The sequence below is a fragment of the Arachis ipaensis genome, chromosome B1 (assembly GCF_059453495.1).
Source record: "Arachis ipaensis isolate K30076 ecotype BB chromosome B1, ASM5945349v1, whole genome shotgun sequence".
NCBI classification, from domain to species: Eukaryota; Viridiplantae; Streptophyta; class Magnoliopsida; order Fabales; family Fabaceae; genus Arachis; species Arachis ipaensis.
The window spans coordinates 135,149,671-135,221,759 of record NC_142436.1 but is presented as its reverse complement, the minus strand read 5'-3'; the positions used below and the strand labels follow the sequence as shown (position 1 = coordinate 135,221,759).

The window sequence follows — 72,089 nt, the reverse complement described above, 5'->3', positions numbered from 1 at the left end:
AGGGAAGCTGGCGTTGAACGCCAGCCAGGACATCTGTAACACCCTCACTATCAAATGTCACGCTTCCGGCTGCGCCACTCTAATAGCTTGGGCATTACGACAATTCTAAATATATTTAATATTAAAATAGGAGCCTGTTTAAAACTTAAAACTGTGTAACCTTTCAAAAACACTTTTTCGAAAACATAAATATACATATACATACAAACCAGATACAATACCTTAAGATATATATATATATATATACATAACACTAGCTTACAAACATACATATCATAACTTCCTATCCCTCTTACAAACTTAATAAAGATAAAGGCGAGGGAACAATAATAGCTAAGATAATACAAAAATACCAAATAAATAGAAAATGAATATAACTCTTCTGAAGCTTCGTCGTCCATATCCTGAAAAGGAATAACCTGTAGGGGAGTGAGAACGTCGTCCTCTCTTGTTCTCACTATAGGATTACAGAAATTGCTATAACAAGATACATATAAAATTATTCTTAGAGTACAGTGATCATTGCTCGTCTTATGAGTCTTTCCAAAAACCATGGGTTCACATTCGAAATCCAGAAAAATCCTTTTCGAAGACTTGGTAAATTTCTCAAATATTTTAAAACAAAACCTTTTTCCTTTCTTGTAAAATCTGAAAAGTTTTTCCTAGACAGTATGAATGACCAACATGTCCCAAGCATAGGTTCAATTAATTCTATGCTGTAAGAATTTGATTTTCCATACTTTTCTAGACCATAACCATGAAAGCAGTTACCTACGCGGTATAAATGATCATTCCGTTCCAAGCATAGGTTCATTAAATCTATGTTGAACCAGTCAGATACTTTATACAAAACTAGAAATCAACATACCAACCACGGCCTCAAGCCCATCCAATCCAACACAGCCCCCGGCCCAAACAACTCAATCATCAACCAATTCATCACAAGCCAACCAATCAAACACAATCACAATTAATGTAGTTCAAACACAATCAATAGCAATTACAACAAATATAGCAGTTAACAATTAACATAAGTATTCACATAGGCAAACCAATTACAATATGCACACCCAAATAATGTCACATAAATGCAAATGATGAATGTCTGTCCTACTGGTTGTGATATCACATTGTCGGTTCAACTTCCAACCCGACACATCTCCATGGAGACGTCGCCCTTCAGAATCATCATATGAGAACCCCCGAGATATAGTACTCGGATCACTGTCCAGGATTTTGCGCCTGCACGCTCTATTGATCCGAAGAGATGCGAGCGGGATACTCTTGCCACCGACCTTGCATCTCAACGCAAGCGGGACGAACCACCACCCTTACGCTGCCGCCGCTACCTCGACAGGCGAGATCCAACCGCCGTCCCTGTCAGGCGCATAGCGTCTTATCAACAATCTCATCTCAACATAAGCGGGACGAACCCGACCCTTATGCCTACCAAACAATAACTCCTCAATCTTGATGATAATCACAATCAATCAGGCTCAATAACTTATTTCATATTCATTCTTAGCCCATTTAATTTTAAATAACAACCGTTTTCAATTCATATCTTGCCAAGAATCACTTTTCAAAATGAAGCCATTTTCCACACCTTTCCAACACTTTCAAACAATCTCAAAACTATGCCAAATTCAAAATCCCTTTTGAAATACTCAAAATCGTTCATTTCTAAATCAGGATTTGATCATAAAATTCCTCGGCGGGGTCTCAAGCCTTTAGGGAAGAATAACCTAACTCATTTCTTAAATTCATTGAAAACCTCCGAAACCTTAACTTCTTGATTTGAATAAATAAAATAGAATTTAAACCAAAACCAGGTCATGTATCCAAATATTCCGAACCAATTTCAAAACTAACTTACTTAAACCAAAACCAAATCATTTAAGCCGAAAACCAATCTCAGTTTCATTCATAAATCTGTTTCCAAGGGTTCAGAAAGAGTTTCAGTTTTACTAAATCAAAGTTTCAGAAAATACCTCAAACTTTTCCTAAAATGTCGTAAAGTGAAATTAGTTAATCGAACTCCATTAAAACTCCTTCAAATTTGCTTACTTAATCAAATTCCGAAACTTAATTATTTTCATCTTTAAATTGACTTTAAAACATGAATCTTTTCTAAAATAGTTTACATTCAAAATATTATAATTTTCTTAATAAAGTCTTGGGTTTTATAGAAATTTCAGCAGGATCTTCCCTAAAATTTGGACTTTGCCACCCTTCCGGGTCCCAACCAAACTAATCCTTAACTCTTTCCAACAGGTTCAAGACTAAATCAATTTCCAATAAAACAAAAACTCAAACTTTCAGATTATCCAAAAAAAAAACCATTTCAAATCAACCAAATCCAAAAATCTCCAATTTATCAAAGCAGACATTATTTCAATCAAACAAGCAACCATATCCATTCAAGACAAAATCAGACAATTCATAAGACTCACATAATCACCAGAAATACATTCTGCACAGCATATCTATTTATAACAATTTTCAATTTAAAATAAACTAGTTTGTATAAAAATACCCTACCTTGACTCGTCGAAACCACAATCCAAAAATGCGTCACGAAACCTTTTCTCTTAACCGAGTTCAACAGCAATCCACAAACTCAGTCTTTGATCACTTCCACAACACTCAGGCAACTTAAAAGCGACATGTAACGCTCAGAACACGACCCTACATTACTAGGACCTCAGAGTTTATAACCAAACATAACAGAATACTAATGCAGGGTCTTCTGAAATATGAATACTTACAAAACTAAGAAAACGAATAGCAGCGTTCACTGAACCGGCTAGGCAGTAGCCTCGACAACCACCTCAAGTGGCAGCGGGAACCAGAACTCCGGCGACGACGACTGTAACAAACATACAGCGATGAAAAGCTTCCAAAAATCCAAAAGGAACGAAAGCCAACTTAAAAGCCCCTACCAGCAGGGGATCTCAATGGTGGCAGAAGCGTTTCTCAGCGACGGAAGTTCGGTCATGGCGGCGCAGATCCCAGCAGCGGCGGCGGCAACAGCAAGGCACTGACGGTGGCGACAGAAACGGCGAGGAACGGCAGATCTGATGGCAATGCGAGCTCTCTCTCTTCTTCGCGAACGGCGACGGCGTCAGACAGCAGGGAGGATGGATAGTGACGAAGGGCACAAACGGCGACACTAGAACGACGACGACGGAACCCTCGCAGTGGTGGTCGTGGACTGGTGGCGACGGTGGCGTGGAGCACAACTCCTCATCTTGGTGGCGACCTTGACTCGCGTTCGTTCTCTCTCTGCTGGCCCTCGACGGCGACGACTCTAAGGGAGACGATGAGCAAGGACGACGGTGGCTCCTCGGATGACGACGCGCGAGACGGATCCAGCAGCGGTGGGAACAGCTGAGGCAACAACGACATGGGCTCCACGGAGGTCACGATGAGGGCGACAGTGTTGGCGACAAAGCAGCAGCCCCTCCACCTTCTCCTCTACTCTCTCGGACGCGAGCTCTCTCTTCTGCACGCTTCATGCTCGACGGCGGTGCAAGCATGGCAGCGACGCGTGGCTCGATGGCTGCGCATGGTAGCGGCAGCAGCTTCATCTTCTGTCCTCTCTCTCTCATTTGTTTTGTGTGTTTGTGCTGAGGGATGAACGAAGGGGAAAAACAGCGCAGGGGTAAGGGGTTAATGGGTTAGGGTTTCTCAATTTGGGAATAGAGAAAAAGTATGTGTTAATAAAATTAGGGTTTGTATATATGGAATTAGGAATTCTGGGACTTAATTTTAAAACTAATTTAATCTCTAAAATTACTTTAAAATATTATTTGTGGTATAAAAATACTAATTGATTCCCAATCAATTTCTCTAATTGAAAATACATAGTAATATAATTAATTTTTTTATCCTTAAAACTTAAAGTATTGAATGATATAAATATAATTGATCTAAAATCAAATCATATAAAATTCTTATTATTTCATAACTACCAACTTCATAACTTAATTATAGAAAATAACTCAATAATCATAAAATTAGATGAAATTCTGAATTAAATAGCCAAACCTCCTTATTTTTGAATTTCTAAAACTTTAAATCATAAATAGAAAAATAATCCATAAGTATAGAGTTTGGATAAAAACCTTAATTTATTTCAAAATCCAATTAATCAAAACTACCTTTAATTATTTTCAATAAAAATGATTTTCCTGAAAATAAAACTGTAAATAATTATATGGATTGAGATTAGCTCAAAATAGGACATTTCAAAATCTTGGATATTACAACATCCCTACAGGGCGTTCAACGCCCAAAATGGTAAGGAAATTGGTGTTTAACGCCAATAAGGGTATACAGCATGGACATTCAACTCCCAAAGAGCCATCAGAGCTGGTGTTGAACACTAGTAAAGGCACACCCTCTGAGTGCTCAATAACCACTCAAGAAATCCCTATCCAAGGACTAAAGGAAACCAAGGCTCATATAGAGACCATAGAGGTTCCTTTGCATGCACTTCTGCAATGCATGAGTTCTGATGAACACACATCCTCTGATGAGGATGAAGACATTAGGAAAGAGCAAGTTGCTCGGTACCTAGAAGCTCTCATGAAGCTGAATGCCAAGCTATTTGGTACAAAGCCTTTGGAGGAAGAACCTTCACTACTTTCCAAAGAGCTAAATACTTTGGTTTAGCAGAAGCTACCTCAGAAGCTTTCAGATCCTAGATGCTTCCTGATTCCTTACACCATACATACCATGACCTTGGAGAAAGCTCTGTGTGACCTAGGTCAAGTATAAACCTCATGCCACTCTCTGTAATGGAGAAGCTGGGAATCTTTGAGGTATAAGTTGCAAATATCTCACTAAAGATGACAGACAAGTCAATGAAGAAGCCATATGGCTTAGTAGAGGATGTCTTGGTAAAGGTTAAAGACCAATACATCCCTGCAAACTTCATAGTCTTAGATACTAGGGAAGATGAGGATGAATTTATCATCCTTAAAAGACCTTTCCTAGCCACTGCCAATGCTATCATTGATGTAGCTAAGGGAGAATTGATTCTACAACTAAGGGAGGATCACATCTTGTTTAAGATGCCTCACCCCAACTCTCCCTCTGAGATAACTATGCAACACTTAGTGTTCCGACCATCTCTTTCAGTGCAGAGCCTTACTAAGCCCCCAAACATCAATTCTAAGTTTGGTGTTGGGCAGCCATTAACAAGCATTGAGAACAAAGGTACTAAGAAGAAAGTACCTAAAGGCTGGAGGGACAAGAAAGTCCCAACTGAAGGCCTCTCACCTGGTATGGGAGTTGTCTTCACCAAGAAGCCAGTCATACCACATACAGTGAGTCGTATCCTGTCTCTAAAGCATGTGGAGCTCATTCATCAGAAGACAGGAAGAAAGTTCATTGTAAAGGGCAAAATTCTGAGCCCATACTCACCTCTGTAAGGAGCTAACCATCAAGCTAATAACGTTAAAGAAGCACTTGTTAGGAGGTAACCCAACCTTAATTAATTATTTTTATTTTCCTTCTTTTTGTTTTTCGTTAATTTATTTATTTAGGTTCATGATCATGTGCAGCAGTCAGAACAGAAACAGAAAAAAAAACATTCAGTAGTGAAAACAGAACACTCTGGATGGAGTATTGCTAGCGTTGAACACCAGCTATGGGCATAGCCCTGGGCATTTAATGCCCATGCAGAGGGCAGGGAATCAAAATTTCCTAGCCTCTCAGGACCAGTGGGTTCCACAGCATCTTTACCTGTCCCACTTCTTTTCTCTTTCCTTTCACACTTCCCCATATACTCTTTCCTATAAACCCTAGCCCAATCACATCCATATCACTTTCCCAAAACCATCATAACACCCACCAACCCCCACCCACTTCAAAATCAAATTTCCCTCTCATTTAGCCCATCCATGGCCGAACCCACCCTAGCCCACTCCTATAAATATCCCTCCTTCTAACCCTTCATACACACACCTCTCATACACATCAAAACCCCCTTGGCCGAATTGCCTTCTCTCTCCATATCCTTATATTTTCTTTTTCTTCTACTTCATTCTTTACTTTCTTTATTTTTGCTCGAGGACGAGCAAAGCTTTTAAGTTTGGTGTTGAAAAAGCGTTGCTTTTTACTTACCATTACCACTTATGGCACCCAAGGTTGGAGAATCCTCTAGAAAGAGGAAAGGAAAGGCAATAGCCGCCACCTCTAAATCTTGGGAGATGGAGAGATTCATCACTAAAGTCCACCAAGACCACTTCTATGAAGTAGTGGCAGAGAAGAAGGTGATCCCTGAGGTCCCTTTCAATCTCAAGAAGAATGAGTATCCGAAAATCCGAAGAGAGATCTGGAGAAGAGGTTGGGAAGTCCTAACCAATCCTATCCAAGAGGTTGGGATCTTAATGGTGCAAGAGTTCTATGCTAATGCATGGATCACGAAAAATCATGACATTAGTGTAAACCTAAATCCCAAGAATTAAAGCACCATGGTTCGAGGGAGAATCTTAGATTTTAGCTCGGAAAGTGTGAGGTTGGCGTTCAACTTGCCTTTGATGCAAGGAGATCCACATCCTTACACTAGAAGAGTCAACTTTGATCAGAGATTGGATCAAGTGCTCTTAGACATCTGTGTGGAAGGAGCACAATGGAAAAGGGATTCCCAAGGCAAGCCCATTCAACTAAGAAGGCTTGACCTCAAGTCCATAGCTAGAGGGTGGTTGGAATTCATCCAACGCTCTATCATTCCTACTAGCAACCGGTCAGAAGTGACTATTGAAAGAGCTATCATGATCCATTACATCATGATTGGAAGTGAGGTGGAAGTACATGAGATGATTCCTCAAGAACTGTACAAGATAGCTGAGAAGCCATCCACCAAAGCAAGGTTGGCATTCCCTCACCTCATCTGCATCTATGCAATTCAGCTGGAATTATCATAGAGGGAGATATCTCTATTGGGGAAGACAAGCCCATCACTAAGAAGAGGATGGAGCAAACTAGAGAGCATGCACAAGAGCTTGTGCAGCTGCCTCAGCATGAGATCCCTGAGATGCCTCAAGGGATGTATTTTCCTCCTCAAAACTATTGGGATCAATGGCATACTTCCATGGGAGAATTGAGCTCTAACATGAATAATTTGAGGATGGAGCATCAAGAGCATTCCATCATCCTCAATGAAATTAGAGAAGATCAAAGGGCTACGAGGGAAGAACAGCAAAGACAAAGGAGTGACATTGAAAAGATCAAGCACTACATTGGATCCTCAAGGAGGAGCACTAGCCGCCACCATTAAAGGTGGATTTGTTCTCTTAATCTCCTTTTCCTATGTTATTTTTCTGTTTTCTGTTATGTTGTATTGTCTGTTCTCTTGTTATTATTGCATGATCATTTCCATTTATGTCTTAAAGTTATAAAATGTTTCATATATCTCTCACATTGCTTAAAAAGAAAATTTTATTTCAAAAGATTTGAGAGATACATGAATTTCAAGTTTTATAATAAGAATAGTTCAATTATCTTGATGTGGTAGCATTATTTTTATTTTCTGAATGTATGAATAAACAGTGTATATTTGAAGTTAAAATTTTAGAATATTGGCTCTTGAAAGAATAATAAAAAAGAAAAAGTATTATTGGTGATCTGAAAAATCCAAAAATTGATTTTTGAAGCAAGAAAAATAAAAAGAAAAAGCATGTTGCAAAAGAAAAAAATTTATATATGCATGCGAAAAAAAATAATAGCAAAAAAAATAATAATAAAAAAAGAGAAGAAAGAAACAAAAAAAGCCAATAGCTCTTTAAACCAAAAGACAAGAGCAAAAAGCCAGTAACCCTTTAAACCAAAAGGCAAGGGTAAAAGGATCCAAGGCTTTGAGCATCAATGGTTAGGAGGGCCTACAAGGAATAAAATCCTGGCCTAAGCAGCTCAACCAAGCTGTCACTAACCATATGCTTGTGGTGTGAAAGTGTCAAGTGAAAAGCTTGAGACTGAGCAGTTAAAGTCGTGGTCCAAAGTAAAAAGAGTGTACTTAAGAACTCTGGACACCTCTATCTGGGGATTCTAGCAAAGTTGAATCATAATCCGAAAGGGTTCACCCAGTTAAAGTAACTGCGACATTTATGTATCCGGTGGTAATACTGGAAAACAAAGTGCTTAGGGTCATGGCCAAGACTCTAAAAGCTGTGTTCAAGAATTAAAAAGAACTAAACTAGGAAATTCAATAATATCATTTGGATTCTAAGTTCTTAAAGAGACCAACATTTCTGAGTTTTAATGGATAGTGAGATGCCAAAACTATTCAGAAGCAAAAAGCTACTAAGTCCCGCTCATCTAATTAAAACTGAGCTTCATTGGAAACTCTGAGATTTATTGTATCTTACTCTTCTTTTTATCCTATTATGTTTTTAGTTGCTTGGGGACAAGCAACAGTTTAAGTTTGGTGTTGTGATGAACGGATATTTTATATGCTTTTTGGCATCATTTTCATATAGTTTTTAGTATGTTTTATTTAAGTTTTATTATATTCATAGGTTTTAGTGTTGAATTCAAATTTTTGGATTTTACTTTGATTTTGTGTGTTTTTATGCAATTTCAGGTATTTTCTGGTTGAAATTGAGGAGTTGGAGCAAAAGTCTGATTCAGAGACAGAGAAAGCATTGCAGATGCTGTCTGGATCTGACCTCCTTGCACTCGAAAGAGCTTTTCTGGAGTTACAGAAGTCCAAATGAAGCTTTCTCAATGGATATGGAAATTTGACTTCCAGAACTTTCCAGAAATATATAATAGTCCATATTTTGCTTCAGAATAGAAGGCCCAAAACTAGCGTTCAACTCCAGCTTCCTGCCCCATTCCAAGCGTCTAGCACCCAAAGGAGGATACCAGCGTCCAAACGCCCAAAGAGGACCCCCTAGCCAGCGTTCAATGCCCTAGAAGCCTTTTAGCACGTGGATCTCATCAAATTTTAGCCCAAACACTCACCAAGTAGGCCCCAGAAGTGGATTTTAGCACTAAAAGATTGTTTTACCCTTTCTTATGTAATCCTTAGTTATTAGTTTAGTATTTAAAGAACTTTTACACGTTTTACCAGGGTATTCTCCATTGGGAGGACACATACTTTACACATTTATCATTGTATTTTTTATCAGTATGAGTTTCTAAACCTCTTAGGTTGAGGGAAGAAGCCCTCCTGAGTTTTATGGATTAAAAAAAGTACTACTGCTTCTTTCTCAATTCGTGTTTGATTCTCTATTCTAAGATGTATCTTCGCTCTTCATCAATATGAATGCATTGAACTGACATAAGGTTATCACATTCTACATGGGTTCAGAGTGAGTCTTTCATCGGATAATGATGAACCCCCAGCTTGATTATACATCTCTTAGATAGCTAATCCACAACTTCGTTGGGGACTTCTCGAGGCACCAGTTCAGCCGAAGCACGGGGAGATTAGGGTCTCTGTGGTAGAGGTTAGAACCCAAAGGCACAGCATTCTCTGATCCGAAAGATCCGACCTTGTCTGTGGCGTTTTGAGTAGGATCACTAAGGAGAACAGACTACAGGAGCTTCACCCTCAATCAGAATGGATCCGCACTAACCCTGGGGTTCAGATCTGGAGGAGTATTGGTGGCTGCTTAAACCAGCGTCAATCACATACAGCCTGCCATAGAAGAAATCATTCACAATTGAAAAAAACAGTAATACCAGAGTTAATCTAGAAGGACAAAGCATCTCCAAGCCTTAACCATCTTCTTATCACTGATTATAATCAAACCTAGTAATTCCATTTTTTATTCCTTTTATGCCTTTAACCAAAACCAACAACTCTTCTATTCTCCTGACTAAGATCTGCAAGATAACCATAGCTTGCTTCAAACCACAATCCTCGTGGGATCGACCCTGACTCGCTCAGGTATTACTTGGATGACCCAGTGCACTTGCTGGTTTAGTTGTACGAAGTGTGGAAATTTGTATTATACAAAATTCTATGATAATTTGAAATAAATTTCTCTACAAAATTCTGGTTTCCCTCATCTTTAGATGATTTTATAAGTCTTTTGACTAGTTTTAATTTAAGACAACTTTTATTCGATTCTGAACTCCGAACGCCATGTTATGTCCTGTCGAGGTTAGTTAAAAATTGGTTTTTACCCAAATGTTCACTTTTGCCATTTTTCAACTCAATTCCATTTTATTCAAAAACTACTTACAAACCAAAGCTCCTCTACTCCCAATCATCAATTCCCAATCAATCCAAGCCTAATTAACCCAATTATCCAATCAACCATTCATTTCCAACAATTTCCATCAATATTCAATATTAACAATCTAACAATTCACTCAATTCCATAATAAATTATAACATTCATATATCAAAATTCACAACCAAATCTTTAATAATAATCCACACCACTTACCTCAACTTACCTACTAGAGGATTCCTCACCCTATCACGGCCTCCGGCCCAATATCCACATAAATCATCATCATAATCAAACATACCTTAATAATTTAACTCATAATCATAATCATACTCATACACATATCCACTCAACTAATCACAATAACAATCAAAATTCATCAATTCTATCCTAGGGACAATTAGCCTAGGTATTCACATAATTTTACATAATGCCCACTCGAAACTAAAACTCGTACCTCTTAGACATCAATTTCTCCAACACTTTAATTTCCTCTGGGGAACTCTAAATTCCACCAGTTCCATACCAAGGTGATTCTTAAATCCAATTCCACACCAAAAAACACCAGGCTAATTTCGCTTCATCCCAAAATCAATCCATACAAGCTCTATTCCATCTAATAAAAAAAATTTTACATAATTCAACCTAGGTTTTTGCATGTAATGGGAAAATTGGAGGATTGAGATTCTTTACCTTAACCCACTCAAATTTGGGGTAGAACCCACATGGAATCCATACTAGAGTGTCCCTAAAGAACCAAAATCACAATTTTCTCAACATCCATATAGCCAAAAATGCGAGATTAAAGGAAATAAAGAACTGGATGAGAAATTCGAGGTTTCTTACCACTTTGTTTGGATAGAAACAAAGAGGATTCTAAGACAAATACGTGACTACAAACGATTCGTCAATCAGAACTCCAAATTGCAAGTTATGATGATTTGAAATCAATGGTGAATAGTGCCAAGGGCACTCTCTTCCTCTCTTCCCATCTGCACTCTCTTAGTGTAAATGGGGAATGTGGCTGAATGAGAGGTGTCGAGGGTGTTATAAGTGTGGGCTTGGGCTGAACATGGGTCTGGTTTAGTTGTTTTAGTCTGTTGCCCAAAATTGGGCCAAAATCTTTAAGATTAGTGTTTTAATTTATATCCTAATTATTTTTACCTTTCCAAGTTATAAATTTTAGTTTTTTAACCTTCTTCATTCATAATTAATTGTCTCACTGGTAATACTGGACACCTTTAAACCGATACAGTTATTTTAACGCCGGTATGCATTTTTTCCAAAGTAGTTATATTTTTGCGCTCAATTTAATTTTCTTAATTCAAATTTTACCTTTAAATTTATAAATTGTAAATTCTAATATTTTTACATATCCCTAACCAAGGTACCATGTTGGTTAAGTAGTGACCCTCAATTAGAAACAAAGTACTAGTTGGGAAGAGAACCTCAGTCAGAGTAGCACATTGATTGGGAAGAGATTTGGTAAGGATGGGTGTCTGGCTCCAATAGAACCAGAAATGTTTAAAGTGGGGATGCCTACCAAAAAGTTATTTTTCAGTCAGGCGCATACCTGTGAGTTGTTTCTTGGGTAACTGATAAATCCACATTTCATGGTATTTATTTGCTTTAATTAGGTGGATTTTATTGACTTCTCTTACATTTATTCACTAAAATAGCATGGTTTGTGGATTCTTCTTAAATTGTGTTTAAGAATGAAAACATGCTTTTTAGGCCTTTAAATTGTTATATTTATATAACTTTAATTCTATTCGATGTCTTGATGTGTTTGATGAAGTGGTTTCAGGTTTACAAGACAAGTATGGATTGAAGGAGGAGGAAAAAGCATGCAAAAGTGAAGAATTCATGAAGAAATGGAGTTTGGAGTATTTTACCACCATGCGTACGCACAATCATTCATGCATACACACGTTTGACATTTTTACAACCATGCGTACGCACAAGCATTCATGCATACGCACGTTTGCAATTTGTACAACCATGAGTACACATGGTCAGGCATGCGTATGCACGATGCAATCATGTGAGTTCAATTAATGCAACACATGGGTCACGATTTCTGGCCTTCTAAAGCCCATCCAACTCATTTCTGAAGCTATTTGAAGCCAAATTCAAGAAGGATGAAATGGGAGAGCAATTAGGTTTAGTTTTAGAACATGCTTTAGGTTATATTCTAGAGAGAGAAGCTCTCTCTTCTCTCTAAAATTAGGGTAGAATTAGGTTAGTTTTCTCTTAGATTTAGATTTTGATCTTGTCTTGATTTAGTTTTTCTTACAATTTCTTGTTATTACATCCTTACTATCTTAGTTTCACTTGTTATTTCCTTTATTTTGTTGCTTTTGATCTTATGAACTCTTGTTGATTTTGATTTATATTAATGCAATTTGATGTTTCTTTGTTTTATTGTTGTCTAATTGAGTTGTTATTCTTGTTATCCTACATTAGGTAGCTTTAGATTTTACTATTATTGCACTTTTATGATGTTTTTATTTTATGCCCTCCTAGTATTTGATAAAGTGCTTGGTTTGATTTTAGAGTAGATTTTTAGCACTCTTGGCTTGAGATTAAGGACTTAAGTGCCTTGATGCCATTGATATCCAGTGTGATTGGTAATTTAGGGTTGTTAGTTAGTTTTAGTATCAATTATGTCAACTTGACTTCACCCTCTGATGTTAGAGGAAAACTAAGTGGAATTAACCATTTGTAATTACCATGTTGTGGTCAATGATATAGATAGGAAGCCTTGACTCTTAATCCTTGCCATGAGTGCCTTTTAGCATTTGATTTTTTTGTTTGATCTTTACTTTCTTGCACCTTTAATTTCTTGTTTCATACTATCAAAACCCCAAAAATATCTCATAACCAATAATATGCGCACTTCCCTGCAATTCCTTTGAGAGACGACCCGAGGTTTAAATACTCTCGATTTTTATTGGTTTGACTTAAGTGACAAACAAAATTAAACTTTGATTGAGGGTTAATTGTTGGTTTGGATCTATACTTCGACGAGATTTTTTTGTGAAAATTCCGAACTGACGACTTCCCTCCGTCAAGTTTTTGGCATTGTTGCCGGGGAATTGCAAATGTGCGCTTGTTATTGGTTATTGTTAATATGTTGATATTGAGAATAGCTTTATTTTTTTGGTTTGTTTGATAGTTTTTGCTAATTTTAGGAGTTTGTTTTCCTTGTTTTCTTAGTACCTTTTATTTTTATTCTCTCTTTTTATTATGAATTCTCACCCTTTTGGCTATGAGTTTGGTTCTAACTATGTTGTAGGAAATGGAAATTTCAATGAGGATTTGCATCAAAGATTTGGAAATCAAGGATGGGAGGAGCCTCAAGCATATGGACAATCTTTATGGCAACAACCTCCTATGGCATACTATGAGCACGGACCATCCCATGGTGCATACTGATGAGTGGATATTTTATACGCTTTTTGGGGTTAATTTCATATAGTTTTTAGTATGTTTTAGTTAGTTTTTAGTTTATTTTCATTAGTTTCAAGGCAAAATTCATATTTCTGGACTTTACTATGAGTTTGTGTGTTTTTCTGTAATTTCAGGTATTTTCTGGCTGAAATTGAGGGAGCTGAGCAAAAATCTGATTCGGCTGAAAAAGGACTGCTGATGCTGTTGGATTCTGACCTCTCTGCACTTGGAATGGGATTTCTGGAGCTACAGAAGTCCAAATGGCGTGCTTCCAATTGCGTGGGAAATTAGACATCCAGGGCTTTCCAGCAATATATAATAGTCCATACTTTGCTCAAGGATAGATGACGTAAACTGGCGTTCAACGCTAGTTCCATGTTGCAGTCTGGCGCCCAGCGCCAGAAACAAGTTACAAGTTGGAGTTCAATGCCAGAAACAGGTTACAACCTGGCGTTGAACGCCCAAAACAACCCATGCACGTGAGAAGCTTAAGTCTCAGCCCCAGCACACACCAAGTGGGCCCCAGAAGTGGATTTCTGCACCATCTATCATAGTTTACTCATTTTCTGTAAACCTAGGTTACTAGTTTAGTATTTAAACAACTTTTAGAGATTTATTTTGTATCTCATGACATTCTAGATCTAAACTTTGTACCTTTTGACGGCATGAGTCTCTAAACTCCATTGTTGGGGGTGAGGAGCTCTGTTGTGTCTCGATGAACTAATGCAAGTATTTCTGTTTTCCATTCAAACATGCGTGTTCCTATCTAAGATATCCATTCGCACTTCAATATGAATGTGATGAACGTGACAATCATCATCATTCCTCCACGAACGTGTGCCTGACAACTACTTACGTTCCACTATAGAATGAATGAATATCTCTTAGATCTCTTAATCGGACTCTTCGTGGTATAAGCTAGATTGATGGCAGCATTCAAGAGAATCCGGAAAGTCTAAACCTTGTCTGTGGTATTCCGAGTAGGATTCAGGGATTGAATGACTGTGACGAGCTTCAAACTCGCGAGTGCTGGGCGTAGTGACAGACGCAAAAGGATAATAAATCCTATTCCGGTACGATTGAGAACCTGCAGATGATTAGCTGTGCGGTGACAGCGCACCTGGACCCTTTTCACTGGAAGGATGGATGGTAGCCATTGACAACGGTGATCCACCAACACATAGCTTGCCATAGGAGGACATGCGTGCGTGAATCAGAAACAGAGGAAAGCAGAATTTCAGAAGACAAAGCATCTCCAAAACTCCAACATATTCTCCATCATTGCATACAAGTATAATTTGTGTTCTGTCCTTTTATTCCTTGCAATCAAATTTGATAAGTGAATTATTTTATTGTTTTCCTGACTAAGAGTTACAAGATAACCATAGATTGTTTCAAGCCAACAATCTCCATGGGATCGACCCTTACTCACGTAAGGTATTACTTGGACGACCCATTGCACTTGCTGGTTAGTTGTGCGAATTTATGAAGAACTGTGATTTCCAATTTCGTGCACCAAGTTTTTGGCACCGTTGCCGGGGATTGTTTGAGTTTGGACAACTGACGGTTTATTTTGTTGCTTAGATTAGGAAAAATTTTTCTTTTTGGTTTAGAGTCTTTTATTATTTATACCTTGTTAAAACACTTTAAATTTATAGCTCAATTAGCTAGAGCGTGGTGCTTATGTTCTTAGTAATTGCCTATCCTATTTTTAAAATCTTTTTCAAAAATAATTTTTCTTTGAATAAATCTTGTGCCAAACTTTAAGTTTGGTGTTTTCTTGTTGATTTTTCTTTGTTTTTCAAAAATTTTAGTTTGGTTTTCTAAAAAATTTTAAGTTTGATGTTCTTTCTTCATGTTCTTGTGCTCTTGTGAGTCTTCAAAGTGTTCTTGAGTTTTTCTTGTGTCTTGATCTTAAAATTTTTAAGTTTGGTGTTCGTTGGTGTTTTCCCTCCAAAATTTTCGAAAACAAGGAGCATTAGATCTAAAAAAATTTTAAATCTTGTGCTATCTTATTGTTTTTCTCTCTCCTCTTTAAATTCAAAAATATCTTCTCTCTATTTTAAAGCAAATTTTTGAAATTTACCTTTAAAATTCAGATTTTTATTTCAAAATTTAAAACCTTTTTCAAAAATCATCATATCCTTTTCAAAATTTCCTAACCACTCTCTCTCTCCTCATTTTTTTTCGAAAATCTTCACCCATTTTTATTTATTTTAATTTATTTTGTTTTCGAAACAAATAAATTATTAAATAAATAAAAATATTTTTCTTCTATTTTACATCATCTCACTTTCTCCATCATGGACCTAAGCGAAAATGAACAGTCCAGGAGGACTCTGGGGTCATATGCTAACCCCTCTACTGCTTCATATGGGAGCAGTATCTACATACCCTCCATTGGAGTCAGTAGCTTTGAGTTGAATCCTCAGCTCATTATCATGGTGCAGCAAAGTTGCCAGTATTCCGGTCTTCCACAGGAAGAACCTACAGAGTTTCTGGCACAGTTTTTACAGATTGCTGACACAGTACATGATAAGGAAGTAGATCAGGATGTCTACAGATTATTACTATTTCCATTTGCTGTAAAAGACCAAGCTAAGAGGTGGTTAAATAACCAACCTAAGGCCAGCATAAGGACATGGAAACAGCTGACAGAAAAATTCCTGAATCAATACTTTCCTCCAAAACGGATGACACAGCTAAGGCTGGACATCCAAGGCTTTAAACAAGGAGATAATGAATCTCTTTATGATGCCTGGGAGAGATACAGAGAGATGCTACGAAAATGCCCCTCTGAAATGTTTTCAGAGTGGGTTCAGTTAGACATCTTCTACTATGGGCTTGCAGAAAGAGCTCAGATGTCTCTAAATTACTCAGCTGGTGGATCTATCCACATGAGAAAGACAATTGAAGAAGATCAAGAGCTCATTGATACAGTTGCCAGAAATCAGCATCTGTACCTAAGCATTGACCCTTCTATGAAAGAAGAGGTTAAAACAGTAACTACTGAACTCAGTCCTGTAAAACAAGCTGCTGAATTCAATCAGCAATTGGACTTTCTAACAAAGCAGTTAGCCGAATTCAAGGATAGACTACAAGAGACAAAGATGGCTAATATAAATATGGAAGAACAATTGAAGCAAACAAAGCAGCAGCTGTCAAAACAAATAATAGAAGAATGCCAAGCAGTTCAATTAAGAAGTGGGAAGACATTAAATACCCCAGCTCAAGGCAGCAAGAAGCCAAGAAATGAGCAAACCACCCAAAATTCACCTAAGGACAGTAAGAGCCCAGGGAAAAATAATTCTGGCTCTAAAACGCCAGAAATTGGGTGGAAGGCTGGCGCTGAACGCCCAGACCATGCTCAGGACTGGTGTTAAACGCCAGAAACAAGCAAGGATCTGGCGTTGAACGCCCAAAAGAAGCACAGTTCTGGCGTTCAGACGCCAGGAACAGATGAGGAGCTGGCGTCTAACGTCACTCTAGCTTCTAACTCTGGCACTCAATTGCCAGTGAGGGATCAGACACACACAAGTGCTTATGACAACCCATCTAAAAAGGCTTCTTCAACCACTTCTGTAGGAAATAAACCTACAGCAACTAAGGTTGAGGAATATAAAGCCAAGATACCTTATCCTCAAAAACTCCGCCAAGAGGAGCAGGATAAGCAATTTGCTCGCTTTGCAGATTATCTCAGGGCTCTTGAAATAAAGATTCCATTTGCAGAGGCACTTGAGCAAATACCTTCTTATGCCAAGTTCATGAAAGAGATCTTGAGTCATAAGAAGGATTGGAGAGAAACTGAAAGAGTTCTCCTCACTGAAGAATGCAGTGCAGTCATTCTGAAAAGCTTTCCTGAAAAGCTTAAAGACCCTGGGAGTTTTCTGATACCATGCACATTAGAAGGTAATTGCACCAAGACAGCTTTATGTGATCTTGGGGCAAGCATCAACCTAATACCTGCATCCACTATCAGAAAGCTTGGTTTAACTGAAGAAGTTAAACCAACCCGGATATGTCTCCAACTTGATGATGGCTCCATTAAATACCCATCAGGCGTGATTGAAGACATGATTGTCAGAGTTGGGCCATTTGCCTTTCCCACTGACTTTGTAGTGCTGAAAATGGAGGAGCACAAGAGTGCTACTCTCATTCTAGGAAGACCCTTCCTAGCAACTGGACGAACTCTCATTGATGTCCAATAGGGGGAAATAACCCTGAGAGTCAATGAGGATGAGTTTAAGTTGAATGCTGTCAAAGCCATGCAGCATCCAGACACATCAAAAGACTGCATGAAAGTTGATCTTATTGACTCTTTGGTAGAAGAGATCAACATGGCTGAGAGTCTCGAATCAGAGTTGGAAGACATCTTTAAAGATGTTCAGCCTGATTTGGAGGATTCAGAGGAAATAAAAGAGCCTCTGAAATTTCCTCTGAAAGAGGAAAAACCTCCTAAACCCGAGCTCAAACCATTATCACCATCCCTGAAATATGCATTTCTGGGAGAAGGTGACACTTTTCCAGTGATCATAAGCTCTGCTTTAAATCCACAGGAAGAGGAAGCACTGATTCAAGTGCTAAGGACACACAAGACAGCTCTTGGGTGGTCCATAGGTGACCTTAAGGGCATAAGCCCAGCTAGATGCATGCACAAAATCTTATTGGAGGAAAATGATAAACCAGTGATTCAACCACAGAGGCGGCTAAATCCAACCATGAAGGAAGTGGTGCAGAAAGAGGTCACCAAATTACTGGAGGCTGGGATTATTTATCCTATTTCTGATAGCCCCTGGGTGAGCCCTGTTCAAGTTGTCCCCAAAAAGGGAGGCATGACAGTGGTTCATAATGAAAAGAATGAACTGGTTCCTACAAGAACAGTTACAGGGTAGCGCATGTGTATTGACTACAGAAGGCTCAATACAGCCACTAGAAAGGATCATTTTCCTTTACCATTCATAGACCAGATGCTAGAAAGACTGGCAGGTCATGATTATTACTGCTTTTTGGATGGCTACTCAGGCTATAACCAGATTGCAGTAGATCCCCAGGATCAAGAGAAAACAGCATTCACATGTCCATCTGGAGTGTTTGCTTATAGAAGGATGCCGTTTGGGCTGTGTAATGCGCCTGCAACCTTCCAGAGATGCATGCTCTCTATTTTCTCTGATATGGTGGAAAAATTTTTGGAAGTCTTCATGGATGACTTCTCAGTATATCGAGACTCATTCAGCTCCTGTCTTGATCACCTGAAACTAGTTCTGAAAAGATGCCAAGAGACCAACCTGGTTTTAAACTGGGAAAAATGTCACTTTATGGTGACTGAAGGGATTGTCCTTGGGCATAAAATTTCAAACAAGGGAATAGAGGTGGATCAAGCAAAAATAGAGGTAATTGAAAAATTACCACCACCTGCCAATGTTAAGGCAATCAGAAGCTTTCTGGGACATGCAGGATTCTATAGGAGGTTTATAAAGGATTTTTCAAAAATCGCAAAACCTCTGAGCAATCTGCTAGCTGCTGACACGCCATTTGTGTTTGACACAGAGTGTCTGCAGGCGTTTGAAATGCTGAAAGCCAAGCTGGTCACAGCACCAGTTATTTCTGCACCACACTGGACATTACCATTTGAGCTAATGTGTGATGCTAGTGATCACGCCATTAGTGCAGTATTGGGACAGAGGCATGACAAGCTTCTGCATGTCATTTATTATGCTAGCCGCGTTTTAAATGACGCCCAGAAAAATTACACACCCACAGAAAAAGAATTGCTTGAAGTGGTTTATGCCATTGACAAGTTCAGATCATACTTAGTAGGATCAAAAGTGATTGTGTATACTGACCATGCTGCTCTTAAATATCTACTCACAAAGCAGGATTCAAAACCCAGGCTCATCAGATGGGTGTTGCTTCTGCAAGAGTTTGATATAGAAATAAGAGACACGAAAGGGACAGAGAACCAAGTGGCTGATCATCTGTCCTGGATAGAGCCAGTAGAAGGGACATCCCAACCCTCTCTTGAGATCTCTGAGACTTTTCCGGATGAGCAATTATTTGCCATTCAGGAAACACCATGGTTTGCAGACATTGCAAACTATAAAGCTGTAAGGTTCATACCCAAAGAGTACAACAGGCAACAAAAGAAAAAATTAATCACTAATGCAAAGTACTACTTGTGGGATGAACGCTATCTCTTCAAGAGATTTGCAGACGGAATAATCCGTAGGTGTGTGCCTAGAGAAGAAGCACAGAGGATCCTATGGCATTTCCATGGATCACAATATGGAGGCCATTTCGGAGGTGAGCGAACAGCCACCAAGGTCCTCCAATGTGGCTTCTATTGGCCCACACTCTATAGAGATTCCCGAGAGTTTGTACGTAACTATGACAGTTGCCAAAGAACTGGTAATCTGTCTCATGGTTACGCCATGCCTCAACAAGGAATCTTGGAGATTGAGTTGTTTGACGTATGGGGAATTGACTTCATGGGACCTTTCCCACCATCATACTCAAACACTTATATTCTGGTGGCAGTTGACTACGTATCAAAATGGGTAGAGGCCATTGTCACACCCACTAATGATACTAAAACAGTGCTGAAGTTCCTCCAGAAATATATCTTCAGCAGGTTTGGGGTCCCTAGAGTACTAATCAGTGATGGGGGCACTCACTTCTGCAACAAACAGCTTTACTCTGCCATGGTCCGGTATGAGATTCGCCACAAAGTGGCAACTCCATATCATCCACAAACTAATGGGCAAGCTGAAGTCTCTAACAGAGAGCTAAAAAGAATCCTAGAACGGACTGTAAATACCTGTAGAAAGGATTGGGCAAGAAGCTTGGATGATGCTCTGTGGGCATACAGAACAGCATTCAAGACTCCTATAGGGACCTCTCCATACCAACTTGTATATGGTAAGGCATGTCACCTGCCCGTGGAACTGGAACATAAAGCCTACTGGGCAACCAGATTCCTGAACTTTGATGCCAAATTAGCTGGAGAAAAAAGATTGCTTCAGCTAAATGAGCTAGAGGAATTCAGATTCACTGCTTTCAAAAATGCCAAGCTTTATAAAGAGAAATCAAAAAAGTGGCATGACAGAAAGCTGTCATCTAGAATCTTTGAACCAGGACAGAAGGTTCTGTTGTTTAACTCTAGACTCAGGCTATTCCCCGGGAAACTGAAATCCCGGTGGAGGGGACCATATGTGATTACAAGTGTATCATCATATGGTTATGTGGAACTTCAAGATATTGATTCTGATAAGAAGTTCATTATTAATGGACAGAGAATCAAGCACTATCTTGAAGGCAATATTGAGCAAGAGTGCTCAAGACTGAAGCTAAATTAAAAGCTCAGCAAGATATAGCTAAAGACAATAAAGAAGCGCTTGCTGGGAGGCAACCCAGCCATGGGGCATCACTTCCTCTAAGCATTTTGCCCTATTCTTGATTTTATTTGTTTATATAAAGTTCATTGATACTAAGGTAAAGAGTCAATTGTATAAGTTTACAGGGTTACAGAAGGATTCTGCACACAAAACAGAGAAAAAGAGCTCACTGGCAAGAAAACGCCAGTAAAAGTCCGTTTTGGGCGTTCAACGCCCAAAGAAGCATCCACTGGGCGTTGAACGCCAGTAAGGATAGCCATCTGGGGGTTAAACGCCAGAAAGAAGCTCCTTCTCGGCGTTTAACGCCAGATTTACAGCGTCCTGGGCGTTCAGAAAAACGCCCAGTGACAAAGGAGTTCCTGGCGTTCAACGCCAGAAAGAAGCAACAGCTGGGCGTTGAACGCCCAGGAGAAGCAGCAGTTGGGCGTTGAACGCCCAAAACATGCAGCGTTTGGGCGTTGAACGCCCAAAACATGCAGCGTTTGGGCGTTCAAACGCCAGGATGGTGGGGAGGAGGTAAATTCGTTTTTTCTTCATATTTTTCATTTTAATCTTAATTTTCATGTTTCAATTCATGATTTCTTGCATAAACATGTTACAAACCCTGATTTCTAAAATCCCTAATTTCTAAAAACCCTTCTTTAAAAATATTAAATATATCTTAATCCATAAGCACAAATCCTTTTTTAATCCAATTCAACTCTTTTTCAAAATTTTCAAAACAAATCTATCTCTTTTCATTCAAAAATCTTTTCAACTAATCAATATCTTTTTCAAATCTCCATATTATCTTTTTCAAAAATCCAATTTTATCTTTTTCAAATATCTTTCATATCTTTTCAATTTTAAATTATATCTTTTCTTATCATACTTAATTTTTTTTAAAATCATATCTTCTATCTTATCTTTCTCCCTATTTTCGAAAACCCCCCCTCCCTTTTAAAAACCCATTCGGCCTCCTTCCTCTCATCCACCATCCTACACTAGCTCTCCTTCTATCCCTCTCCTTTCTTTTCTTTTGCTTGAGGACAAGCAAACCTCTAAGTTTGGTGTGTTTATCCATGATCACTAAACCATACCCACTAAGATCATGGCTCCTAAAGGAAAACAACCCACTCCAAGATGCAAGAAGCTATGGAACAAATAAAGAAAGAACAGAAGGAACAAAGTAGCGTTCTTTGCTATTTGCTTAAAGATCAGGAGGAGCAAGGGCGTGATTTAAGGGAATTGAAGCGCCAGAAATTATCTCTTGAAGGACCAAGCACCCCGCAGATTAGAGGAACATCCACTTCCCAGAACACAAGTTGTTAAATTCCAATCTTAGCCTTAACTTTGTGATAACTGTTTTTATTTTAGTTTTACCTTAGGAGTCATATAGTAGTAATTAGTATCTATATTTTTTATTTTATCTCAAATTAAGCTATAATTTAATTTTATCATCATCATTAAACATGAATAAAATAGAAGAATTTCTTTAGAATAAGAGGCAATAAATTTCGAGTTTTTTTTACAAGAAAAATTCTAATTATTTACATGTGGTGGCAATGCTTTCTGTCTCCTGAATGAATGCTTGAGCAGTGCATATGTCTTTTGAATTTGATGTTTAAGACTGTTAAATATGTTGGCTCTTGAAAGAATGATGAACATGAGACATGTTATTGATAATCTGAAAAATCATAAAAATGATTCTTGAAGGAAGAAAAAGCAGTGAATACAAAAGCTTGCAGAAAAAAAATATAGAGAAAGAAAAAGAAAAAGCAAGCAGAAAAAGGCAAAGCTCTTAAAACCAAAAGGCAAGAGCAAAAATCCAATAGCCCTTAAAACCAAAAGGCAAGGGTAAAAAGGATCCAAGGCTTTGAGCATCAGTGGATAGGAGGGCCTAAAGGAATAAAATCCTGGCCTAAGCGGCTAAACCAAGCTGTCCCTAACCATGTGCTTGTGGCGTGAAGGTGTCAAGTGAAAACTTGAGACTGAGCGGTTAAAGTCAAGGTCCAAAGCAAAAAGAAGAGTGTGCTTAAGAACTCTGGACACCTCTAATTGGGGACTTTAGCAAAGCTGAGTCACAATCTGAAAAGGTTCACCCAATTATGTGTCTGTAGCATTTATGTATCCGGTGGTAATACTGGAAAACAAAGTGCTTAGGGCCACGGCCAAGACTCATAAAGTAGCTGTGTTCAAGAATCATCATACTGAAATAGGAGAATCAATAATACTATCTGTATTCTAAGTTCCTATAGATGCCAATCACTCTGAGCTTCAATGGATAAAGTGAGATGCCAAAACTATTCGGAAGCAAAAAGCTACTAGTCCTGCTCATCTAATTAGAATCTGAGCTTCACTCAAAAACTCTGAGATATTATTGCTTCTTGACTTATTAGTAGTCTATTTTATTTATCTAGTTGCTTGGGGACAAGCAACAGTTTAAGTTTGGTGTTGTGATAAGCGGATATTTTATACGCTTTTTGGGGTCAATTTCATATAGTTTTTAGTTTATTTTCATTAGTTTCTAGGCAAAATTCATATTTCTAGACTTTACTATAAGTTTGTGTGTTTTTCTGTAATTTCAGGTATTTTTTGGCTAAAATTGAGGGAGCTGAGCAAAAATCTGATTCGGCTGAAAAAGGACTGCTGATGCTATTGGATTCTGACCTCTCTGCACTCGGAATGGGATTTCTGGAGCTACAGGAGTCCAAATGGTGCGCTTCCAATTGCGTTGGAAAGTAGACATCCAGGGCTTTCCAGCAATATATAATAGTCCATACTTTGCTCAAGGATAGATGACGTAAACTGGCGTTCAACGCCAGTTCCATGTTGCAGTCTGGCGCCCAGCGCCAGAAACAAGTTACAAGTTGGAGTTCAACGCCAGAAACAGGTTACAACCTAGCGTTGAACGCCCAAAACAGTCCATGCATGTGAGAAGCTTAAGTCTCAGCCCCAGCACACACCAAGTGGGCTCCGGAAGTGGATTTCTGCACCATCTATCGTAGTTTACTCATTTTCTATAAACCTAGGTTACTAGTTTAGTATTTAAACAACTTTTAGAGATTTATTTTGTATCTCATGACATTCTAGATCTAAACTTTGTACATTTTGACGGCATGAGTCTCTAAACTCCATTGTTGGGGGTGAGGAGCTCTGCTGTGTCTCGATGAACTAATGCAAGTATTTCTGTTTTCCATTCAAACATGCGTGTTCCTACCTAAGATATCCATTCGCACTTTAATATGAATGTGATGAACGTGACAATCATCATCATTCCTCCACGAACGCGTGTCTGACAACCACTTACGTTCCACTGTAGAATGAATGAATATCTCTTAGACCTCTTAATCAGACTCTTCGTGGTATAAGCTAGATTGATGGCAGCATTCAAGAGAATCCGGAAAGTCTAAACCTTGTCTGTGGTATTCCGAGTAGGATTCAGGGATTGAATGACTGTGACGAGCTTCAAACTTGCGAGTGCTGGGCGTAGCGACAGACGCAAAAGGATAGTATGAGAACCTGCAGATGATTAGCCGTGCGGTGACAGCGCACCTGGACCCTTTTCACTGGAAGGATGGATGGTAGCCATTGACAACGGTGATCCACCAACACATAGCTTGCCATAGGAGGACATGCGTGCATGAATCAGAAACAGAAAAAAGCAGAATTTCAGAAGACAAAGCATCTCCAAAACTCCAACATATTCTCCATCATTGCATACAAGTATAATTTGTGTTCTGTCCTTTTATTCCTTGCAATCAAATTTGATAAGTGAATTATTTTATTGTTTTCCTGACTAAGAGTTACAAGATAACCATAGATTGCTTCAAGCCAACAATCTCCGTGGGATCGACCCTTACTCACGTAAGGTATTACTTGGACGACCCAGTGCACTTGCTGGTTAGTTGTGCGAATTTGTGAAGAACTATGATTTCCAATTTTGTGCACCACATACCAATCAAATGGATATGGTGGACCTCCTTGTGGCTATCAACTACAACCACCATATACCTATGAACCCCCTCCTCAACATTGTTCTCAACCATATTCACAAGCCCCATACCACCAAACACCTCCATATGATCCTAACCCATATCTACCATACCAACAACCATATGAGTCATATAAACTATACTTAGACCCACCATAATTCCAACATCAATACCTCCAAGAACCACCACCTCTATATACACCACATCCATACCCTCACCAAGATGAACCACCTCCCATATATGAGAAATTTCAACCACATGATGAATTCTCCTTTCCACCATAACCCTTTATGGAAGAATATCCATATCCATCGATCCAAGAGAAACATGATCCTAATTATGTTAACCACATGAAACAAGAGCCAAGGGATCGCCTCATGAAAGCAATGGATCGGCTTAAAGCAATCATGATTCTCAAGGAGTAAGAGAAAGCCCAAAAGAGGCATGAAGCTATCATGGGTAACTTTGCCAAAATTAAGCCAACTTAGACTCATGGGATTCATGCCACAAATAAAGCATTTCCACGAATGAATGTAGAGAATCAACTGAAGAGCGGAGCATGAAAAATATTTTAGAATCTCGACTTGATAACAAGGAGATGGAGTATGTCTTGCAACAAGTGGAGTAAGTCAAAATTATTGAAGAGGAAAAAGTGGTTGAAGATCTAGGAGAAGTTGAGTGTGAGGTGGATTCCAAGGTTGTAGAACCTTCTTCCATTGAGCTTGAAATTAAAGTTGAGGAGGATAATGTGCAACCTCCAAGGCATATTGTGAACGATCAAAGATTGGAAGAAGTTGAGCAAGTGGCAAGACCCACCATTGAAGATGATTCTGTACCAACCGATGTGCTATTTGAGATTGTTGAACCTTCCTCATTGTGTTGTGAGATTAATGATAAGGAGGATCGTACACACTCTCCAACACATGACTTGAGCAATGAGGAATGTGTAGAAGAAGTTGATGAACAAGGAATTGAAATTGAGGAAGCTTTTCAAGAGGTGGAGGTAATTCAAGAAGAGGAAAAGAGAGTTGCAATCACCTTGCCAAAGCCTGTTGGAGCCTCTTTTGCTAAGCAACCATCCATTATATCATTTAAGTGGTAAAATTCATATCCTTAAGCTTCATTGTCCCACTTGAATATGATTTGCTTAAAACGGATGGTCAACTTAGGACTCTTTGTGGATTGAAGAGTAAGGGAGAGTGTATAGTGGTTGGCGTTATAAATCTAGGTTCATTAGGATCACACTTTCAAGGTCTAAGTTTCATGGTTGGTGGAATGCTCAATTGAGTGGATTTTGAGCTTTTTAATCCCCTTTATTCTAATTGTAACCACATCAAAACCTTAAGCATAAAACTATGAATCACCTTGAATTGCATCTTTGATTAGCTTAGGTTGAGGTGTGTGTGTCATTTAAGTGTGGGAGAATTTTGGGAAGCATTGGTAGAGACATAAAAGTATTTTTTAGATATTCATTGAAAATTTGGAAAAATGGGTGCACATTCATGTATCAATTTGCTTTAACCATATGCATTTGTCATAGAAAAAGAAGAAAAAAATAAAATAAAAAAAATAAGATGGGACAAAAGTTATTCCAAAGAAAAAGAAAAAAATGAATAAGAAATGCATATATGGATTTGGATGAAAAAGATGCATGAATGTGTATAAAAAGGGAATGGGAAGTTAGGTTGCATAGTTTGTGATTTGGTTGATGTAGGTTGAGTTGGGTACTTAAACTAATCAAGGATTCAATTTAGTCCACTTAGCCATATCTATCCCACCCATTGTTGTCAAACTCTCGAGTTAACTCGTAAACTCGTACAAGTTTACGAGTTTAGATATGGAAACGAGTTGACTTGGACATAGACTCTATCCAGAGTAAACTCGGCTAGACTTGGTTAGACTCAGTCAAACTTGGACAAACTCGTGAATTTAGGACCGAGTTAGAGAGTTTGTGTTTTTCTTCATTTTTGCTAAAAAAAACGTCATTTTGAAACCAAAAAAATACTTTTTTATTAGGGTTACGATAACACCCCCAAAGAATGAAAGAAAACTCACTCACAACTCATCATCTGCGTCGTTTCTCTCAAGTCTCACTTTCTCCATGTTCTGCCGCAGTCATTGTTCCCCGTCGAGCTGCCGCTGTTCGCCTGCGTCTACTACCTCTGCTCTGACTTGTGCCATTGTCTTTGTGAATTTTACCTATGTTTCCATCTGCTTTGTATTTCTTCACATCTTCACTATCCGCAACTCCATCATGCTATCACCATTCACGAGTTCGACTACTTCTCCTACAGTCATATCTTGCTCTGGTTTGCGCCGTCGTGAAATCCATAACTCTTTGTCGCCGTCGTTTTGTGCTGCTGCTGCACCCTCATCACCGCTGCTTGTTGCACCCTTGTCTTCGATCTGCTGTTGCTGGGACTTTGCCCCTTCTTTTCTTCTGTATCCTCTATTTTTTGTATGCCTTTTGCCCTTTTTTGAGCATTTGCTTCTTGATTTAGTTTTTTTTTTCTTTTTAAATTTTATTGCTTCTAATTTTAGCCTATTGCTTATCATTTATGTTGGATGGCCAGATGGTTCATCCATTCATGGCTGATTAGTAATTAATTATTTTGATTAGAGTTAATTTGATTATTTGATATTGTTCAATGTTCAATTAAAGATTCAGTATTACAGATTTAGAATTTTTAATTTTATGTGTTCTATGTTGTATTTGTATAAGAATAATTATAGAGGATTTGAATGTGTATTTTAAAATATTTGTTATAATGTATGCTACTATTTTAATTTATTATGTGCTTTAAGATTGATATTATTAATTTTGAAGGGTTAGAATTGAGTAAATATACATTATGTGTATATATATATATATATATATATATATATATATATATATATATATATATATATATATATATATATAAACTTCATAACAGGTGAACTCGTACGAGTCTACAAGTTAACTCGCGAGTCGAGTCTAGGTCAGCTCCACGAGTTTACTTAGACTCGTGAGTTCGACAACCTTGATCCCACCTTAATCCTAACCCCATTACAACCCTAATAAGTCCTCATGATAATTGCATTCATGCATCACATGTTTGTTGATTGTTAGATGAAAAGCAAATCCTTGAAAGCATGATTAGGAGGAGACTTGAGTGATTAAACCCTAAAACACCAAGCGTTGAGAGTGTATACACACCTAGTGAGGGTTCGATCACTCAATTCTATGTTTCCATACTTCTTATCATGTATTCTTGCAAGTTGCTTCATTTTGATGAGTTAAATCAATTCTCTAGATTGTGATTGCATGGAGCTACTTCTTTGCTTAGCCCTATATGTCCATATGCTCGCTTGGAAATTTGTTAGTCTGTTTTCACCAAATTCATAGGACACTATAGATAGATAGATAAGTATAGATAGTATATAATATACTTGCATGAGGACATGCTATTATTTGGTTTAGCATGAGGACATGCTATTGTTTAAGTGTGGGGGAATTGATGAGTCCATATTTGACGATATATTTTGGCTTGATTTGAATGGATTTCATCACATAAACTCACATTTATTCACTTAAATGGCATACTTTTGTGTTTCATCCCTAAGTTGAACCTAAATGTGAAAACATGCATTTTTGTGCTTAAATTAGTGATTTTAATTCCACTTTTATGCCATTCGATGTCGTGATATGTTTTGTGAGTGATTTCAGGTCATTTAGGCAAGAATGGGTTGGTAGAAGTGGAAGGAAGCATGTACAAAGGGAGAACACATGAAGAAAACAAAGAAGAAGCACACAGCTAAGTGTGTGTACGCACAACCCTCTGTGCATGCGTACGCACAAGAGCAGAACCAGCAAGTGTGCGTATGCACAAGTAGAAAAATCAGCAAGTGTGCGTACGCACAGGTACCAGCGCGTGACTTCATTAAAATGTCACATGGCTCGCGAATTTGGGGCCTTTTGGCCCAGTTTTGGAAGACTTGATGCTGATTTGAAGTGCTATATGAAGGGGAAATGACCACATATCAAAGCATTAGATTAGGAGGCCTCATTTTACATTTTTAGAATAGATAATTAAGAGTAGGAGTAGTGTAGTGTATAATTGCTCTCTTAGGGTTTTACTTAATTTCATTGTAGCATTTTATAGTTTCAAGTTTGATCTTGGATTTTGCTCATCTTTATTGTAAGTACTCTTTAATCTTCTCTTTAATTTCACTAATTTTGTTACATTTTCTCATGGTTCAAGTTACTTTGTTAATATATGCAATTTTGGTTTCTTGAAGTTTTGGTTGATGAATTTAGTGTTTTATGGTTTATATTTGCTTGATTGCATGTTTATTGTAGATATTGTGAATAGTTTGATGATAGTTTTTATTTTCCTTTGCAATTTACATGTTTTGTTTTTATGCCTACAAGGTGTTTGTGAAAATGCCACTTGGTAATTTTGAGTAGATTTTCACACCTTGTCTTGGGATTTGAGTTCCTAGGATACTAGAGTCATAATGTCCAACATTTAGTGGTAATTCTTGGGTAGTTAGTTAACTCTTGTTTCTATTGACGCTAGCTTTTTACCAATTAATTTAGTAAGTTAGTTAGGACTTATGGATTAAGGTCAATTATGCTTGCTTGACTTACTCCTCGATGTTAGGCGTAGACGAAGTGAGATTGACTCATCATAGTTGCCATAGTTGTGGTTATGACGATGATAGGATTCCTTGGATCCTCATTCCCAAGTCAAGGCTCTTTATGCATTTATAGCATTTTCACTAAGTTTTGATCTTATATTCCTTTTACTTCCATCAATTCCCTTTTTGATCATATCTTAGTTCTTTTATTTCTTAGTTCCTTTAATCTTTCGTTCTTTAATTTTAAAACCCCTTTTCCTCACAACCGAAAGTGTGACATTTCAATTGCATTCCTAGGAAGAACGACTCGAGGTTGAAGTACTCTCGGTTAAATTTGTAATTTGAAAATTAAACTTTGATGGTGGGAGTTGTTTGTCGGTTTGGTCTATACTTGCAATGGAAGTGATCTTAAGTGGAAAAATCCAAATCGGTGCAATACTCCTCTATCATCCCTCTAATGGTATTAATGTGCAACAGAGAGACAGTGTCCAGGTTAGCTACCGGACATGTCGTATTTAGCTATATAACTGACAAATGAGCTCATTAGCCATAGGGCAGGCATACATCAAATGCATATGTGTGTTTTGTTTGATTGTGCATTAAATGGGCTTGCCTATGTGATTTTTATGCTTACCTACTATATTTGCTACTTGTTGTATCTGTATCCTACTTGGGTTTGCTTTGTCTATGCACTGGTGTTTTGGAGGGCTAGAGGAAGCAGAAAGTGAAGGTTTAAGTTAGAAATTGATTCAGGACTTGAGAACCTTAGATAGTTACCTACTTTCTGGTTTAGTTTATTTTCCTTAAGTTTAATTCTGAGTGTCGAAGTTCTACGAATGTCTCTGGCTTTCTAGGGACCTTATATATTATCTATGCGGGCACCTTTACCATGCTGACAACCCCGGTTCTCATTCCATACATATATTGTTATTTTTAGATGCAGGACGCGAGAAACCGCAATGAGCATTCTGTAGACTTTTGGAAGCGAAGAACTATCTTGGGACTTGGTGTTTGTATTTGGTTTATGTTTATATATGTGTATAGATTCTCTATCTTGTATATATTATGTTTTGTCCTTTTTAGAGGTTGACTTGGAGAAACAGAATTTATATTTATCTGTTGGTTTATTTTTGGGATTATATATATATATTCTAGCCGACCTTTGCTTTGCAGGTCGAGTTTAGAGCTTGCTTATGTATCTATCTTTTGAAACTGTTTATATACTTGTCTCTTTGGTTTTCTGTATAAGCCTTCTATCCAATCGCCTTTCGAGTGTGATGCGCTTTCAGTCTTGTTTTGTTCAACCTTTCTCCCAAGGCTCCTAGTTAAATTATTCTTCATAGGCGTAAAACTCTGTGTGGTAGGGTGTTACATGTTGTCTTTCCCTCTCACACTTTGTACTACATTCTCTGTTGCGCCGCCGTCCAGCACCGCCATTAGGGTGCAGTGCCATCCCAAAACCGCCATTATCGCATTATGTGGTTGCAAAACCGTACGTCACTACGTCCCTGTCCTTGCACCACCCGCGCGGTGGCTGGACGGCGGTGGTGCGGCAGTGACGGCAGTGCCTGGTTTTACACTTCTGCTGGACTGCTACTGGCTAGTTGGTACTTGGTAGTAAGTGGTTGAGTGAAAGAGCCAGAAGGGGATTATAGTCATGAAGCAGGTTTCTTGTTTTTTCTAAGGAGCGAAACCACGTTTTTTCCAAATGGCAAAAATTGCCGGGTTCTAGTTCGGTTCGACCGAGCAATTTTCGACCGGTTCGATGGTCTAACGGCGTTTTTTCAAACTTTCGGTTTTGGCATTTGTTCGATTTGTTTTTTTTATCCATTTACAGTTTGACCGGTTCGATCGGCAAATTCGAATCGATTTTCAAAACCTTGCTTCTAAGGTCTATCTTAGTGAGCTTTTCTAGTTTTAATGTGTCAAAAAGTGATTCTTATTATTTTTAGAAACCTTTTGATTTGAAGATAAAAAATGTTTTGACTAATTGAAAATACAAAAACGTTCTTCATTTTTTAATATGTGAAACGTCTTAATCCCTATAGAGGACTTATTTGTCTTCATATATTTTGGATGGAAGAACTTAGATGTCTTACATTTTAAAAAATGAGGAATAGTTTTATATTTTCAATAAGTCATTAATTTTATTTATCTTCAAATTAAAAAAATTAGAGACCTATTTATATATCTTTTTTTCTTGATTTTAACGTCAATTTACTCAACCAACTTTTACATTATATCGTTATAATATAATCATTCTTACGTTCAAATTTACCTATAATTAGTTTTTCTATAACTAGAAATTTTATATATTTTTAAAATACTTAAACAAATGCTAAACATATAAGAATAAAATATTTAAATTATATTTATCTTTGCTAATAGTGAAACTCAATTTGAAATAACAAATTTGACCATAATCAGTGATAAGTTATATAGATTACTGCAGGGGATGAAAATTAATTCTAACAATTAATAGTTTTGTTTGGCCAAATAACAATTCTAGATTCTAATAAATTCTGAGATAATTTTTAAGCACTTACAGAAAATTAGGAGAACATTAAGGAGAATAATATACTTTGTTATGGGACGAGTTAATAACATAAAACCAAATAAACTTAAGAAGTGATAATTGAATAGAAATTAACATAAAAATAAGAACAATTAGAATATTATTAACAAAACACATTAAAACATCAGTGTGACAAATATGAGAAAGCCAAAATTTGACTGAAACTAGGAACCAAGCGTACGGATTTTATAATTTCATCACACTAAGATGAATTAAAAAAGAAAGTAGTTGGCTCGAGTTTGTTTGAGAAACATTGGTAAAAACAATTGTCCAAAGAATAATATAGTACTTAGCAAAAGAGTTGAATCCAACATGTTTGATGCCTACGTGGCCTTCTTTCACTTTCTACTTCTTCCTTTGATAATAGTTTCAGAGCTTTGTACTAAAATTTTTTGTGCACCGCTTTATTATTCGTTCTTTCCCTTTTGAAGATCTTGTTCCTTTTCCTCTCTTCAGTTGACCATTTTTCCATCAAAGCCTTCCAAGTAATTTCAAAGCTCTCACTGAATCTCCTTACAACTCTATGAATCTGATCCCTTTGAGAGTACATGAATCTATAAGAGAACAAAAGCCTCATATTGTTTGCAAACTCAGCAGGCCCTAAATACACAAATTTGTGCAGCTTTGACTCTATTTCCTCAAACCCTATTGGCTTCAACAACACACTCTCACAGTTGTTATCAAGAATCCCTAACTTCTTGGAATCCAGAGTCTTATTGAAAGCCCAGCCATCTCTTCCAACCATGAAGCGCTTCAAGATCACTCAACACTGCATCTTTTGATAACGATCCATTCTCTGCTTGTTCAGAACAACCTTCATCTGCTCTTCCTTCTTCGTGTTCTTAGAGTCAAGCACCTTAGATCCGGTTCTTGGGATTCTTGAACATTCATTGTGGTGTTCTTCCTCTTCCTTCTTCGTGTTCTTCGAGTCAAGTACCTCAGAACCGGTTCTTGGGATTCTTGAACATGCATTGTGGTGTTCTTCCTCTTCCTTCTTCGTATTCTTCGAGTCAAACACCTCAGAACCAGTTCTTGGGATTCTTGAACATGCATTGTGGTGTTCTTGCACAGAAGATTTTGTGGAAACAGAAACTTCAGAAGTTGCCAACTTTCTTCTCTTTCTGCCTCCGCGAGAATCAGCACCATCATCGTCCTTCTTCTGTTTGCACTGTGCATCAGTTGACAAGGTTCTAGAACCTTGTGCATCGCTCTTTCCCACTACATTACACGAGTATTCAGTAGTGCTGCAATGCTGATCTTTCTTCCTCTTCTCTCCGCATGAATTAGAAGCCATAAATTCTGGTCCATGCTTTTCAGTATCATCGTCATCCTTTAGTTTGCACTCTTCAGATGACACTGTTCTTGAACGCGGCAAACGAAGCTTAATTATGAGTCTCTTTCTTGGGGCAACCTCTGCCTCTGCCATTGAAAAGCTTGGTTGTTGATATTTCAAGTGAACAAGGGTTTCAAGACTCGATCTTTGGTAGGATTAATTACAGAAAGAAGAAACAAACAAGTTCGTGGGGGTACAATCACTACTACAATGTCGTATAATATAGGACTAAAAGGGTTTGCTTTACCGTTACTGGTTTACTTACAAAACAAGGCAAAATAACATAGGAGATATTATGTACATTCTTTTGGACTTTGGTACTTCTTTTTTAATATGGTTTGTTTGAGGAAACTTCTATTTTTTCAAGTTATCTTTTGATAAAAGAATTACTTTTTTTTAAAAGATTTTATAAAAAAGTAAAAATAATTTATGTTTGGATATGTTATGTAAAAAAAAATTTATTTATCAATTATATTTAAGTATAATAATATAAAAGTATTTTTTTTTTGTTTATTTATTACGTAAAAATTATCTTTCTTTTAAGGAAAAAGATCTTTTAAAAATTTATATAAATTATAGCTTTTTAAAAAAAATATTTTTTATTTTTTAGTGTTATTACTTTTATTATTAAAAATTTATCGAATGTAACACCCTAACTTTTAACACGTCATGATCGTACCAAAAGTAAGGCGTTACGGACCTAATTTCCTTTATTATAAATTTTCTATTGAGCCTTTACGTCGATGTCGTGTTTCAGTTTTTAAGAAAATTTCAGAAAAAGATTTTAGTAATTAAATTCACATAACAAAAGATCTTCAAATAATAATAATCACATAATTATTAATAATAATAGATGCTATACAATTAGATTCAATGTAAAACTCAAATACAATACATATCTCTCTGGATAAAATAAAAGCTAAAGTAACAAGAACGAGGGAACTCTATAAAAACAACAGGAATCACAAGTAAATCTACTAATCGTCTGCAGCTTCTTACTGAATCTTCAATCCTGTCACTGAAAGGGTGGAAGATTTTGGGGTGAGAACAAACCACACGTTCTCAGTAGGGAATGGGAATGCCGTAAAAGTAATGGAATAAAATGCAAATAATTAACTTTACTCAATAAAAATATATTTTTATCAAACCCTTTGAAAATACTCTTGGTTCTACTTTAGATAATTAATTACCTTCTTTTAAAATCTCTTAACTCAAAACAAAACTTAAATATAAAATTAGTCACACTTTCTGTCTCTCAGCCACATATTAATCCTCAGTCAAATGTCAACTCGTAATTACTTAAATACACTCACAAACAAGTAGTGCAAACAAGAGATTCAATTCAAAGTACAAGCAAGTCACAACAAGACAAACAATACAATCACAAAGTAATAAGACAAGCAAGCGCAATCAAATGCAAATGTGCAAACATGATGCATGTCTATCCCTAACGCAGGCCATGAGCTCATGTGTCGGTTGCCTACCCGCTCCCGACATTACCCGGGTACGAGTCCCAGATATGCCTTTCCAGATGCATCAGTGTGCTTATAAGTCGTACGGCTAGGCCGCATCAGTGTGACTTTCCAAATCAATAAGCGTACATCTGGAAAACAGTTCTCAGTGTGTGGGCGTCCCCACTTTACATTTGGCACTAAGGCCCAAACAATGTCACATCTGCTCTCCTGTGGCAGACACTTCATTAATTAATATATTCTTTAAATCCTTGTTCTCTGCTCTCCTGTGGCAGAGATTCCTTTTCTTAATAAACCGAGCTCAAATCTTTACTTAAAACAAAATCTCTCCTTAAAAAATTGGGTTTAAAACATTATATTTTTCTTAATAAATCAAACTTTAAAATAGAGTAAATCTTTTCTTAACTAAATATATTTTAAATAATTTAATTTTCTAAAACCAAATCTTTTAAAATAACTTTTCAAATAAAACCTCAGATTTTATAAAATTTCGACGGCATTTTCTCTAAAATTCGGTCTAAACCACCCTTACGGGTTCCCTATTCCTCAACAATTCACCAGCCTTTTTCTCAACAATTCTCAAATCAGCGAAATTCTTAATAATCAGAAAACAGTCACATTCACAGCAATAATCCATACTCAATAACATTACTATTATTAATATATATATATATATATATATATATATATATATATAAATATATTTGCAATTATTCAATTAATTTTGTAGGCATTCTAAATTAAAAACATTTATCTTTAAAAATAAATCCCCTACCTTCATACGAAATCAAAATCAACGAAAACTTTGGAGAAACTTTCTGACCGAGCTGCTAAAAGGAAAAACGTCCGGAATCTTCCGTGTCTCGTAGAACTCCAGTTGGCCAAGTTCAAGGGGTAGAAAAGCTACGTCACCGTCGACTTCCACCGAACAAAAATAACACCAACACGTAAAGGAGAAAGATACCAACACTTTTACCGGATTAGATTTTTAATTGGAGTTACGAATATCAAAAAATCAAAACCATAAATTTCACGGTGCCATAGTTTCTCTCGTTCTCTCTCACGGTTTTCTTTCTCTCGGTGCTTTCTTTCTTTTTCTTTCACATAACAAGTATGAATGAATGAAAAAGATGAGTGTTATGATTAATGGGAATTTGTGGTATAAATTTTATTATGTGCTTTCTTTCTTTTTCTTTCCCATAACAAGTATGAATGAATGAAAAAGATGAGTGTTATAATTAATGGGAGTTTGTGGTATAAATTTTATTAGGTGGCATGCTCAATTAATGAAAGCAAGTATGTGTCATGTTTATACACATACATATATATGCACTAAGCCACGTTTCCTAATCTTATTTTCCTTTTGTATATGATACGCTGGTGATGATAAATGATTTATAAATGGCCAATTATTACAATGAATGGTTATATATATATATATATATATATATAGCTAAGGAACTTTACTTAATGTAACTAAACAAATTTATATAATTGTAATAACAATATTAGTGATAATAGCGTAGTAGTAATAATAATAATAATAACAATAATAATAATAATAATAATAATAATAATAATAACTAAATTAAATTTTTTTTTATTAAATTAATTTTCAAAAACTTGAGGTTTTACATCTTACCCCACTTATAAAAATTTTCTTTCTCGAAAATTGATATAAGATAGAAAAGGTTTGCATCAACTTCATTTTTAAAACGTCAAAAAAAGAAAGAAAAAGATTTGGCATGTCCAGTTCATGTGAAAGAAATCATATCTTATAAATGACAAGATATGGTCGGGAGTTATTCAAAAAATATCTCAAGAAAGAAATTTGAAACAAAATTTCTCTGCAAGCATGCAAGGAAGAGATGACATCAAACTACTTTAGCACGAATAAGAAGTATACGTTTTCCTAAAACTTTACTTCTAACGTTCTCAAACCCCATGATTCACGTTACCTATTACTTCTATCTCGTCTATGATAATCCATTAGTGTTTCCATATACATGAATCATTAGTATTAAGTTGGCCAGACCTAATACCATGAGAGATGCAACAGTTGACTAACAGAATTAATCAATAGACAATCATGCATTTGAAATTCAAACTCTTGTCAGTGGGACAAGTCCTATTGCATGACAGACACTCAGAGTATGCAGTAAAGCATAGTCAGTCCATTCCCAAGGCTCTAACGGAAACGAACTGCTCTGATATCATAATGTAACACCCTAACTTTTAGCACGTCATGATCATACCAAAAGTAAGGCGTTACGGACCTGATTTCCTTTATTATAAATTTTCTATTGAGCCTTTACGTCGATGTCGTGTTTCAGTTTTTAAGAAAATTTCAGAAAAAGATTTTAGTAATTAAATTCACATAACAAAAGATCTTCAAATAATAATAATCACATAATTATTAAAAATAATAGATGCTATACAATTAGATTCAATGTAAAACTCAAATACAATACCTATCCCTCTGGATAAAATAAAAGCTAAAGCAACAAGAACGAGGGAACTCTATAAAAACAACAGGAATCACAAGTAAATCTACTAATCGTCTGCAGCTTCTTACTGAATCTTCAATCCTGTCACTGAAAGGGTGGAAGATTTTGGGGTGAGAACAAACCACACGTTCTCAGTAGGGAATGGGAATGCCGTAAAAGTAATGGAATAAAATGCAAATAATTAACTTTACTCAATAAAAATATATTTTTATCAAACCCTTTGAAAATACTCTTGGTTCTACTTTAGATAATTAATTACCTTCTTTTAAAATCTCTTAACTCAAAACAAAAATCAAATATAAAATTAGTCACACTTTCTGTCTCTCAGCCACATATTAATCCTCAGTCAAATGTCAACTCGTAATCACTTAAATACACTCACAAACAAGTAGTGCAAGTAAGAGATTCAATTCAAAGTACAAGCAAGTCACAACAAGACAAACAATACAATCACAAAGTAATAAGATAAGCAAGCGCAATCAAATGCAAATGTGCAAACAACATGATGCATGTCTATCCCTAACGCAGGCCATGAGCTCATGTGTCGGTTGCCTACCCGCTCCCGACATTACCCGGACACGAGTCCCAGATATGGCTTTCCAGATGCATCAGTGTGCTTATAAGTCGTACGGCTAGGCCGCATCAGTGTGACTTTCCAAATCAATAAGCGTACATCTGGAAAACAGTTCTCAGTATGTGGGCGTCCCCACTTTACATTTGGCACTAAGGCCCAAACAATGTCACATCTGCTCTCCTGAGGTAGACACTTCATTAATTAATATATTCTTTAAATCCTTGTTCTCTGCTCTCCTGTGGCAGAGATTCCTTTTCTTAATAAACCGAGCTCAAATCTTTTACTTAAAACAAAATCTCTCCTTAAAAGATTGGGTTTAAAACATTATATTTTTCTTAATAAATCAAACTTTAAAATAGAGTAAATCTTTTCTTAACTAAATATATTTTAAATAATTTAATTTTTTAAAACCAAATCTTTTAAAATAACTTTTCAAATAAAACCTCAGATTTTATAAAATTTCGGCGGCATTTTCTCTAAAATTCGATCTAAACCACCCTTACAGGTTCCCTATTCCTCAACAATTCACCAGCATTTTTCTCAACAATTCTCAAATCAGCGAAATTCTTAATAATCAGAAAACAGTCACATTCACAGCAATAATTCATACTCAATAACATTACTATTATTAATATATATATATATATAGATATATTTGTAATTATTCAATTAATTTTGTAGGCATTCTAAATTTAAAACGTTTATCTTTAAAAATAAATTCCCTACCTTCATACGAAATCAAAATCAACGAAAACTTTGGAGAAACTTTCTGACTGAGCTGCTGAAAGGAAAAACGTCCGGAATCCTCCGTGCCTCTTAGAACTCCAGTTGACCAAGCTCAAGGGGTAGGAAAGCTACGTCACCATCGACTTCCACCGGACAAAAATAATGCCAACACGTAAAAGAGGAAGATACAAACACTTTTACCGAATTAGATTTTTAATTAGAGTTACAAATCTCAAGAAATCAAAACTATGAATTTCACGGTGCCATAGTTTCTCTCATTCTCTCTCACGGTTTTCTTTCTCTCTCGGTGCTTTCTTTCTTTTTCTTTCCCGTAACAAGTATGAATGAATGAAAAAGATGAGTGTTATGATTAATGGGAATTTGTGGTATAAATTTTATTAGATGGCATGCTCAATTAATGAAAGCAAGTATGTGTCATGTTTATACACATACATATATATGCACTAAGCCACGTTTCCTAATCTTCTTTTCCTTTTGTGTATGATTCGCTGGTGATGATAAATGATTTATAAATGGCCAATTATTACAATGAATGGTTATGTATATATATATAGCTAAGGAACTTTACTTAATGTAACTAAACAAATTTATATAATTGTAATAACAATATTAGTGATAATAGCGAAGTAATAATAATAATAATAATAACAATAATAATAATAATAACTAAATTAAATTTTATTTTATTAAATTAATTTTCAAAAATTTGGAATTTTACATCGAACACATTAAAAAATTTATTAAGATAATGACACTAAAATAAGTACTTTATCTTTGTATTTTAAAATTTTAAAATGATAAATAAAATAAAAAAAAATTAAGTTATACGAAAAGATCTTAAATATCTATACAAATATGTAATTGATTTGATTTTTGAATCAATTATCTAATTAGAAATAAAACAAAACATGTGAAAAGGTTTGATTTTAAAAGTCCATAAAATTCTGAAATTGAGTTCATTTGTATTTAACTAATGAAAACAAAAAAGTGTTCTTTGGCGATGGTAGGCCAGTGGCTATAAAACCCATAGTTTTAAAAATTAAACCAAATAGATCGATTCAACTGGATTAATTAGAAACTGGTCATTTAGTTTATTCGGTTAAGGTATAAAATTGTTCTGAAAAAAATCGATTAGAAAATTGGTCAAATCGATATAAAAATGTCAAAGATAAATTCATTAAAGGGTTAAGTATAATTTTGGTCTCTAAGGTATAGGCTAAAAAATTTTTTTATCTCCAACCTTTTTTCATACAAAATCGTCCCAAAAGTTTAAAATCTAATTTTAAAATCGTCCTTTTTACTTAAATATTAAAATTTTAGACCAAATTATCCATAACAAAAGAATTATAAAATAAAAAAAGAAAAAATAAGATAAAGAAAGTGTTTATGCTCTTGCAAAGGGCAAGAAAAAAAAGAAAAAGGGGAAAGGGAAGAAGAAGAAGAAGTTATCCACGATCCACCTCTGCCTCCGTTTCTGCTGCCACCTCCGTACGATTTTGGTCCCTAAGGCTGCGTTTGTTTGCTTAGACATGGACACTGATACATAGACACAGTGGTACACGTCCACTGTTTGTTTGCTGAGACACAATGTTTGTTTGCTGAGACACAATTTTTGAATGGACATGATGGTACACAGATACACACAGTCACACAAAATACATGTTTTTAGTGTCTCTCCTTAAAGCTGAGACACTGAGACACAATTTATAAGACACAACTTTTTTTATTTTTATCCCTAGTTAATTTTAAAAATTCCAACCTTATCCCTACCTCAACCCTATCCTAACCTCTTTCTCTACTTCCTTTTCCTTCTCCTTCAGTCTTCTACCTCTCTCCAAATTCTTCTCCTCTTCTCCTCTGCCATAGATCTCGTCGCCGCCGCCATGCCTCCATCCTCCGACGGTCCTCTCTCTCCATCGCCGTACTCTTCTTTCTTGCTTTCTTAAATTTGTGTCTCTTCTGCGCTCTTCTGCGTTGCCTTTCTCGGATTTGTGCCGCCTCTACATCGCTGCCGCCATTTGTACAGATCTGTCGTTCTCGCCGTCCATTTTCGTGACACACAGTCACAGCACCGTCCAACCCACAACGAGTCGCAGCATCATCCAACCCTCTCGACACAGCAAGTCAGTGTCGCCATCCAACGCTCGTGACCCACGAAATTGCAGCACCTTCCTCTGCTCCTTCTCTCACCGTCTCCCTCATCTCTTTCATTCTCCTGTAATTTTTTTTAATTTTGGTTATGGTTACTGTGATTATTGCCTCTGTCTTCTCTGTTTTTTTTTCTTTTTATTTTTTTGAGACAAATGGTGATTATTAAAAAATTTATCAGTAATTTTTTGGTAATTAGATGATGATGAAGATGATAAATCTAATAATGGTAGTGATGGTGGTAGTAGATGGTGATAGTGGCTATGGATAGTGGTAGTTGTGGATACATTGGTGTTATTGGTGAGGATAAATTTGTCATTTTGATAAATTTGTGTATACCAGTGTACTGTTATGTATAATGTTGCCAAATAAGATAAAAATTTTGTGTATGTTCATGTCTATGTGCTGTTGTGTCTTTGTGTCTCTGTCCATTGCTAGTTAAGACAGCAAACAAACGGAGCCTAAAGTAAGGAGATTTTAAAATCATGTTAAAACTTTGGGGACGATTTTATATGCAATAGATTAGGAACAAAATAAATTTTCGACTTAGACATTAGACACCAAAATCGTACTTAACCCTAAATTTAATTTGGACAGAAATTGAGGATAAAAACATTATTTTTACCCAACTATATAACATCCGAATGCATTGTATGAAACACGGACAAACACTCCAAGAACAAGACAGGAACCATGGCCACAACGTACGCCGGCCAAAATTCTTATTACATGCATAGTCAAACTGATGTTTTCTATGCATCCAGCTATTTGTACCCATCATCACAATATCCTTAATATATCTATATATTCCTTTAACACCATCTCCCCAACTTCTCAATATTAATTGAGTTCGCTACATATATCTATATATAAGACTATAACTATCCTTGATTACATCAGAGAGATTGAGTGACATGGAACGAAGATTTAATAGAGAAAGCAAAGGTGGTGTGAGCCTACAAAAGAGGATGATAGAGACGCGGCGAAAGGCAGAACCAGCACCGGACCTCACGGATTTCATGAACGACATGTTTTTTGGGGCTGCTGACATTTACAAGAAGAACTATGACTTCACTGGTGGTAGCAGTGTTGTTTTGGACGATGAGGACGATGTTGGGTTTGATGATAGCACAAGAAGTAACAGTGCGAGGTTGACTCAAGAGTGGTTACAAGAGGCGCGAAGGATCGTGTCTTCTTCTCCCACAAGATCTGATTCGCCTGCACGTCGCTGCCTTTCTGGCTCTCCGAGGTTTGCATCGCCTTCCAACAATAATTCACAACCCGGCGCATCTCTTATTCCTTCCTTGGATCCCACCAGAGATAATAATCTCTCAAGAACTAGGTCTGCAAGAAGGTAATATAATGCTAATATTAACGTCAATGGTTATAATAGTTTTGGTATAAAGATACTAGCAAAAACATAGCTACACCAAAAATGTCAATAGATCAATACTTTTATTGATATTATTGATTATACTACACATTTGTGAAATTTTCTAGAATTTTCATGATTTTGTTTCATAAAAATAAATATTTATGATGGAAAAAACATCAAAGGAGATACAGATAAAGCTTTTAAAGACACATGGATCCTATGGAAACTTTTCTTAACGACCAAATCTTCTTGCCCATTTATATACATAATTCAGATGCTCTATTATTTTGAATATATAATGTGACAACACACCTTTGTATCTTATATAGTCACCTTGTAAATTGCCCACTACACAAATTTTACAAAACAGCGTTGCAAATTAGACACAAATCATCACAAGTTCTAGTCATTGTTCTCATTGGCTAATCTGAGACCAAGAACGAAAGCCTCATTCAAAAGCTAATCACCCACCACACAAATTTTACAAAACAGCATTGAAAATTAGACACAAATCTAATAATTAAGTCCACATCTACTACTAAAGAGGAAATTAAAGCAAAATATATTTTCATGACAGCACAACAAGGTAGGAATTGGACACACCGAATATCAATACACGTTTTAGACTCTTAGGAACAAAAGCAAGTGAAACAAATAAAGCTTCTCAATCTCAATTCTTTCACAAGCAACATTTCTCCTATGATATGCTGAACTTTATCGCCTTAATTTTAACCTATTACACATGGAATATTAATAATTCTTCATAACTGATACTGATTTGAAACTTATTTTAAGCTGCTCCTCTTCCTCCATTATCTACTTTGCGAGTTGGTTAGTTCTTAGTCCCTGCCTCTCTTCAAGTCAGGTATCTAAATTGTTTCCTTTCCAAATTTGCAACCCAACATTCCTCACTTATCAAATTGAGCAAGTCAAATTGAAATATAGCTATTTGACCCATTCACGAAGTGCCTATATAATTAACCAAGTACAGTTTTTCTCATATCTGTTTCTTTACTAATTCAATATACAAACAACAAACACAATCTATTTACACAGTAAAGGAAAAAGCTGTGATCCTATCATCACTATGTTCTCTTTATGATCCTATCAAATTCAAAGCATTAGGATAGAGAATTCAGAAACACAGAACTCAGAAACACAGCATAATGCAGCAGCCAGAACAGCAATTCTCCATTCAATGAGATAGATAATCAGAATAACAATTCTCCATTCAATTCATACAAATTAATTAAGTCCTAACCAATCAAAAAGTGAACCACAGTGAACTTACAGCAGGATGCATTGAAATGAAGAGTTTAATACTGAGAGATTTTAAAATCTGCACATTTTCATCTTTCCTGAAACTGGGTTATGCAATGGTTCAAAATCAGAGCACATCCAAAACTAAAGGTTCAGTTTTAAAAAAATAGAAGAAAACTCAGAAGTCAGAAGTTCTTTGACAGAACAAAACAGAACAAAACAACAAAATAGAAAAAACCCAGATAACAAAACTCAGGAGAAAACTCAGAACTCAGAATATACTAATGGCAGAACCAAGGGCAACGAGGAGGCTTACCTCAATCGATGAGCTCTGGCGAGCCACCGACGAAAGCAGAAGAGAACCGAAAAAGAGAGATACCCCGGCGGCAAGAATGGGAGGTCGAGGCAGAGAGACAGAGTGGCGAATCAAAGTGAAGACTCGAAGAGACAAAGGTCCGACGAACCACCGGCGAGTTCCGGCGAGAGGCAGAGGAGAAAAACTGTTGACGGTGGCGTACAGAGGAGAACTCCAGCGGCGAAGATTAGAGGTTTCGAAATTAGGTTTTAAAATTAATTTGATTTTAGTGTTGGTTAATAGATTAAAAATTAGTTTTTTTAATTTAGTTCTGATTAATTAATTTTAAAAAATATAAATATAATTTTTAAAATTATTTTATTAAATTAATTAAAAAAATATAGTTATAATTTTTTAATCTATTAATTATATTTTGATTTTTTTATGTAGACTTGAATGTTTGAAGTGTGGTGTAATTTTATTTTTTATTAAAATTTAAGTTTAAAATTTAATATAAAAATATTTTTATTGACCATTTAGTATTCATAATAATAACACTAAAATAACTACTTTATCTTTGTATTTTAAAATTTTAAAATAATAAAAAAAATTAAGTTATACGAAAAGATCTTGAATATCTATACAAATATGTAATTGATTTGATTTGTGAATCAATTATTTAACTAGAAATAAAACAAAACATGAGAAAATGTTTGATTTTGAAAGCCCATGAAATTCTTGAGTTTATTTGTATTTAACTAATAAAAAAAAGTGTTCTTTGGCAATAGTAGTTCAATGGTTATAAAATTTATAGTTCTAAAAATTAAATCAGATCGGTCGATTCAACTGAATTAATTAAGAGCTGGTCATTTAGCTGATTCGGTTAAAGTATAAAACTGTTCTGAAAAAAAAAAATCAATTAAAAAATTGGTCAAATTGACAGTTAACTAGTGAACCATCAGAATCGATTGGATTTTTTCATGGTTCTCATTCGATGCATCATTAAAAACAATGCCATTTTGTTATCTTTAAAAAAAGTTAAAAGAAAGAAGAATGAAGAACTACCTCACCTCGGCACCCCCTTTCTCTTACTCTCTGAAACCTAACACTAAACCCAGCCAACCATCATCACCATCCCTCATCGTCGAACTCTTCTCCTTCGATAGAGGGTGCTGTCACCGTTAGTGGGGACAAAGTGTGAGTGCCATCACACTCTTCTCATCGCATCGCGGAACTCTTCTCAGTGGGGACAAAGCGTGGGTGTCGTCCGAGACCAACATCCCTCTTCGAGCTTACTTTCCCTCCTTCGTCGTCATCTCTTGGCTTCTTCCTTTGTCACTGGTCTTCAATTTAAGTTTGTAAGTCTCCATCTCTACACTGCTTCTTCAGTTACATCACTACAAGAAAAAGGCCTATGACCACGCTTTTTTCTTACCACACTTTAAAAACGTGGCCAAAAGTGGTCAATGGCTACATTTTTATAAGGGTGGTTACTGATTAGAGATTTGGCCACGTTTTTTCTTGTACGCTTAAAAAGCGTAGCGAAAGGAGTCTATGGCCATGCTTTAATGAGGGTGGCAGTTGATTCGAGATTTAGCCATATTTTTTTGTCACGCGTAAAAAGCGTAGCCATAAAGAGAAACAGGCACGCTTTTAAAGTGTGGCGATAGGATTTTGTTATAGTGACGTTTTAAAACCGTGGCCATTTTCTACAACTTTTTATACACGCTCCAAAAGCGTGGCCAAAAAGATTGAATAAAAAACCTATTCAAAAATGATATAATTAGTTAATTATATTGCACACCCTCTTCAAAACTCTATCTTTCTTCTTCGAATCCTAAGGCTTTGTTTGGATATAGGAAAGAAAATAAAAGGAAAGAAAATAAGAGAAAAAAAATTGACAGGAGAGAAAATAGAAAGAAAAATAGAGTTATTTGTGTGTTGTTTGAATGAAAAGACAATGAATAGAAAGAAAATAAAAAGAAAATTTTTTTTTGTTTAGACAGAAAGAAAAGTGAGAAGAAAAAAATCCTAATGATATAAAATTATATAATACTCTTATAATAAAATAAAATATAAATATTTTTATTTATTTATGTTTTATGTATTTTATAAATATTATAAAATATTAGAGTGAATACCCCCATCCGGCCCCTGACAATTATCTCGAAAGGACAACGATGCCTCCAAGAAAAAAAAACACCCAATCCGGCCCCTGATAATTTTTTTTTGGGACTGATTAGCCCCTGTGCCAAAAAAAATAACATTAATTTTTTTTTTGGCACAGGGGCCTCATTGTCCTTTCGGGGTAATTGTCAGGAGCCGGGTTGGATTTTTTTTTTTTGTCAGGGGCCGAATTGGGATTTTTTTTTTGTCAGGGGCCTCGTTGTCTTTCGAGGTAATTGTTAGGGGCTGATTTGGATTTTTCTCAAAATATTATAATTTCATATATTTGATTTAAATTATTTATCTAATATATATATATATAATGTTTAAATGTGAATCTCTATTATAATAATATATTAAAACTAAATTTATATTGATAATTATTAATAATAATAGAACTATGGATAATATTATAAATACACAAAAGATAACACTTTTTCTTTTGTTTTCTTGTTTGTAATAGAGAGAAAAAAATTTTAGTTGGACCTACACCAAATTTTTTTTTCTTTCTATTTTTTTTAGTATTCAAACAAAAACAAAATAAAATTTTTCACTCATTTTCTTTTCGTCTGTTTTCTTTACTCTTATTTTCCCTTAAACCAAACATAGTGTAAAACTCTTCCAACCCTTTGTATTCATCCAAAAAAAAGGCCCTTCAAAAGAACCCTACTACTCCGCGACCCCAGCAATCTGAAAAATATCGCCAGCGCTCGCAATGCCTCCTTCGGCGCTCCCTGTTCCGGCACACTAACCTTACCCCTTTTTAATTCACAAACCCTAACCGAACACCCACCACACTCCCCTTCGCCCCCTCTTTTCCCTCACAATAGCGCCGCAGACCCACTCTCCCTTTTCCCTTCTCCAGCTCACACAACACAATACACACACGCACCACCTCACCCATGCGAAAGAGGAGAGCTCGAGGAAGGAGATGCTGCCTTGCTGCCAGCTACGTCACGCCCAGCCCGCCGCCGCTGTCGAGTCAAACCTGTGAGAGAGAGACAGTGTGCGATAATGAGAGAGGATGAGCCGTCACCAAACGCGTCGCCGCCGTTGGAGGAGCTTCGCTCTTCGCCGTCGCCAAGGAAGGGAAAGAGGAGCTGCTCCCGTTGCACCAGTCACCGTCGTGCTTCCTGGTTGCCGATGAGGGAGCTGCGAGAACCATTTTCGTCGCGGAGGAGGGGGACGCGCGAGAGGGAGCCGTCACTGTGGTTGCCGTTGCCGCTATTGAATATTACATTTATTTTGAATATTACAATAAATCTGTGCTTTTAATTGTTATTACTCTATTCCAATTGATTTTAGGAAATCGAAGTTTTACCGATTCGACAAGGAAGGGAACCGGTGGAAGGAGAGAACTGCAAGTAGCATCAAGTTCCCGAAGAACAAGGTTACTAGCAAGGTTTGGCTTCTCATCTGAACAAAATTCATGTGTGCTTCTTTGTTTATTTTGTTTATTCTCTGGTTCATTTGTGCTTCCCTAGTTCTCTGATTCTTCAGTTCGTAAGTAGTTAGAGTTAAGCGGTTAATTAATTGCAATTTTTACAGAAGTCACTATTTTCCGCTTTCTTTTTTCTGCAGTAGCTATGTTACCAGGTCTTTCATCGAATGGTGCGATAGTTACTACTCCCGTTACAATCAATCTCTGGTTGATATTTCGAAAGGATTAATCAAAGCCTTTCCAAAAACTTTTGAAACATTCCTTCAAAAAGTTCCAAAGAGAAAGGCAGAGTCACAAAAATATCAAAACCGGAAAAAAGCAAAAAAACTCAAAAACAACTTCTGCAGCTAACAAGGTCATCTTTAATTAATTTAAATTATTCAATTTAAACTGTCATACTCTTAGCCTCTTATCTTAGACTTTCAATTTTTTTTATCATAGGTGGAATCTTCTACTAAAGGATCATATGATAAAATCAACAAAATTTCTCCAAAGAAGACTCCCACTCATTCAAGTGATTTCTTTTTCATCTCTAGTAGTTCAAAATCAAACAGCGCATCGAAAAGCTCCACTCACTTCTTAAACTATCAACCTTTAGAAGAAGAGGTATTCTATAAAATTGAATAAATCAAGCCTTAACATGGCTTTTCCAGAAGCTTCAATTAATCTCGACAACAAAAGCTCCTGGCAATAAGAAGGGGGACCGTTCTTCAAGTTCCTCATCAAGTGGTTGTATTTTTACACAATACTTACCAATGCAACAAGATGCCGAACCAACTGGCAAACATATTGAACAATTAACTAAGGTAATTGTTCATTCTATCGAAGGTACCATCCAGCCCATCGATGAAGTTGTCCAATCTATCTATGAGGAGGACATACCAAACGAGTCAAACCAAGCCAATCCTATACAAATTCAAGTTCTGGTGGCTAATCTTTCTCCTTCCTAAATTGATGTCGATCTTACTCTCATTTCTTCTCCTTTGAAAGGCAACAGCCCCATTATGGAATACAATCATATGGATAAAAATATCCATCAAACCATTCCAAAACTTGATGACACACCCAATCTTGACAATCAAGCTGAACTTACTTCAAGTCCAATTCGAAAAGATCACGAAATTCCATCCACCCCTGTTTGTAGCCCACCAGAAGTTGAATTAGATGAGCTTATTTCTGTTATGTCCAGTATCACTTACAAAACAGAAATCTGATCTGCGAATGCAGCAACTGAAGGATCACCAGATCATGGGCTTCAAAAGGAATTGACTCCTCAGGACATTGAAATGCTAAAATCTCGTCATGAACTTTTAAAGCACACCATTGATGAGTGGGTCAATCGAGATGATTTGAATTCCAAATTTTCTGATATCCTAAGTTCTTCTCTCGAATATAGAGTTCCTCTCATCTTCTCTAAAGTAGTAACACAATTCGAGAAGGTCGCCAATAATTTATTTATTTATCATAACAAGGTTGTGATATCACAAAGAATATGGCAGAAATCAAAACAGAACTTTCACAACTAAAATAGAAGTTTAATGTTGCTGATGCTGCCAGTACTCGAGTACAACTAGCTTGACGTAGGGAAGAACTCGAAAGAGAACTTGCCAAAATTCGAGAAGAAGAAGCAATGTTGGAAGGCCTTTAAAAGCTGAAAAGAGGAAAAAGAATTTGTTTCGAGATCTGTGAGATGGAAAATAGTCTGGCTAATATCCAGAGAAAATATGACAAATTGCAAGTTGAACAACAAGAAGAAATTAACACCTATAGTTCTTTTGATGAAAAAAGGTCTGTCTTCGATGTGAGTTGGAAGAATTACTAGAGTCCTACATTTGAACGCTTGGGATGTCAAGTACTTTTGTGATTAATTTGTTCTTGCTCATTTTGGTTTGTAATGTTTAAATTTTGACTCTAAACTCTTATCTTTGAGTTACGTCCTATTTTGAAAACATCGATACGGTTTCAAATATTTTTTCACTGATATATTTAACCTTCTCTTCAGTATTCGTTTGTTTAATTCGATATGTATTTCCTGAATATAATTTGATAACTTGAAAGGTTCCTTCCTAATTAGGGGACGATTTTTTATAACTGTCGATTTCTTATCTTTTAGTTAAATAACTTTTAAAACTGACTCACTAATGGTAGAAACTTTTTTTTTTCATTGATGGATTGTAAATACAAGCTGTATCCTATTTTTTCACTGGTGTTTTCTTTTTTTTTTTTTACGTTCTGTCCATTATTTTTTTATCTTATTTTAAGTATTTTCGGATTGGTTTCTTCGTTTTTTTTTACTTTTGTGGTTTTGTTAATTTCTTAATGGGAAAAATACGCAAATAAAATGATTGAGGAAAACGTTTACGCAAATACAACATTGGCAATTTCCAGACGCAAATGCAACAAACGCAACTATATATAATCCGCTACACCCTGCAGCGGAATTTAATTACACGTAATCCGCTACAGGGTCTCGCGGATTACGTGGAGAGCGAGGTAACTCATAAACCGCTACACCCTGTAGTGGTTTATGACCAAATTACGTTTATGCATAATCCGCTACACCCTGTAGCGGATTATGTGTATAGTGGTGTTTTTTATGTTAGGGTTTTAAACCCATGATGCATTTAGCACGAATTGATACAAAATACAATCGTCATTTGCAGTAACTCGTACAAAAATACTACAGGTATAATTATAGATAACTAATACAGATATAACTGTCACAAGTGGTTAACCCTAACAGAAAATAAATAAGTCATAATTCATACATGGATAACTGTGAGAAATTAAGAGAGTCGGACGCTACTGCTGGTCACCGTCAACATCATGGTCGCCTCTAAATGGACCAAGTAGGTGCGAGCCTGTGCCACATCGAGTCGGACGCTTAATCCTAGCCGCTCGTCGATCTCCCGGCGGAGCCTCCTGTGCCGCAACTCCAAATGCAGATGGTAGCGTCCCCTCCATCCCGAACCAAGTGTCGTACGGGCTGCCTGCGGGCTCATTCAAGTCGACCGGGAGCTGCGTCTCAGGAACCTGGGTCTCAGGCATATCCGCTGGCTGTGGCCTATACTCCGTATGGTCTGAAGGACCGCCTGGGATCGGGCTCTGGTACTGATGAACGTCGTCACCCCGTATGATCTCAGCAAAATCCGCATAAAACTGGGGTCCACCCAACTGATCGTCCAGATCCATGGTGAAAGAAGTGGTAGCAAGATCGGCTAACAGCTGTGTGCTACACCCATGTAGTACCTGAGAGCTAGAGACGTGAGTAAAAGGTGTACCACCCGTACTAGCCTCCGCGATGCCACCAGCATGAGTGTCTGTAGGGTGCTGACGGGACGATCCTGCCTCGTCATCGTGGTGGACGGGAGGTGCTCCTCCACCACAAGCAGCTCGTCGTCTAGCAGAAGATCAACGAAGGCGATGATCTGCCTGGCCTCTGTCATCACCACCAACGTGCTCCTCTTGCATCATGTCGTCTAGCCAGCGCCAGTCGCGATCAGTGGCACGTGTGCCGATGCGTCGTCTCCGCTCCAAACGTCTATTATCTGGCATATCGGATGCTGGAACTCTAGTCGGTGCTTGGGAAGATCCTCTGAGTATAGCATCGTCCGGAACCTGGGTCGGCCTGGGGTCGGCGAAAGCAACTCCTGGTGAAAGAATCCTATAGGGTGTAGCGGATTATGCATAAACGCAATTTGGTCATAAACCGCTACAGGGTGTAGCGGTTTATGAGTTACCTCGCTCTCCACGTAATCCGCGAGACCCTGTAGCAGATTACGTGCAATTAAATTCCGCTGCAGGGTGTAGCGGATTATATATAGTTGCGTTTGTTGCATTTGCATCTGGAAATTGCCAATGTTGTATTTGCGTAAACGTTTTCCTCAATCATTTTATTTGCGTAAATTGCCCTTTCTTAATTAACGTTATATTTGTTGAAGTTTATTTATTTTTTGAGATTAAGTTGTAATTAATGGATTTTTGAGTTTTCCTCTTTATTAATATTCGATCATAAATTTGTGGAGTAAATGCCTAAAATGGTCCCTGAATTTCAAATCGCTATTCAATTTAGTCCTCGACTTTTTAAAATGACCAATTAAATCCCTGAAATTCGAAAAAATGCATCTCCGTTAGTCCCTTGCAGAAGTGTCGTCTAAACGTTGATGATGTGGCATTCCAGCTGCATGCTGATGTGTACCAAACTTGACTTTGATTCAAATTGGTACCTGAAATCGCTTAATAATATCCAAATTAATCCATTTTCAATTATAAAACCATAATCCCTGAATTATTGTCTTCTCTTCTTCGATCTCTCTACTGTCTTCTTCTCTTTTTCGTCCTCTTCGCTATCTTCCAGTTCATATTCATTCTGAATTACAACATCAGTTCACTTACCTAAAAACTATTTTAATTACAAGTTAATGTGGTTGGATTAATTTTAAGTTCAACGCAGATTTAAATTATATGTATCCTTGCAGGTTCGTCCATTAAGCTAAAATATATTTTTCACTTTTAAGAAAGTAATCATTGTCATCATCTTCAAGGTCTTAACATCACTTTCTAAGTTTGTCATTTTTCAATTGAACTCATGCAAAATTTTTTGTGAAATGGGTGTTGCACAAACTGGTTCTTCACCTCCATCAATCCAACAGAAAAAATTACAACGGATTTCATATTGCAAAGTAAAAAACGCAGGTGAATCCAAACTTAAAGTAAAACTATCTTTTCATTTTCTTTAAAGCCATAACCTTACCTCATAGTTTGGACAACCATAAAATAGTCTATCAGGATTCTCTGTCGTCGTTGAGTACTTCATCACCATCTGAAGTCTGCAATTACAGAAAACGGCATTCTTACCTCCCCTGTTGCATATTCTTTTGCTGCCATAAGGTCTCTCTATAGAGTTAGTTGTTCCTACTTGAACTACTTTGACTTCTCTCTCCACCACCCATCATCACTCATGCAGACGAGAAAACAAGATAAACTGAAAGATAGTAGAGAGGTCGAGGAAGAGAAGAAGATAGCGGAGAGGTCGAAGAAGAGAAGAAGACAACAGAGAGATCGAAGAAGAGAAGACAATAATTTAGGGGATTAGGATTTTATAATTGAAAATGGACTAATTTGGATATTATTAAGCAATTTCAGGTACCAATTTGAATCAAATTCAAGTTTAATACACATCAGCATACAGTTGGAATGCCACATCATCAACGTTTAGACGGCACTTCTACAAGAGACTAACAGAGATGCATTTTTTCGAATTTCGGGGATTTAATTGGTCATTTTAAAAAGTCAATGACGAAATTGAATAGCGATTTGAAATTCAGGGACCATTTTAAGCATTTACTCTAAATTTATGATCCAACAATCCCGTACAACGCACGGTTCATTAAATTAGTTTATATTATCTTCGAGTTTTACTTTTTTTAATTTGTATGTCTAGCTATGTGCTTAAAAAACTCTATATTTTGTTAATTTGAATAAAAGAAATTTTCATAAAAAGAAGAGTTTTATCTTTGAAATTTAATTTAAAACTCACGTCAATACTAAAATTGAAATGCTAAGAAACTCACAAAAAGTATTTTTTTGCTCTTTGAATTAAAATAATAAAATAGGCTAAAAAATTATTAGTTTAATTGTTGTTAATAATCGAAAACAATTCTCGAGTAAAATAAGTTTTATCGTAAATTTGTAATCCTTGAGAGGATGAACAGAACATCTTAAAATACATCATAATCCTGACCAAGTGACCCTAAAAAAGAAAGCACGTGAATTTATCATAAACTTAGTACCCCAAATATATGATTCACTCAAGACTCAAGAGGCAGGTTGAACTAGGGTGACAACATGTACTTTATTTGTGGGTATCCAATCCGATTAAGTAGGGTTGCTAATATGATCTGTAGCGGGTAGAGTATGTAGGATGCAGGTAGGATTCTTGTACGGGTCAAATAGGGTGTGAGTTCAACCTAAATAATACCCGACCAACATTTGGAGTAAGTCTCAAAGTTGTCCCTAACATTTGAATCGTCCTATTTAAGTCCCTAATGTTTCAAAATTGACTCAATGTTGTCTTGCCGTTTGAGTAAGGATTGCATATATTGTTGCAATTAAAGACTTGTATGATGGGACTATAACTAATGTGAAGACTCAAGGTGGAGTGATAGAAGAATTTTCTATTGGTATAGGATTACACTAGGGATCACCCTTAAGTTCATACCTTTTCACATTAGTTTTGGAAGTACTCATAGAGCATATCTAAGAGCTTGTGCCATGGTGCATATTTTTTGCCGATAATATTGCCCTTATGGTAGAGTAAAGAGAAGACCTAAATAAGAAGTTGGATTTATGTAGAGAAGCTTTAGAAGTGTATGGTATGTGCATAAGTCGTAGCAAGATGGAATATATGGAATGTAAGTTCGGCCGCTGAAGGGTAAACCCTAATACAAAGGTGAAGATTGGAGAAAATATCCTACAAAAAGTTAAAAGTTTTAAGTATCTTGGGTGTATCATACAAGATAATCGAGAGATTGAACATGATGTAAAACATAGGATCCAAGCAGGTTGGTCAAAATGGCAAAGTGCATTTGGTTTTATATGTAACAAAAAACAAGTGCCTTTAAAACTTAAAGGTAAATTCTATCACACTGCTATCAGACCAGCTATGCTTTATGGTATGTTGGGCGGCCAAAGAGGAGCATGAACACAAGTTAAGTGTAGCAGAGATGAAGATGCTGAGATGGATGAGTAGTCATACGTGATTGGATAGAATAAGGACGAAGATATAAGAGAGAGAGTTGGAGTAGCACCTATTGTGGAAAAAATGGTAGAATCGCATCTTAGATAATTTAGACATGTGAGAAGAACACCGACAGAGCACCCATTCAGGAGGGTGGATGAGATGGGAGATGAATAAAGGATAAAAGGCAGAGAAAAACCTAGAAAGACCATCCATGAGATGGTGAAACGAGATCTATATATAAACGGTCTCTCTGTAGACATAATACATGATAGCATAGTTATCAGAACCGGATCGGACCGGCCGGTTCGACCGAAAAACTGGTGAACCGATGGTCTGGCCGGTTCGGTTTGAAGATTGGACCACGTCAGCTTTCGAACCGGTCAACGGGGGTCAAACCCGTTGAAAACCGGCCGGTTCGCGTCTCAAATTACACTAAACCCGTCGCGGGTCTATGGTGCACCCGCGGGTCGCAGAAGCATCGTAGGAGCTCCCTCCACTGCAGGTCCAAAAATGTAGAATGTGGGGTTCGAACCCGTGATCGCGTGAATGTGCAGCTTCTCCTTGCCACTGTGCCAAGCTTATTCTTCAATAATACTATGACAAACAATATATATAACAAAAGGTGAATGATTTTTTATTTTTCTTATTCTTTTAAACATGGATTCACATGAATACCAAACAAATTGTCACATGGTATATAAATATATTGATATATTGATATTGATTGTGTTATCTTTTTTATTTTGTTCATTTAAATTGACAAAATATTTTATACTAGTGATTAATTTATTATTTTTTTATAGTATAAATTATATCTAAGAATTAATATTTAATTGTTATTAATACACAACTGGTAAATATGTACTTTATTTTTTTTTCAAGCGCTAATTAATTTGAAGTTGAAAATTTTAAGGTCCTAATTGTCACTTTATTCAATTTTTTACTATTTTATATTTTTTATTTGCGTACGACCGGTTCTATCGGTTCAACCAGTGACCCACCGGTTGAACCAATGACCCAGTAACCCAGTAACTTGACCGGTTCGATCACCGGTTCGGTTCTGACAACTATGCATGATAGAACTCAATGGCGTCATTTGATTCATGTAGTCAATCTCACCTAGTGAGACAATGCTGTGTTGTTATTGTTGTATTATTTAAAGTTAATTTTTTCAATAATTAATACATGCAGATTCTTTAATTATTGATGTTTAAATTAGTATATTCTTTTCTTTTCTTTGGTGAAAACTTGTTTAATATTAAATTACTTTTGACTTGCCCAATAACTAATACACATAAAGAAAGTTACCCTAACTCAAATCAGATACTACTTTATGCGCTGTCACCAATCTTCAAGATGGAAAGTCTTGTGCAGACTTACGTGCATCCCCTTATGATTCATACATCTTCTCTCTTTTTTATTTTTTATTTTTTATTTTTTGGACGAAGACTTCTCTATCTCTTTGATTTACTCTCTGATCTACATTTCTACTAAAGTACTGGCCACCGATCTCTATGTGTTATGTAAATTTTGGGTAATTAGTAAATAATTAATTAATAAATTATTTTTTTAACGATATTAAGAAATTAAATTTGATAAATTAAAAGAGTAGAAATAATTAAAATATAAATTTTAACATTAATTTTAAAAATTTTAATCTAAAATTAGGTCAACAAATTAAACTTGTTAAACCGGATCCAAACCAAATCTAAGCCCATTATATAAAAGTCTAAAATTTAGCTTCTTTCCTTAGATTGAATGGAATTATGTTGAAGAGGAGGGAATTGACGTTAAAAACCTAACCTTCACCTCCAAAACTTCAATTGTTTATAACTTTCAATCCGGAACTCCGATTGACGAGCGTTTGTGACCACGTGTTCGTCTCAGAATTATCTTTAATTCTATTTGAACAAAATAGTAATAAATTTGTATTTTTTGCCCAGTTCTTTCTCTCCTCAATTTCGTGGGTTTTGAGTTTGGGTATTGAGGAATTGAATAATTTTGATGGTTTAGATGAACTCTAGCAGCGAATAATTACTGAGTTTTATCCAATTGATCCATGGTAAGGTAAGAAACTATTAAACCCTTGTGAATCGTTGAATTAGTGAACCCTATGATGATTATAATGATATTGTGTGCATTAGATTGTGTTCTTGTTGATTTGGAGTTCAATTGGGCGATTTAGAACGAAATTCGGGTGATTATAATGATATTAAGCCCCCCTCTAATCTTTCATCTAGCTTCGCCCCTGGGTTTTGGTTTCTCATAGTTAATGTTTAATGTCACGTGAAAACTTAGGCTAGAAGACCATAAGATAGAAATGAACTGAATGAATTATTGATGGATTGTATATATGGTATGTGATGGGTGAACGGTTTGCTATTGGAGTTGGTTGGTTTTTGAAAAAGTTTTAATATTGGTATTGGTTTAATTTTGAAATAATTTGATACTAGAAATGATTTGAATGACTGAGAGGTATTTGGTTTGGTGGATGGGACCCTTGAGGGGTGGCAAAAGTCCAAGTTTTAGAGGAGATGCTGTCGAAACTTTTATGAAAATAGGAGGCTTCGTTTGAAGTGGATATTTAAAAAGATTTGGATTTTTCAGAATTTTATAATTTGATTTTGAGTTATTAAGAAAAAGATTATGTTTTGAGTTTGAATTAATTAGAAAAGAATGAATTATGTTTTAGTTAGGATTTTTTATGGACGGAATAAGAGGTATGATGATTATGATTGAATTTGACTGAATGTGAATGAATAATAATGAATTTGAGAATGAATATAAAAATGAAATTGAATTTGATTAAGAGTTGAGACCCTGGGTAAGAGGCAGTGGCGTTGTCAACTTACTCCGGAAAAGAGATGAGGAAGAAGAATAATGAAAACTGAGTTTGATTATGAAATTGAATGAATATGATAAATGAGACATGGTTGAGGATGATTGATGATAAGTATGTTTGTGTTTTTTTTCTGGTTGTAAGGGTGACAGGGCACATATTTTCTCTAATGCTGACAGGGCACATAATCCCTCTAATGGTGACAGGGTACATATTCCCTCTAATGGTATTAATGCGCAACAGAGAGATAGTGTCCGGGTTAGCTACCGGACATGTTGGGTTTGGCTATATAACCGACAAATGAGCTCATTAGCCATAGGACAGGTATACATCATATGCATATGTGTATTTTGTTTGATTGTGTATTAATTGGGCTTGCCTATGTGATTATTATGCTTACCTGCTATACTTGCTACCTGTTGTATCTGTATCCTACTTGTGTTTGCTTTGTCTATGCTCCGGTGTTTTGGAGGGCTAGAGGAAGCAGAAAGTGAAGGTTTAAGTTAGAAATTGATTCAGGATTTGAGAACCTTAGACAGTTACCTACTTTCTGGTTTAGTTTATTTTCCTTAAGTTTAATTCTGAGTGTTGGAGTTCTACGAATGTCTCTGGCTTTTCAAGGACCTTATATATTATCTATGCGGGCACCTTTACCATGCTGACAACTCCGGTACTCATTCCATACATATATTGTTGTTTTTAGATGCAGGACGCGAGAAACCACACTGAGCATTCTAGAGACTCTTGGAAGCGAAGAACTATCTTGGGACTTGGTGTTTGTATTTGGTTTATGTTTATATATGTGTATAGATTCTCTATCTTGTATATATTATGTTTTGTCCCTTTTAGAGGTTGACTTGGAGAAATAGAATTTATATTTATCTGTTGGTTTATATATATATATATATATATATATAGCCGACCTTTGCTTTGCAGGTCAAGTTTAGAGCTTGCTTATATATCTATTTTTTGAAACTCTGTTTATATACTTGTCTCTTTGGTTTTCTGTATAAGCCTTCTATCCAATCGCCTTTGGAGTGTGACGCACTTTCGGTCTTATTTTGTTCAACCTTTCTCCCAAGGCTCCTAGTTATACTATTCTTCATATATATCTATTTACGTACTTTATTTTTAGAGGTCGTAGCGCCTCACCACCTTTGATTTACGTCCTAAATGTAAAGCTCTGTGTGGTAGGGTGTTACATGTTGTCTTTCCCTCTCACACTTTGTACAACATTCTCTGTCGCGCCGCCGTCCAGCACCGCCATTAGGGTGCAGTGTCTTCCCGAAACCGCCATTGTCACACTATGCGATTGCAAAACCGTACGTCACTACGTCCCTGTCCTTGTACCACCCGTGCGGTGGCTGGACGGCGGTGGTGCAGCAGTGACGGCGGTGCCTGGTTTTACACTTCTGCTGGACTGCTGCTGGCTAGTTGGTACTTGGTAGTGAGTGGTTGAGTGAAAGAGCCAGAAGGAGATTAGAGTTACGAAGCAGGTTTCTTTTTTTTTTTTTAAGGAGCGAAACAACGTTTTTTCCTAATGGCAAAAATCACCGGGTTCCAGTTCGGTTCGACCGATAAATTCTCGGTCGGTTCAATGGTCTAACGGTAGTTTTTCAAACTTTCGGTTGTGGCATTTGTTCGATTTGTTTTTTTTTTTTTTTGGTTTACAATTTGACCGGTTCAACCGGCCGATTTGAATCAGTTTTTAGAACTTTGCTTCTAAGGTCTATCTTAGTGAGCTTTTCTAGTTTTGATGTGTCGGAAAGTGATTCTTATTATTTTTAGAAACCTTTTGATTCGAAGATAAAAAATGTTATGACTAATTGAAAATACAAAAACGTCTTTTACTTTTTAATATGTGAAACATCTTAGTCCCTATAGAAGACTTATTTGTCTTCATATATTTTGGACTGAAAACTAAATGTCTTACATTTTAAAAAATGAGAAATAGTTTTATATTTTCAGTAAGTCATTAATTTTATTTATCTTCGAATTAAAAAAATTAGAGACCTATTTATATATCTTTTTCTCTTAATTTTAACGTCAATTTACTCGTAACCAACTTTTGACATTATATCATTATAATATAATCATTCTTAGGTTCAAATTTACCTATCATTTGTTTTTCTATAATTTAAAAAAAAATTTATATATTTTTAAAATATTTAAGCAAACGCTAAACATATAAGAATAAAATATTTAAATTTTGACCATAATCGGTGATAAGTTATATAAATTACTGCATGGAATGAAAATTAATTCTAACAATTAATAGTTTTGTTTGGCCAAATAACAATTCTGGATTCTAATAAATTCTGAGACAATTTTTAAGCACTTGCAAAAAATTAGGAGAACACTAAGGAGAACAATATGCTTTGTCATGGGATGAGTTGATGACATAAAGCCAAATAAACCTAAAAAATGATAATTGAATAGAAATTAACATAAAAATAAGAACAATTAGAATATTATTAATAGAACAAATTAAAACATCAGTCAGACAAATTTGAGTGAGCCAAAATTTGATTGAAGCTAGAAACCAAGCGTATGGATTTATAGAAGTTTTATCATGAATTAAAAAAGAAAGTAGTTGGCTCGAGTCTGTTTGAGAAACATTGATAAAGAAAATTGTCGAAAGAATAATATAATACTTAGCAAAAGAGTTGAATCCAACACGTTGATGTCTATGTGGCCTTCTTCCACTTTCTGCTTCTTCTTTTAATAACAGTTTCAGAGTTTTGTACTAAAATCTAATAAAGCAGGGTGGAAATTCATCTTTAGTCGACTTCACATGAAGTTGCTTCTAGATGTTTGACACCTATTATCATATAGTTTAAAAAAAACCAATTTATTTTATACAAATAATTTTTTAAAAAAAATTGGTTTTAGTAGATCAAATAACTACCTTTAATCTGCGTGTTATTCTTAAATTCTTAACTGATGAATTTGGTACGTTCTTCTTTTTTGTTCTTATTGACCAATTTTTCTTTAAATTTATCTTAAACTTTTATTTATTTAATTTTTATAGGAATGGCATAAATGATACCATCTGATTTTTTTGTTCTGTTTCTATCTTCTTTATGAGCTTTGTCTTGTTTTTCATGATTTACATATTCAGTTGATAAATTTCTTCTCTAATACAGATTTTAAATTAAGTTGTAAAAATATGTTCAATTACAAATTTACCGTTGAATTAAATTTTATGGTAATCAATCAATTAACTTTTATTTTACTACTAAACTATTTTCATACAAATTATCGTTGATTTTTCAAGATTATTCTATAAATAAAATATTTTTTTAAGATAATAAGATGATAATTTACTTGTCTAGAAATTATTATTTCACTGTCATACATGCTTTTGTGTTTTTACTAACAAACTAAAATTTATTTTCAATGAAACTAAAATTTATTTTCAATAAAACAAAAGTATCTAATCAAAATATTAATTTGGTCTCTTTAAATAATTGAACATAATATTATTAATTTTTCCTAAAATAATATTTTTAAAAATTTTTCAAAATAAAATCAACCAAAAATAGAAAAAAAAAAAGGAACAACTAATGAAAATATTTATTTTAGCATTGCCATCAAGAATAGGATAGCCATAGAAAAAATCCAACCAAATAAAAAGGACCAAACTCATACACATCATATCATCACAATAAACTATAACACCACTAACTAAAGAGACATGCAATAAATATAGAAGAAATTATGCCAAAATTTTAACTATATGCTCATGCTATTAACCAGTCTATATTATACCATAATTACATTTTTATCTTCTATCACGTGAAATTACGACGAATTATCTTGACATTTATGATATCTTTCGAATCTCTATTTTCGTTTTTTCTATCTTCATACTAACTAATTATGTTAATCACGATCCCCACAGAACCATTGACACCAAATTTTAAAATTAATTAATATTTTTTACGTATTTCATTTGCCAATACAATTATTTCTTTAAAAAAATTAGGAGAACACTAAGGAGAATAATATACTTTATAATGGGACGAGTTGATAACATAAAGCCAAATAAACCTAAGAAGTGATAATTGAATAGAAAATAACATAAAAATAAAAACAATTAAAATATTATTAATAGAACAAATTAAAACATACATCAGTGTGAAAAAAATGAGTAAGTCAAAATTTGACTGAACTTAAAAACCAAGCTTACAAAAGTTTCATCACACTAAGATGAATTAAAAAAGAAAGTAGTTGGTTCGAGTTTGTTTGAGAAACATTGGTAAAGAAAATTGTCGAAATAATAATATAGTACTTAACAAAAGAGTTGAATCCAACACGTTGATGCCTACGTGACCTTCTTTCACTTTCTGCTTCTTCCTTTGATAACAGTTTTAGAATTTTGTACTAAAATTTTTGGTGCACCGCTTTATTATTCGTTCTTTCCTTTTTGAAGATCTTGTTCTGTTTCCTCTCTTCAGTTGACCATTTTTTCGTCAAAGCCTTCCATATAATTTTAAAGCTCTCACTGAATCTCCTTGCAACTCTATGAATCTGATCCCTTTGAGGGTACATGAATCCATAAGAGAACAAAAGCCTCATATCGTTTGCAACTCATCAGGCCCTAAATACACGAATTTGTGCAGCTTTGACTCTATTTCCTCAAACCCTATTGGCTTCAACAACACACTCTCACGGTTGTTACCAAGAATCCCTAAATTCTTGGGATCCAGAGTCTTATCGAAAGCCCAGCCATCTCTTCCAACCATGAAGCGCTTCAAGATCACCAAACGCTGCATCTTTTGATAACGATCAATTCTCTGCTCGTTTAGAGCAACCTTTATCTCCTCTTCCTTCTTCGTGTTCTTGGAGTCAAGCACCTTAGAACCGGTTCTTGGGATTCTTGAACATGCATTGTGGTGTTCTTCCTCTTCCTTCTTCGTGTTCTTGGAGTCAAGCACCTTAGAACCGGTTCTTGGGATTCTTGAACATGCATTGTGGTGTTCTTGCACAGAAGATTTTGTGGAAACAGAAACTTCAGAAGTTGCCAACTTTCTTCTCTTTCTGCCTCCACGAGAATCAGCACCATCATCGTCCTTCTTCTGTTTGCACTGTGCATCAGTTGACAAGGTTCTAGAACCTTCTGCATCGCTCTTTTCCACTACATTACACGAGTATTCAGTAGTGCTGTAATGCTGATCTTTCTTCCTCTTCTCGCCGCATGAATCAGAAGCCATAAATTCTGGTCCACGCTTTTCAGTATCAACATCATCCTTTAGTTTGCACTCTTCAGATGACACTGTTCTTGAACGCGGCAAGCAAAGCTTAATTATGAGTCTCTTTCTTGGGGCAACCTCTGCCTCTGCCATTGAAAAGTTTGGTTGTTGATGTTTCGAGTGAACAAGGGTTTCAAGACTTGATCTTTGGTAGGATTAATTACGGAAAGAAGAAACAAACAAGTTTGTGGGGGGTACAATCACTACTACAATGTGGTATAATATCGGACTAAAAGAGTTTGCTTTACTGTTATTGGTTTACTTACAAAACAAGGCAAAATAACATAGGAGACATTATGTACATTCTTTTGGACTTTGGTAGTTCTATGGTTTGTTTGAGTGAATTTCTATTTTTTTGAATTATCTTTTGTTAAAAGAGTTATTTTTTTTAAAGATTTTATAAAAAAATTAAAATAATTTTATGTTTGGATATGTTATGTAAATTTTTTTTATTTATCAATTATATTTAAATATACTAATATAAAAGTATTTTTTTTGTTTATTTATTAATTAAAAATTATCTTTCTTTTAAGAAAAAAAATCTTTTAAAAAAAGATATAAATTATAACTTTTTAAAAAAGATATTTTTTTGTATTATTAGAAATTTATCGAATATATTAAAAAATAAAAAAAAATTATTAAGACAATGATACCAAAACAAGTACTTTATTTCTGTATTTTAAAATTTTAAAATGATAAATAAAATAAAAAAAAATTAAGTTATACGAAAAGATATTGAATATCTATACAAATATGTAATTGATTTGATTTGTGAATCAATTATCTAATTAGAAATAAAACAAAACATGTGAAAAGGTTTGATTTTGAAAGCCCATGAAATTCTGAAATTGAGTTCATTTGTATTTAACTAATGAAAACAAAAAAGTGTTCTTTGGTGATGGTAGGCCAGTGGCTATAAAACCCATAGTTTTAAAAATTAAACCAAATAGATCGATTCAACTGGATTAATTAGGAACTGGTCATTTAGTTTATTCGGTTAAGGTATAAAACTGTTCTGAAAAAAATCGATTAGAAAATTGGTCAAATCGATATAAAAATGTCAAAGATAAATTCATTAAAGGGTTAAGTACAATTTTGGTCTCTAAGGTATAGGCTAAAAATTTTTTTTATCCCCAACCTTTTTTCATACAAAATCGTCCCAAAAGTTTAAAATCTAAATTTAAAATCGTCCTTTTTACTTAAATATTAAAATTTTAGACCAAATTACCCATAACAAAAGAATTATAAAATAAAAAAAGAAAAAATAAGATAAAGAAAGTGTTTATGCTCTTGCAAAGGGCAAGAAAAAAAAGAAAAAGGGAGAAGGGAAGAAGAAGAAGAAGTTATCCACGATCCACCTCTGCCTCCGTTTCTGCTGCCACCTTCGTACGATTTTGGTCCCTAAAGTAAGGAGATTTTAAAATCATGTTAAAACTTTGGGGACGATTTTATATGCAATAGATTAGGAACGAAAAAAATTTTCGACTTAGACATTAGACACTAAAATCGTACTTAACCCTAAATTTAATTTGGACAGAAATTGAGGATAAAAACATTATTTTTACCCAACTATATAACATCCGAATGCATTGTATGAAACACGGACAAACACTCCAAGAACAAGACAGGAACCATGGCCACAACGTACGCCGGCCAAAATTCTTATTACATGCATAGTCAAACTGATGTTTTCTATGCATCCAGCTATTTGTACCCATCATCACAATATCCTTAATATATCTATATATTCCTTTAACACCATCTCCCCAACTTCTCAATATTAATTGAGTTCGCTACATATATCTATATATAAGACTATAACTATCCTTGATTACATCAGAGAGATTGAGTGACATGGAACGAAGATTTAATAGAGAAAGCAAAGGTGGTGTGAGCCTACAAAAGAGGATGATAGAGACGCGGCGAAAGGCAGAACCAGCACCGGACCTCACGGATTTCATGAACGACATGTTTTTTGGGGCTGCTGACATTTACAAGAAGAACTATGACTTCACTGGTGGTAGCAGTGTTGTTTTGGACGATGAGGACGATGTTGGGTTTGATGATAGCACAAGAAGTAACAGTGCGAGGTTGACTCAAGAGTGGTTACAAGAGGCGCGAAGGATCGTGTCTTCTTCTCCCACAAGATCTGATTCGCCTGCACGTCGCTGCCTTTCTGGCTCTCCGAGGTTTGCATCGCCTTCCAACAATAATTCACAACCCGGCGCATCTCTTATTCCTTCCTTGGATCCCACCAGAGATAATAATCTCTCAAGAACTAGGTCTGCAAGAAGGTAATATAATGCTAATATTAACGTCAATGGTTATAATAGTTTTGGTATAAAGATACTAGCAAAAACATAGCTACACCAAAAATGTCAATAGATCAATACTTTTATTGATATTATTGATTATACTACACATTTGTGAAATTTTCTAGAATTTTCATGATTTTGTTTCATAAAAATAAATATTTATGATGGAAAAAACATCAAAGGAGATACAGATAAAGCTTTTAAAGACACATGGATCCTATGGAAACTTTTCTTAACGACCAAATCTTCTTGCCCATTTATATACATAATTCAGATGCTCTATTATTTTGAATATATAATGTGACAACACACCTTTGTATCTTATATAGTCACCTTGTAAATTGCCCACTACACAAATTTTACAAAACAGCGTTGCAAATTAGACACAAATCATCACAAGTTCTAGTCATTGTTCTCATTGGCTAATCTGAGACCAAGAACGAAAGCCTCATTCAAAAGCTAATCACCCACCACACAAATTTTACAAAACAGCATTGAAAATTAGACACAAATCTAATAATTAAGTCCACATCTACTACTAAAGAGGAAATTAAAGCAAAATATATTTTCATGACAGCACAACAAGGTAGGAATTGGACACACCGAATATCAATACACGTTTTAGACTCTTAGGAACAAAAGCAAGTGAAACAAATAAAGCTTCTCAATCTCAATTCTTTCACAAGCAACATTTCTCCTATGATATGCTGAACTTTATCGCCTTAATTTTAACCTATTACACATGGAATATTAATAATTCTTCATAACTGATACTGATTTGAAACTTATTTTAAGCTGCTCCTCTTCCTCCATTATCTACTTTGCGAGTTGGTTAGTTCTTAGTCCCTGCCTCTCTTCAAGTCAGGTATCTAAATTGTTTCCTTTCCAAATTTGCAACCCAACATTCCTCACTTATCAAATTGAGCAAGTCAAATTGAAATATAGCTATTTGACCCATTCACGAAGTGCCTATATAATTAACCAAGTACAGTTTTTCTCATATCTGTTTCTTTACTAATTCAATATACAAACAACAAACACAATCTATTTACACAGTAAAGGAAAAAGCTGTGATCCTATCATCACTATGTTCTCTTTATGATCCTATCAAATTCAAAGCATTAGGATAGAGAATTCAGAAACACAGAACTCAGAAACACAGCATAATGCAGCAGCCAGAACAGCAATTCTCCATTCAATGAGATAGATAATCAGAATAACAATTCTCCATTCAATTCATACAAATTAATTAAGTCCTAACCAATCAAAAAGTGAACCACAGTGAACTTACAGCAGGATGCATTGAAATGAAGAGTTTAATACTGAGAGATTTTAAAATCTGCACATTTTCATCTTTCCTGAAACTGGGTTATGCAATGGTTCAAAATCAGAGCACATCCAAAACTAAAGGTTCAGTTTTAAAAAAATAGAAGAAAACTCAGAAGTCAGAAGTTCTTTGACAGAACAAAACAGAACAAAACAACAAAATAGAAAAAACCCAGATAACAAAACTCAGGAGAAAACTCAGAACTCAGAATATACTAATGGCAGAACCAAGGGCAACGAGGAGGCTTACCTCAATCGATGAGCTCTGGCGAGCCACCGACGAAAGCAGAAGAGAACCGAAAAAGAGAGATACTCGAGGCAGAGAGACAGAGTCGCGAATCAAAGTGAAGACTCGAAGAGGCAGAGGTCCGACGAACCACCGGCGAGAGGCAGAGGAGAAGAAGTGAAGAACTGTTGTGGTGGCGTACAGAGGAGAACTCCAGCCGGTTAATCGATTAAAAATTAGTTTTTTTTTTTAATTTGGTTTTGATTAACTAATTTTAAAAAATATGAATATAAATTTTAAAATTATTTTATTAAATTAATTAACTAAGATGTGATTATAATTTTTTAATCCATTAATCATATTTTGGTTTTTTATATACATCTGAGTGTTTAAAATGCGATTTTGTTCGATTTTTTATTAAAATTGAAGTTTTTAAAATTTAATATAAAAATATTTGTATTGACCATTTAGCATCATGATAAAAAGCATGGTTGATTATTGGATAATTTCGAGAATGTGAAACAGGTTTAGAGGAGGGGAAGGGGTGAGTAACGAGATACTAACAAAATCAGCTAAACACAGTCGCAACAAATCAGACACCTTTACTAATCATTCTTGGGAGGAGGACGGATCCCCTGCTGCGGAAGTCCGCAGATGGTTCTCCAACATCCTCAAGCCCACACCCAACAGCACCACACAAAATTCAGCTTGCCCTCCACGCCAGCATCTTCAGCGGAGGTCCCGCTTCCAAACGGAACCAACCTCCCCTGCACCTCAGCCGCAGGGGATCCAATCCCCTTCCCGCCCAAGCTTCAAGTCTACTCCTGCGGAGTCTCTGCCTCTGTCTCCGCCAAGGAATCTCGTCGAGTCTGCTCACCGGAGAACCATATCGTCTTCAACTTGCTCGCTGGAGAAGATCGCGTCCAGGTATGTCGCAAAAGGAGATGAAGTGAGCCAGCAAGAAGATGATAATTATAGCCTCAACGGTTTCCTCAAAGAGCAGAGGGAAATGTTCAAGAAAATCTCCAGCGGAGAGATCCATGCAAATGCCAAAGTCATTCTTTCTGGGCCTTCGAACAGTTAAGACTGTTACATGTTTTTGTTTTGATTTCTTCCTTTTTGTTTGTTGGTTATTGGTGATGATGTGTGGTTGTGGTGCAGGTACTGCATCGATGGTGGCTGCGATTTGCCATGCTTGGCTGTTGGGGTACAGGGAGAGGGAGAAGGGGAGTGGTGTGGTGGTGCCAGTGATGAACGTGAAGCGAAGGTCCATGTTGAAGCTGAGGCAAGCTGCATGGCTGTTTCACCACTCTGGTCTTGATGCTTCTGCATTGCTTTTCGCTGATGAGGTTACCTTTTGACTTTATCTTTTGAACAAGAAAATAAACATGCATTGACAGACTACTTTCACTATAAGTGAAGCAGAATATGACAAGTAGGAATTGTAGTTTTGCAAAAGTTTCAATGATCCATAGCTTTAATTTTGAATATCATCATATGCATAACAGTAAGTCGGATGGGTTTTGACTATTGAATTTTGATTACTTTGCTGATATAGTAAGGAAGGTAGCTGAACCTTGTTTGCAGGTGGACATGGAAAACCTTTTGGTGACTGGCCAAGTGACTGTCCTCGTGGTTGGAAAAGATATCCTAACCACTACCGGCGAGGTAGCATTAAATACTTCATCAATTAGAAAAAACTAGATGCATCAATAATAAACAATTGTTATTCCAGTATAATGCAAGGATGCTTTCAATTTTACTTTTAATTGATTCGTTCATTTTCTGCCTTGTATTGTTATTGATCTAGGTTGGATCTCAGTGCACCATTCTCACGGATAATTATTGTGAAGATGCCTATGATCTGCTTCAAAACTCTGTACTAAAGAAACTATTGGTATAAAATTTAATGTTTCTCAAATATTATAAAAGATAACATAGATTTTTTGTTCTATAATGTTTGTGATTTTCCTCAAAAATATTTTTTAATATTTAATTTTATTCAATTTTGTGCATAATATTTTTTATTTGTGTCAGAATTATGGCTAAACATTTTTATTTTGTTCCTAATATTTTAGATGGACTTCTGGAGATAATTTTGATATAAATTAAAAGTATTAGGGACACAATTGAATGTTCGAAATATTATGAGTAAAATTAAATGAAATTAAATGTTAGGAGTATTTCTTAAAAAAATTGCAAATATTAAGGACAAAAAATATAATTTATCTTGTTAGGAAGGACTTGTTTAGTTGTATTACATTATTATTCTCTCTGCTTATATATTATTTTGCAGCTAGCTGGAATTCTACTAGACACACAGAATCTAAAGGCTTCTGCATCCGTATCAATGACAAGAGATGCAGAAGCAGTTCAATTGCTATTGGTTCGCTCAGCCCCAAACTACAGATATGCTCTATTTGATCAATGTGAGGTTCATTTTATTTGTTTCTCCACAATAATATTGAAGCTGACTTACATAGTTATATATAATTTATTGATAATCAAATTTTGATGTATTTGATTTTGTTTTCCATGTATCTTTGGTTCCTTCAAGTGCTACAAGACCAAAAATCTACTTCTTTTGTGGAAGCTTTGAACTTTAACTATGGGAAACCTTATGATCAAAGTAAGTTTCTCTCAATGACTTCTCCATACATATATATGGTTTGCAGCATTTTAAATTTTCTTATTGGCAATTGTGTAATATTTAATTTCTCCTTCTCCTTCCTTACAACTGGATAAAGATTAATATGATGAAGACATCATCATAATATAGAACCTTAATTTTGTTAAAGCAACTCGAAGATTAATCAACAAATTTCAATATGGAATAAGCAAAGACTACAAAGTAGTTGCCCGTTAATATAATAATGGTGATAGCCGCAAGCTTCTGTATTTTCAAAAGTATATGATGATATATATGTATGTGACTATGTGAGTTAACGGAATATCCAAGTAATATCCGTATATGTACATATATGTTCACAGGATACTTTTCCTATAAATATAGTTGTAACTTATATAAGATTATTTTGTGGTGGTCTTTAAGAATTAGAGCATTATTATCCTTACTATTGGTAATTATAGGTGACAAGAACAGCGAAGGAAACACGGAGCATAAATTTCGAGAAAGAAAATCAAGCTCTAAGTCTATATCTGACAGAGAAACCATGTTGTCAAGTACAAAAACGAATTCCAGCGACACAAAAAGCGTCAAAAGTAACATGGTTTCACCAAGAACAGGTTCAATTTTCACTCGATCTTCATTTCCCTTAATAGTGTTATTAGTGTATATATACAGTTCCAAACATAAATAAATATGACATCACTTTTAAATTTTTATGGTTACAGCCAAACTTATTACGCCACCTTCACGATCTCCTGCTCCAGTATCAGCACCAGCGCCAGCACGTGTTGAAAAGGAATCCAATTTTCGCGGGAAAAACACCTCCTTCTTGGCAAGGTGGTTTGGTTTTGGAAAATAATATAATTAAATCCTATTCTATTTCTAAAGGCAGCTCAATTTTGCAATATTAGAACAAGAGAAAAAAAAGTCCCCCCCCCCCCTCCTCTCTCAATGTTCGTCACATTACCGAAAAAGGAGAAGTATAATCTTTGTATTTTTTAGCTATGATAAACATGCATGAAAATGAAAAATAAATAAATTCATTGCTGTTGTATTCTATCTATTATCTATCATATATATAATATATAATTAATGGAGATAAGACTAGTACATCAGTCACTTAGAGATCAAGAAAGTCCATGATTCAAGAATCGCTAAGTAAATTCTTAATCTGAATCAGTTAGGATTAGTTACTGTCTAGCTGTAATGTGTGTTTATGTATTCTTAAGTGCTTGTATAAGTCTTAAAAGGCTCGCCATATTGTAACATTGAAGTATCAATTCAATCCAATATTTTATTTTCTTTGTTTTTTTGTTTCTATTCTTACACAAACACACTACTCCACTAGCCGTTCATGCATGGTATCATAGAGCTAAGTTCATGATCCATGACTCATTCCTTTTCAGTCACAATCAAAGACCTTCACTACTCGTATTCTGGACAAGCTCGATGAAGCATCATACAAGACATAGCATCAATTGGCCTTACATGCAATTTATGCAAATGATGTTGGCGATCATGTACACAAAGATAACTAAAGTTCCATCCACCTCAATTTGATAGTGGTAAAGCAAAACTTGCAGGCACAAAATCTGCAAACAAGGAGTAGAAGCTCAAGAATCATTCTCTTATGACTTGGCTTCTCACTTCCTTGGATTCTTCATTCAAGAATCGTATGCTTGAATGAAATTTTGCTTATGAAGTTTGGGAGACAATCAAAGATTATTTTTCCAAAATTTCCAACATTAAGATCTAGCAGCTAAAGACTCAACTGAAATCAATGAAGAAGCAAGGATTAAGTACTTTAGATTATCTTTGGAAAATCCGAACCATAGTTGATGTTGTTCCTGGAATTGGTTATAATTTTTTTCTTGAAGACCACATTTCTGCTACTTCAATTTCCTTATTTGAAGTTGACGCTTTACTTTTGGGCTATAACGTATGTTCAATTTCATACAATATTCTAAGGCTGGTAGAGAAAATTTTAGAGGCAATTTTACTTCAAGAGGAAGAGGAACAAGATTCTTTCGAGGAGGATGCAATTTTTTACTGTTGGAAAATGGACTTCCGAAATAATATTTTAACTACTTTAGATACAAATAAAACATATAGACAAATAAATTAGAAGAATATAGAACAAATTTACCATTAATGGTACTAGGCATTGTCATTAAGAATTTATTATCGCCATACCCTTAGGCAAAATGGCTTTGACGGAAATTCTTCAGAATTAGACATGGATTATTAAAAACACAGTTCACACTAATATTTTTAAAACATTTGAAACAGCACAACCTCGTTCTTCTTTTTAAAAATTTATTGCAAGCAAAAGCTTGCTAATAATTTAAAAATGCTTGCTTTCTTTTTGAGAGAGAGCACGAGAGTTAGAGAAGAGAGAGAAAATTGTATGTGTAACAATTTAGATTTATAGTAAACTAATTTTTTACCTAGAGTTACATTAAACTGAGTTTCACAGTGAACTAACTTTTTATCTAGCATCGTAGTAAACTGACTTTTCGGATTTTATACGCTGGAAATTTAAAAAATCTGAGTGACACAATTAGACCCTAATAAATTCATAATTTATTATAGTTTTTGAGTTGAAAAGAGTGAAATTTATCAATTTAATTTGTACTTATTAATTCTAATTGCATGCAAGGCATTTCCTTTCTACACGCCCATTCTTCTTCTCCCTGGGGTATAAAATGCCATATAAACTGCCCAAGTGTGTGTATACTTCATGGCCATGCTTTCAAAAGTGTGGCATAAAATTTCAAAGTGTGCCCAAAACTTCACTTTGTTTTTTTTGAGTTTGTTTTGATTTTTTTTGTTTTTTTTTTTTTCTATTATATATTACAAAATTTATCAAATCAAATGGATTAAAGTAATATACAACTTAAGTACTAAAACACTCCATAATTAAGTATTATGAATAATTTTTTTTTATATAAAAACATAGAAAAACACAACATGATGCGCTCACATCAACTATATAATCATATACTCTTTGATGGAAGGCCTGATACTCAACTACTAAAATTCATCTCAACACGTTTTGTCAAAAGGAAACTACATCTAAATTATTTGCATTTAAAAAATATTTCTTTTTTCAATTTGAACAAAAAGTGCAAACAATTTTGTTCTTCTTGACCTATGATGCATGGACACTGACACAAACATTGGACATGATACAACACACGACACGCAGACACGCGAATTTAAAATTCTTA

At 35.7% G+C, this 72,089-nt stretch overlaps 3 protein-coding genes, 2 long non-coding RNA genes and 1 pseudogene across 11 annotated transcripts; 2 read left to right on the top strand and 4 right to left on the bottom strand.

The window, feature by feature from the left end:
* Positions 1-32,591: 32,591 nt before the first annotated feature.
* LOC148578488 (transcription factor GTE12-like) lies at positions 32,592-32,954 on the bottom strand. The gene has a single exon (XM_088503063.1). The coding sequence runs from the start codon at positions 32,952-32,954 to the stop codon at positions 32,592-32,594; it is 363 nt and encodes a 120-aa protein (XP_088359189.1).
* An 8,718-nt stretch (positions 32,955-41,672) lies between these two features.
* Positions 41,673-44,234, bottom strand: LOC148578487 (uncharacterized). 2 transcript variants are annotated; one of them, XR_015902466.1, is made up of 3 exons: positions 43,942-44,234; positions 43,657-43,729; positions 41,673-42,334 (listed from the first exon to the last, which is right to left on the bottom strand). It is a non-coding gene; the product is annotated as an uncharacterized LOC148578487 (long non-coding RNA). The 2 variants fall into 2 exon arrangements; XR_015902465.1 differs by lacking the exon at positions 43,657-43,729 and having other exon boundaries at positions 43,942-44,188.
* On the top strand, positions 41,905-58,022 carry LOC148578485 (uncharacterized). 5 transcript variants are annotated; one of them, XM_088501799.1, is made up of 3 exons: positions 41,905-42,344; positions 57,253-57,432; positions 57,812-58,022. In XM_088501799.1, the coding sequence occupies exons 1-2, from the start codon at positions 41,905-41,907 to the stop codon at positions 57,410-57,412; spliced, it is 600 nt and encodes a 199-aa protein (XP_088357925.1). In that variant the 3' UTR covers positions 57,413-57,432; positions 57,812-58,022. The 5 variants fall into 5 exon arrangements, with proteins under 5 accessions (XP_088357925.1, XP_088357920.1, XP_088357923.1 ...); XM_088501794.1 differs by having other exon boundaries at positions 57,288-57,432; positions 57,812-58,021; XM_088501797.1 differs by lacking the exon at positions 57,253-57,432 and adding an exon at positions 47,392-47,488 and having other exon boundaries at positions 57,812-58,020.
* Positions 50,418-51,139, bottom strand: LOC148578486 (uncharacterized; annotated as a pseudogene).
* Positions 58,023-63,921: 5,899 nt separating the features above from the next.
* LOC148578484 (uncharacterized) lies at positions 63,922-66,733 on the bottom strand. Of its 2 annotated transcripts, XR_015902464.1 has the most exons (3): positions 66,255-66,666; positions 65,970-66,042; positions 63,922-64,647 (listed from the first exon to the last, which is right to left on the bottom strand). It is a non-coding gene; the product is annotated as an uncharacterized LOC148578484 (long non-coding RNA). The 2 variants fall into 2 exon arrangements; XR_015902463.1 differs by lacking the exon at positions 65,970-66,042 and having other exon boundaries at positions 66,255-66,733.
* On the top strand, positions 64,218-69,918 carry LOC110266635 (uncharacterized). The gene is made up of 9 exons (XM_088501793.1): positions 64,218-64,657; positions 66,756-67,309; positions 67,392-67,579; positions 67,818-67,898; positions 68,041-68,127; positions 68,527-68,659; positions 68,788-68,859; positions 69,321-69,476; positions 69,585-69,918. Exons 1-9 carry the CDS (start codon positions 64,218-64,220, stop codon positions 69,716-69,718), a joined length of 1,845 nt encoding a protein of 614 aa, XP_088357919.1. The 3' UTR covers positions 69,719-69,918.
* The last annotated feature ends 2,171 nt before the right edge of the window (positions 69,919-72,089 follow it).

What these genes read in the sequence shown, in the direction of transcription:
- LOC148578488 (XM_088503063.1), bottom strand. Translation starts at nt 32,954, where the DNA reads ATGGTTGGAAGAGATGGCTGGGCTTTCAATAAGACTCTGGATTCCAAG.
- LOC148578485 (XM_088501794.1), top strand. Translation starts at nt 41,905, where the DNA reads ATGGAACGAAGATTTAATAGAGAAAGCAAAGGTGGTGTGAGCCTACAA. An exon ending in AGAACTAGGTCTGCAAGAAG is followed by an intron (nt 42,345 to 57,287) that starts GTAATATAATGC and finishes TAATGCTGACAG; the next exon opens with GGCACATAATCCCTCTAATG. An exon ending in GCTCATTAGCCATAGGACAG is followed by an intron (nt 57,433 to 57,811) that starts GTATACATCATA and finishes TGTTGTTTTTAG; the next exon opens with ATGCAGGACGCGAGAAACCA.
- LOC110266635 (XM_088501793.1), top strand. Translation starts at nt 64,218, where the DNA reads ATGGAACGAAGATTTAATAGAGAAAGCAAAGGTGGTGTGAGCCTACAA. An exon ending in TCCTAACCACTACCGGCGAG is followed by an intron (nt 67,899 to 68,040) that starts GTAGCATTAAAT and finishes TTATTGATCTAG; the next exon opens with GTTGGATCTCAGTGCACCAT. An exon ending in CATGGTTTCACCAAGAACAG is followed by an intron (nt 69,477 to 69,584) that starts GTTCAATTTTCA and finishes TTATGGTTACAG; the next exon opens with CCAAACTTATTACGCCACCT.